This window comes from Magnolia sinica, chromosome 11 (genome assembly GCF_029962835.1).
Source record: "Magnolia sinica isolate HGM2019 chromosome 11, MsV1, whole genome shotgun sequence".
Taxonomy (NCBI): Eukaryota; Viridiplantae; Streptophyta; class Magnoliopsida; order Magnoliales; family Magnoliaceae; genus Magnolia; species Magnolia sinica.
The window spans coordinates 71,426,843-71,493,881 of NC_080583.1; the positions used below are offsets into that span (position 1 = coordinate 71,426,843).

Consider the following 67,039-nt stretch of genomic DNA (forward strand, 5'->3'; position numbering starts at 1 on the left):
TATTGATCGAAAACTTCTGTGACCCCCAAAAAGTTTTCAATGGTACACATTCAATTCCCCCACTGCTTTTTGTAATGTGGTCCACTTTTTTTTAGATCTGTCTTATTTTTAGTCTCAAGCCTTTTCACGAGCTCTCCAAGTGGATGGACGGTTTGGATTTCAGACGCATTGCAACCAGAATTTGACATCCAACCTGTTCAAAGGTCACACAAACCTGTTTGTAAGGGAATTACCAGTACCAGCTTTGCCCAAGCTTGTAGACGCAGCTTGGCTAGTGATGCTGCCACTAGCCAGGTGGCTAGTGGTCGGTGTTATGTGGGCCCCACCATGATCTGTGCTTTATCCACACCGTCCATTCATTTTTAAACATTATTTTAATAATTCACTTTATAAATGAGGCATATCAAAATCTCAGGTGGACCACACCATTGGAAAAAAATAGTGATTGAACGTCTACCATTAAAAACCTCCTAGGGCCCACTGTAATATTTATTTGACATCCAACCTGTAGATTAGGTCATAAAGACCTGGATGAAGGCAAAAAACAAATATCAGCTTGATCCAAAACTTTTGTCGCCCCCATAAGTTTTTAATGGTGAGAATTCAATCAACACTGTGTGGCCCACATGAGATTTTGATCTACCTCAGTTTTAGGTTCGTGATATTAAATTATCTAGAAAAAGGAATGGACGCCATGGATGAGACACATACATCATGCTGGGGTTCACAGAGCACCGACCACTAGATTGGCTACTCCCCCTGCCTCCAGCCCCTTGGCTGATGGTCGGTGCTCTGTGGGCCCCACCATCATGTATGTTCTTCATCTATTTTTACAAATCATTTTAGGTCTTGATCCCAAAAGCAATAGGAATATAAATCTCAAGTGGACCACACCACAGGAAAACAATAGTGATTGCATATCCACCGTTAAAATCCTCGTAAGGCCCACTGTACTGTTTGTTTGACATCCAATCTGTTGATTAGGTGATAAAGGCTCAGATGAAGGTTTTAAAAAAACAAATATCAGCTCGATCCAACACTTTTATGGCCCCAAAAAGTTTTTAATAGTCGAAGTTTATTCAACACCGATTCCCGTAATGTAGAGATGGGCAAATACCTCATTTTCGGTCTTATACCATAAAATGATCTAGAAAAATAGATGGACCGCATGAATGAAACACATACATTATGGTGGGGCCCACAGAGCATCGACCACCAGCTTTGGCTGGTGGCAGGGGAGTAAAAAATCCGTTTCCGTTTGTGCCAGGCTCACCTGTGATGTGTATGTTTTATCCACGCCATCCTTTTTTAGCAGGAAGCTAACCTGCTGGACGTTGTCCAGCGGTAGGGCCCCTGGTCAGCAAGTGTGGCCCGCTGTTGCAACCCACCTTGCTGGAGTGTTTTATATCCTGGCTGTCCATCTGCTTTGACAGCTCATTTTAAGTGTGTGGGTTAAAAATGAGCTAGATCCAAAGCTTAGTGGGTCGCATCGCCCAGTAAATGACTTTTTTTCATGCCCGCCTTAGAAAATTTTCTTGGGCCCACCGTGTTATTTTAGGGACCCACAGTGGTGGGCCATGCTGTGGAAGCAGTGTGCGCAAGCACGCTGTCCACGCAACATGCGCCCTACTCTGCAGGGTCCACCATGATGCATGTATTGATTAGCCACGTTGCCCATCTTTTGCCCGTCCGTATTAGATTATGAGTTGCTCTTTTGGGCCTTCTACGGGACATTTAGGGCCCACTTTGATGCCTCTTATGGGCCCATCATGATCTCTTGTGGACCTTGTTAATGTGCCCTATTTTGATTGTCGTACTTTATATGACGAGGACTGTTTTAGTACATTTTTGATGAGTGGGCCGCAGTGTTTAAATTATCGACAATATTATCAAATTATCACCAACACTCTGGGTAATAATAAAAACAAGACTATAACTCTTTTTTTATCTCTCTTCTGGATTTCGCCGATATTTTTATTTTTTCAATATTTTTTAAAAAATCGCCGACAATTCCATGTTCTCACCAATAACAAGTGGGAACTTTAACCAATTACCTCTCTTTTCTTTCAATGAAAGGGCGACATTTTTTGCGATAAAAATCATCGAAGTACAACATCAAATAAAAATCTAAGAAAAAAGAAAAACTAAAGAAACATACTTATATTTTTCTCTCAGATCTATTTAAGGAATAAGATTTCAGTGTCCGATAGTCGTTGGATTGCAAATCATCAACAGTTCTTCAAAAGGTACAAATCAAACTCCAAAAAATAAGCTCACTTTTCATTGAAAAATCCTCCAATGATTACTTCTGCAGCATTGCAAGCCTCATGACGTGTTGTTAGGGCTCAAATTTTAGAGTTAGAGGGAGAGATTTTGGGTCAGGGAGATAAGGGGGATATGGCTTTGTTTTCATTTTCAACCCTTACCAAGGGGGCGGAAGCCGATTGCGCACTAAGTAACTTACTATGCCAAGCATACCGAGTAAACTCCGTGGGGTCCACCATTATTTATATATTTTATCCACTCATTTCATCCATTTACCATATATTTTTAAGGCCTGAGCTCAAAATTGAAGCATATCCAAAGCTCAAATGGATCCACCATAAGATACAATTTTAATTGAAGGTCTCCCGAGGGCCACTAAAGTTTTGGATCAAGCTTATATTTGTCTTTTCCCTTCATCCATGTTTTGTGATGTTCTGTGATCTTATGAATAAGTTGGATGACAAATAAACATCACTGTGGGGCCTAGCAAGGTTTCAACGGTGGAAATCATTATTCCAACTATTTCCTATGGTATGGTCCACTTGAGCTTTGGATATGCTTCAATTTTGGGCTCAACCCCCTAAATGAGCTGGAAAAATAGATGGACAGTGTGAATAAACCACATACATTCACGGTGGGCCAAACAGAGTTTACTCAGTACGATTAGAGCATACTAAGTAACCCAGTACCTAATCCGATTTCCAAGGGACTTGCGTGCTTATATTGAGTAGACTCTATGGGACCCATCCTGATGTATGTGTCATATCTATATCGTCCATCCATATTTCCATATCATTTTAGGCATGGTCCTAAATTTTAAGAATACCCAAAGCTCATGTGGACTACACTACAGGAGCAGTGTGAATTGAACATAAACGATAAAGCTTATATTTATGTTTTCCCTTCATTCTTCCCTTCATCCATGTCTTTGTAGCCTTATGAATGGGTTGGATGACAAGTAAACATCACTGTGGCCCTTAGGAATGTTTCAATGGGAGAAATCATTAACCCCATTACTTCCTATGGTGTGGTCCCTAGGAACCTTAGTGTGTGTTACCCTTACAATGTGGGGTCCACCTTAATGAAATTTTTGTATATCCATACCGTCGATCCCTAAAATGAGCTTTGAAAATGGTTGGACGATGTCGATTTAAGGTGCATACATCGCTGTGAGCCCCACAATCATGGGTCAAACCCACCTTACTGATATGAGGTCTCACCTAATCCGCTCCCACTAACGTGTTACTGAATGTGGATTTCCTGCTAAAGGCTTTTGCAAGAAGTTCCTGCACTGGGATACTACGTGGGGTCCACCATGATGTTTATGAAAAATCCACCTTGTCCATCTGTTGTTCCAAATCATTTCAGGACATGAGACCAAAAACCAGGTGGATCCAAAACTCAAGTGGGGTGCACGGGAGGAAACAATGGAGATGCAGTGACCACCGTTTAAACATTCATATGGCCACAAAAGTTTCATATCATGCTAATCGTTTGGTGTTTTCAATTCATCTTAGTCGGAATGAACTTATAAACAATTTGGATGGCATATAAACATCAAGGTGGAGCCCAATAAGTTTTCAATGGTAGGAAACTCTTTCTCCACTTTTCCTTCTCGTATGTCCCACTTGAGTTTTGGATCCACATTATGCTTGTTCTCATGACCTAAAATGATATGGAAAAATGGATGGACCAGGTGGATTTTCACAAACATCATGGTGGGCACTGTTCACACCCCAAGTATAGGGTTGTGATGTAGTAATAAACTCGGTAAGACCGAGGTCGAATCCACAGGGACTGAACCTTGTACGTAATCTGAAAATAACCAGAACTAGAACTAGAAGAAGATAAAATCTAAATCAAGTAAATATGAGGGAATAATGGTGAAATATTAATCTAAAACTTGTAAATTCAAAGGTAGGAAACTAGGGATTCAGAGGATCCACTTGTAGAAATCAGGGAGATCTACGCTTGATTTATGAACTCAACTGGACTTCGAGTCCCATCTTCCTCCAGTTGGAAGATATATCACTAAAACTCAATCTGAACTTCCTTTGATCTAGTTTTCAAGAGATGAAAGGTATGAGAATTAGAGATGATTCCATCACAAAACCATGCCCATGAGACAAAGTAAACAATATAATTAAACCAATCCACAATCAATCAAAAGGATGTATGAATGTTAGGAAGAATTCCATCATCCAACCATGTCCAAGGGGCAATGGTGAATAACAGGGCTTCCTATCTTCACAATCAAAATAATGGAAAGGAAATACTTAAAGCATCGCAGATCTATTGTAATTTCAGTCACAACAAACAATTAAAAACTAAAGGCATTCCTTATAATCAAACTAAAATTAACATCAATTCAGTCTATCATGAATCAAAGCCGTAGAATCATTCCTATTACGCCACAAGCTTCACCTCTTAGCCCTAGCTAAGAGGTTTAGCCTGACATGATTAGGCTAATCTCCAAAAATTCATAAGAACAAATAGTTAAAAAAAAAAACTCTAAACTCTCTCTCTTTCCAGACGTCTCTCAGTTAGATGCCTTTCTCTTTCTTCCTCTCTCTCTTTTATATTCGTCAGGAGGTCGGTCGGCTGGGCTATGGCGGTGAAGAACCTACGCAAGAGACAGCTAGGTCGGTGCGGAAACTTCCTTTATGTAGCACAGCGGCGTGCGCAAGAAGATTACATAGTCTCGTGTTTTGATGTGAGTTTCAACAAAAATATAAGTCTGATGTGAGATCCATTCCATTCAGGCCCCTTGGGCTTGGTCGGCCCTACCTTGGGAAGATTTTGAACGGCCAGGATTATTGGACCGATCCTGGCCATGGGCACAAAATAGCCCGAATCAACCGGATCTCGGACATGCATAACAAAGCCTGCACAATTCCTTGCGATGTGCTGATGGTGGGGCCCAAGATCGATGTCTTCAGGAAAATCTACTTCGTCTGCTGAATGCATAACGAAAAACTAGTTGGAATTGGCTAGTTCTGGGTTAGATTCGGGGTGGCCCACGAATTATTTTATTGCATAGTCTATCTTCCGTTGAATGGCTGAAATCATATCTTCGCTGCTTCTTGAAAATTTTCCACCTAGGTCATGGTCAGTGGGCCTGTAAGACTCTAATGGACGGTTCAGATCGAACCGTTGAATCGTGATGGTGGCCCACAAGAAAGGATCGCAACTCTCTATTCTCACGTTCGCAACCGATTTGAAATCGGGCGGAAACCATGTGGTCAAACGCAAGTTGACCTCCTTTAGTTGCTCGGTGCACTGCGAGGGCACAACTGGTTTGCACTCCCACGTATGCAAAGTGGGTCCCAGATTGATGCGCGTGAAAAATCTGATCCATCCATCCATTTTTTCACCCCATTTAAGTTGTTGAGACCAATTTTGAAGCATATCCAGATATTAAGTGGGCCCCAGATTGATAATTCATGGGATGATCTGACCGTTGGGACACTTTCACAGGGATTTAAGGGTTAAAATTCGACATGTATGGTTAATTTAGGGTCCTTAGGTCAGATATAAAGTTTCGAACCAATTGGATAGTGGGAACCTTGTGGTCTTGCATTCTGGACGAATTTCTAGCCTCTTTAACGTGAAATACTGGATTTTCTTGAATCCCGGGCGTGTAAATTCTTCGATCCCTGTCCCCTGGAGTCTATCCCTTGCCTTGGTGACTTCAGAGCATCAAATCCATGCTTTTAGTACCCTTTTCAGTCTAAGTTCCTAAATACACCTTGCATCACAAACATGATTAAAATAGGCCGTTAAACAGTATCATGTTCGCAAAATTGAGTAATAATTAGGGTCTAATATGAAATATTTGACCCTCAACACAACTCCCAACCAGCATTTTTTCTAATCCCGAGCAAAGTAAGTGAAAAAATAAGTTGAGAATTACAGGACAAGTTCTATAAACTCGAGTGATTTTTGAAAACAATCTAGATATTAGAAGTTTAAGATTCATGAATGTTGGGCATTACTTTCTCCTATACTCAAGCGCACTGTAAACTTCATAATCAACTTCAAAGTATTAATCCATCAATTATAAAAAATTCTAGAACTTTGTTTATACTTTAATTTTGGGTTCAACCCCTAAAATAAGCTATAAAACTATAACGCCCCAGTTCCCGAAGCCCGAGTATACGACTCATTTTTCAAAAACCCAAGTGTTAACCTTTAAAGAAAGTCAAATTTCACGTATATTTTTTTCTTTTCTTTTCTTTTTCTTTTTCAAAATTAGCATTTTAGCGGAAGAGAAACAAATCAAGCATAAAGAAAAGTTTACATGCACATTCAAAATATATGAGCGACTGTCATAAGGCTTATACAAACCAATGTCTCTATACTAATACATACAAGAAATAATCAATTCATCATATGAAAGGGAACAAAATGCAACAAATCTTGAGTTGTAAGATTGCGCAGCTTCTCTTGAAGCAGACATGGCCAAACATCCCTAATATTTGTATCATGCTCCTCATTAATCTGAACATAAATATCTTTCAAGTCACCTGCATCATCTTTACAGTTATATATTCAAAGAATGAGTGGCCAGCTCAGTGTAAATTCCCATCAAGATTGCACACCACCACATTAGTTAAGCATAGTTTAAACAAGAAAACGTATAAAACAATCCACGATGGAATCTTATTTAAATGTATGGATGCGTAAATGCACATCAAATGGGGATGCTCATCCAATTGACTTTTAGACAAAACCCATGCATGTGGCCAGTCACCGGTGAAAATACATCAACTACATGCGTAGTGACCAACTCACCAAAAGTGGGTAAATTGTCGACTGTCTGGGAGCTAGCAAAACGATACCACAACAAATGGCATGTTCAATAGCATCCAAAATTAGCCACCCATCATCGCTCGTATGCTATGAATGCATGATTAGCCCAACTGTTATTATTTCAATTGCAAACAGCCAATTTAAGAAAGCTCAGAGGTCATTATAGGAGACTCGTCATTGAGCATAGGTCGACAGCTTAGACATAGTATCCCCATACCACCATCTCTGGCTCACAAAACTCCAACATTATTATGTTTAATGGTGACCTCCTCAATTAGTGGCCAATCAGAATTCAACAAGTGAAACTTACCATTGCAATGTCATACGAAAATAATCTAATAAAGGCACAAAAGGCATATATTCAATCGAAGCCACATGGGGCAAATAACAAATTGAAGCCGCATGGGGCAAATATTAAACCAAAGCCACATAGGGTAATAGTCCATTAAGTAATGCAATAAAAAGGGATTATCCCTAAAAGCCACATAGGCACAACGATCCGCGGATGGTAGGCCCACGTTAATATTCAATCTAATCCATTAGGAACAATGGCCACTAGGTCGAGAGTCCATTATAATCACAATCAATTAAGTTACATCCCAAGTCTGAATGTACATATATAAGTGGGGTTTTTCACTGATAAATGTAGCAATTCAAATTCCACAAGTAATCTACAAGTATGAGAATATATTTAAGTGCAACAGATAGATGTTTATAGAAGATAAATGTTGAGCATATACTTTTGAGGATAAACTCCAATAACTAGCACAAGTAAACATGAAATATAGATATCAATTATCAGCGAGATTAAAATGGAAACCACCACTTTTGCTAACATGAAAGTAGAAAGCCCAATGAGAAGAAGTCATCACCTCACGAGCCGAATTGCTTACTAATGTTATTACTGTGTAGATATGAAATTAGTTGCACATGTGTGGGGACATACTAAGCATACACTACACATCACCACCCAACAATTTAAAATCCGTCCATCTTAACCAATTGATTTAGACCATGATGACAATGGACCCTTAAATTTTAAGATCAGTACATGAACACAATTATACATCAATCTCAATGTCTAAGACACTTTTCACCTATAGGTCTAGTCATCCCACTAATTGACTTTTAAGATGGACCCTTACATTAATAGGGGAAACCTATTTTCATATTACCATCCCTTAAATAGGTAAATCCAATGACCTACCTTAGATCTAGAAGTCCAAATCATGAGACCCCACCGCTCATCGTACCCTCAATGTTCTGTCGATCAATCCAACACTTCATTCCTCTAATCCAACCATCGATTATAGAAATCAACCTTTAGGTTGTAATTAGACGACCCTAGAAACTGTTAAAACTGTTAAATGGGGGACCTTGACCTTATTAAAAGGGACCCAACTTACAAGACCCATTGATCATTAGAGTTACAACACCTAAGTTAACAACCCACTACTTGACTACCCTCATGCCAACTTTTTATGACTAAATACACAGTTAGAACTCACTTAAATAGGCCATGGGAGCCTACGAATGGGTAATTATCAAATTAGGTAACAATTTGACCATTAGAATAATGATTATCAACAAATTGAATCAAGATCACTTGATGTGACCCACCTAACCTTTAGAAAATACCAACTTATAATCAAGGGCCATTAGTGGGCCTTCCAAGACAAACGGACAGTGCTGATTGGACCAGATCACGACGTGGACTCCACGTCTAATCTGTGCGTGTGCACCGATAATGTGCACAAACCGTGCCAGGACTTAGTATCGGGTCAAACGAGCTTTGACCCGATAACAATCAAAATTTTCGAAAAGGCTCCAGCGTTTCTCCCACTGACGCACATTCAAACAGGACCACTCATCTGATGATGCAAGTGACCCTCCTATCCCATCATTAATATCTAAACCGTCCATTCTTTAGATAGGGTCCCACCGACCCTAATTATGGTTAGATCTGCGGTCGGAAGTCAACCACCCAGGCTCGGTCAGCGACCGATCAAACACCGCTTAGGATAACGCTGACAGGGAGAAAACATCCACGTCTGCTACTTCAGTGGCGGATCCACCCGTTAGATGTCATTGAAAATCAGCCACATACGTGCTGGAGTCCTCGCCAAGCCATCCAAATCCGAAAATACCTCCATCTACGTCCGGAAGCGGAAGGAATCTTTCCTTTTTAGGAAACTAATCATCCATGCCATTTCTCCCTCTTCTAGAAGCCTCTTACGAATGATCTAAGGCGTCAGATCTAGGGCGTCTTGAAAATATCATAAGCACGGTGATATTTTGGCAAGAACTTGGTTACAGCACAAGTTATTGCCATTTGAAAGAAGGTACATTTATCAGTCCCTACTTCTCCATAGAATGGGACCCACGGGCCTTCTGGGTAGCATCTGGACCATCTAAACACATTAGATCATCGGATCAACCGACCCACTCGAAATCGCTATTATCAGCCAACCATCTTCTCCAAATCGGCTGTGGGACCTATTTTCTGTAACTGCACTTGTAACACCGATCTGAAACGTCCATCTTGTGGCCCACCCCCTCTAATACCTAACAGAGTCTAGATCAGAAACCCATACACAAGATTTGATGCATGGGGAGACCTGGATGGCAAGACATTCTCGGTTAATTCGCACTATGTCCGCATTAATCCCAGTGATTAGCTGTGAAAACGTCTGAAAATAGTAAGGCTATAAATAGCTGGATTTAAGGCGTCTTTTGAGGAGGCTTAAGAAAGAATAGATAGAAAAAGAGAGAGAGTGAGTGAGAGAAAGAGTTTTGGGCACCGCTAGGGCGAGTTGCAAGCCGGGTAGCAACTCGACTCATCTTGAGTCATTCCTTACTGAGTTAGGATCGTGAAAGCTGAGAGTAAGGAGAGAAAACTGAAAGAGAAGAAGAAGATAGTGAGAGAGAATAGGGGAGAATGTGGGCCGGTTAGAGCAGGTTGTTGTCCCACTTCAACTTGACACGCCCAGCCTCGTTTCACCAGCTCAAATCCTCAAACATCTTACGTAATAAAAATCAAAACCCATCCGTCTCAAATTCAGATCAAACCCATCAATGTCCAACCCAAGTCCTTTGTTATATCAGGTCATTTCACATCTAACAGCAACTATAAATGAGTCCGGTGGGTGTATTCCCGATCTCTGAGGCTTACGACCTCTTTCCAGCATTCACACAATGTCCAGCTCAGGTAACTATGTCGAACTCGTTCTCTGTTAAAAGGAAAATTTTCTCACTCCTCTAGTTATGCTCATGCTCACCCAACTGGGTCGCGAGTTGAGTATCCCAGCCCCCATCTCCTAGTGGAAACCTTAGTTTGAAAACATGGCTGTGGTCGGTTTGCATCGAGCTAAGGGAAGGACCTCGAACCAACCTCCGATGCACCACACCCAACGAGTTGAAGGAATCATTCGGGTCGAGTCACCACTGAGTCAGTGACTTGAGAGTGTTTTAGGCTCGGAGGCTCTAACTCAGTAGGGCCTGGGAAACAGGTTTGCCCAGTCGGCTTAAAGCCCAGTTTGGGGCAATCACAATCTACCCACTTTGGTGCTAACTTGACACTTACCCGTCTGAGTCAACTCTATTCTCATTACAGAACTAACTTAGTCAGTTTTTCGGCTAAGTCAGGCTTACTCCAACCAACTGTGGATGATTTGAGGGAGTTTTGGATTCAATGGATCATTAACCTGACCATGTAGTTAGTAGGACTCTTATAAACTAACTCAACTAGTTGTAGGTTGAGATGTTCAACCGAGTCAACTTGGTCCTAACTCACTAGTACATTGAAATGTATCATCCAGGTGCCATTGGCAAACTAACATTCTTGGAAAATACTCCCCAGCAGTCAATCTCAAATCAGGTGAGTGAAAGCAATCTGAAATTATCTATGAACCACACCTAAACTAGAATGGAATTTGATTTACATATCCTTGGATCAAAACTCATCAGACTCACCTCACAAGGAAGTACAAGTTAAGAAGAGCATCCACTCCATCTACTTTAGGTGAGGGATATCCCCCATGGCTTCTTCATTACATTGAATTCTAAAAATAGAGTTAAGCTTGAAATTGTAGAGATATTAATTGTGCATGTGTTAGTCTTACTTTCTTTGAATAAATTTCGCTAATCATGTGAAAATGTTTATATCTCATTACTCAAAGGTATCTTGTAAAAATTCACGTCATACTCTTGGCTTAGTTACATGTACACTTCAACAAGTACGTTAAGAAGTAGTAAATCTTGCCTCCACTTAAATGGCAAGTTCACTCCATAATCCATTTCATATGCTAGGATTATTCTAATTTGAATTTAATACATATGAAATCTTGGAGTAGTACACTGTTTCTTTCATTCTTAATTGGTTATGCTGAGTATGAGTTAACGTGAACCTATTTACTTGATTTCTATATGTGACAGACATGTTATTGGAACTTGGTATAGCACTCTCTAAGTCATGTTAGTAATGGTCCAACTTGGAGTTATATTCTACCAAGTAACGACATATGACATGATGTATCAATCTGTTATCAATGTTGTATAATGAGGCCTAAGTCTGAAGTGCCACCTTTAGTGGGATGTCGTGAGAACTTGGTAAGATATGCTACATTTATGGGCTGCAGTTAAACCTTGATCATGTTTGTGAGAATAATCTTGACAATCCTATGGAATGTACATGAGTATCATGATGTATGACATTTACGCATGACATGTGAGCTTTTTCGAGTGCTTAATGTAAGCCACACTCTGATCGATTTATTGTTAGATCAGTTGAATGACCAGAGTTTGTGCATTTGAGCCACTTTGGGTGCCTTTATTTTATATGAGGCTATTTCGGGATCAGGCACTCCTCGGGCGTACCCCATATATTATTCCAAGAGTTAGGTCATCCTTGGGCGCACTCACCTTCGTGGCCTTTTCTAGGTAGTCTACCTACCACGGGCGGTCTTTTATTTTGACAGCTGGATGTACATACCCAGATCTGTGACTTGAACATACATTCATACATTCATGCAAATGCATATGTAGTTGTATTGCCCTATGAACCGAACATGATTTGTTAATCTATTTTGGAATAATGTGTTATGGTTAAATCTATGAGGGAAATTCCCACTGAGTTTTCACTCACCCAATCGTGCGGTTGCACCAAATAGACGCAGGTTTGATGGAGGAAGACGGTGCCTATGGCGACACCCCTAGGGTAGCTGATGAGGAGTATGGAGAAAAAGGACAGTACGCTAACCCGGTTGAGCCGATAGAGCTCCACTGATGATATAGGAATTATCTACTTTATGCTTTTAAACATTATCTTTGTTTTGTTTGCATTGAGATTTGTAATTAAAAATCCCCTATTGTGGGATCTTGCTTTACTCCTTCACTTTTATTCACGTATATTGAACTCCTTTGGTTAGTTTATACTATGGTTAAACCTTGTTGCTATGAATTGTGTTGGCAGTTAGTTGAATGGTAGTTTTATTTTATAATGTAACTATCGGGTTCTCGTACTCGAGCGAAAGCCCAATGAGAAGAAGTCATCACCTCACGAGCCGAACTGCCTACTAATGTTATTAGTAGGCACACGCGCCCTTAGAATATTCCCGAGATAGACTTGACTCGACTAGCTCCCAGGTCGAATAAAATAAAATAAAAATGAGATATTAAGCTACATCTTAATTGAGATTAGGAAATCGATTAACCAACCAAAGCTCTAATTTGAACCCCAATCCAAGGTTTGAGAGAAAAATGCACCTAGTTGAATCAGGTTGAATTGACTCAGCTCGACACCCTAGTTGACTCGACTCAACATAACCATCAACCTTACTCTCCCTCACTCTCTTTCTTCTTGTTTCCCTCAATACAATCATGGCCAGCTGCTAGCTGGACCCAAATGACTCCAAGAATTAGTAAGTCGACGATTCACTTGACCTGATGAATATTCGATCCAACCTAACATGGGTTGGATTGGCCAATCAAGGAGAACAACCAACTCTCTCCCTCTCCTTGATTTTCTTCTTTCTTTCTCCTTTCTTTCTTCTCTTTCTGGACTAAACCAACATTGAACTTGGCCTGACCAAGTTGCAAACGAGTCAGCGACTCAACTAAGTCAGCGGGTCGACTTGATAACAGTCTCGTGAAGAGAACAATGTCTCTCCTCTCTTATTCTTCTTATTCTTCTTCTTAAACACATCATCCAAATCAAGGCTATTGAACCCCGACTAGACTCGGGACCCATTCAACTCACCAACGACTGGGTGGAGTAGAGTCTGTGCAGCAAACTAACACTCTCTTCTTCACCGACTTCTTCCTCTTATTCCTCTCCTTTTGTTTTTGGTATCACTAGCAAGACTTGGAGCTTGAACCTGGAGTGACTCCAGACTCAGTTCAGACACGGCCCGAGCCCATTAAACTCAAACTGAGTCGATCGAGCTTGGTGGGGTAGAGGAAACCACGCTCACACCCCTCTCTCTCTCTCTCTCTCTCTCTCTCTCCTTATCTTCTCCCTTTCTTCCAACACCAAGGGCATCTCTAGATAGAGAGATCTTGAAAACTACATACCCGAACCGAGTCTGGCTCAGTTTGGTGTAGCGGGTAAGAAGAAGTGGCTCCAATGACGAATTGGAACTCGGTTGGTTTTTCTTCATTCCACTGCTTGTGGAGGGTCTGGCTTAGCTCCAGGGAGCTTGTGGACATGGATTTTCGAAGGTTCTTGGAGGCTTGGGTGGTGGGTTCAAACAAAGAGGAAAACGACCAGTTTTTCTCAAGCTGCCACAAGAACGTGAGAGTGACTCGTTGCCACTCAACTCTCTTACCTTATATCATACCCTAAATGCTCTTAGGGCCGTCGGATTGAGATTTAATGACCCAGATTCATTGTCGTGAGATGGTTACCAAAAACTGTTGCAGTCCAAAATTGACTGTTGTTTGCTCAAAAATCCTAAACTAGGGTGAAATAGAGGGATGAGATCTGCCTATGGATGACTATGATAGATGGACACAAGGCACGCGGATTACCAGCCTTTCAAATAGGAGAAATGAAATTTTTCATTTTTGAAAATTCCCAACCGCACGCAACTCCCCTGGACCTGTTATTAGGCGCATGCACTCGCACGAATGGCATGGTTTTGGTCAGACGGGCACATTCTATAAGATGGATGGTTCGAATCATGATAATGGGACATGATGGGACCACTATTTGACATGTCGAGTGATATTTCATATGGCTATAGGCCTTCCACCACCGAGACGAGTAGTGAGGTCTCTTACTATTAGAATGGCTACGTGTTGTGTACGAATGATTGTGTATTAGACCCCAGTGATTCCAGATGGGAACCATATTGAGATATAGATTATACATTAAAATTAACATGCTTGCATCTCATGGCTACATATGACATTCAGCCCGATTAGCCTTTCACATAGCATATATGTATAGCCTTGGTATGGCTAGCTGCACACATGGACATTGACATGATTGGCCATCTATCTTTGTTGCTTACTTTGATATTGATATTAATATTGATGCGATATATTTGTCATATACATTGCGCATGCACAACTTCGTAGGAAGCTTATGCGCATATGTTTATGCTACAAGTTATGATAGAGCATATCAACAATATTAAGGCGGGAGCGCGCGCATGATCTTTTGATTTTTTGTTATATCCTGTATTTTTATTTTATGAGTGATGTACCTTCAATGATTGATTAGTGAATATGTATGGTGCTTGTGAAGTTTTTTATGCTCAATTATTTAAGTTTCCCCTAGGTCCTCCTTGTGGGATCTCACTTTTAGAACTTTGTGTATGGGAGATGGGAACCAAAATTGGAGTACTGCGGAGGCCGTCAGTTTCAAATTTAGATTAAGATGAATGGGCATTAAAAACTGAATTTGCGGCGTGATACATGACCCTTGACCCTATAAGCTATGGGCCGAGATGTATAAATTCTTTAATCTATATTATGATTTAATAATGTAATTTATATCCATCCTGAATAATTTTAAATCCACATTTTGTGATGATTGTCAATATCATTTTGATGGAACTATACTTTATTATAAGAGAGAATTTCTCTTTATAATCTAAGTCATTAGTTTGAATAAATTCTTTTGCAATAAGTCTAGCTTTAAACTTTTTGATATTGTAATTAGATAATCATTTTATTCTTTAAATTTATTTGCAAACTACAACATTTTTCCTGATAATTCAAAGTTTATAAATCCTTTTTTCATCATCAAATTGAATTCCTCATCTATAGCTTTTTTTAATTTGCTAACAAGTAATCATGTAAGTACTTCCTTAAGGAACCAAGTTCTCTTTCTGTAACGCCCTGAAAATCGAGGGTCGAGCATCAGCCCAACTCCCGATTTTTTAAAGGAATTTTACCTCACATGCTCCTCTTAGGCTGACGATCTCTAAACGACGAGCTCCCACTATCATTAACAATCGTGGGATGGCTATTACTATATCAATTATGGGTGGAATTATCTCTCTTGGTGTATGATCTTTATGACTTTTTTTATTTTGATTGTTATCTTTTGTATTTTTCTGTGATGATATCCATCATCAAAGAAGTCAACATCTCAGGATTCTGTCTCAACAATAGCTCAATTTACAACATAACATACTATGCGGCTGCAAGAGTATTCTAGATAGAGAATATATATATATATATATTCAATAGTCTTGAATCCAATTTGTTTTCACGATATGAATGGATTAACACTTGTGACATGGATCCCTATATTCTCATATGAGATGGATCAAGTTAATTTATATGGGATAATAAGAATTGAGTTGGTGAGAACCCTATTTAAGATATACACCACAATGAGAAGTCATCCATTTATAATGATATCAATAAGTTCATATATGACATCATTGATCTCACAATTTCCAATAAAATCATGTTCTCATTTTTATAACTTCATTTTGTTGTGGGGAATGGTGAATTATCTCTTTATTCCATGTTATTTGTAAAAACTCTTTAAAAGAGTAGAGGTATATTATTCTCTAACAATTCTAAAAATCTTTAATCTTTTGACTGGATTCTTAACCATAATGTTTTATATTACTTAAAATATTCAGAAACCTTAAATTTATGTGAGAATAAATATACCATTTTATATACCAAATGGTCATTGATAAATGTCATAAAGTAGGTAGTTTCTTAATGGGTGGCGTGAATGATCGGATCACATATAGACTAGTAGATTAGATTGAGTTGTCCATCCAACTAAATTGCCTAAGAGAATGGCTTCTGTGTTGCCTTACCAGACATGCATACTCATGCAATAGTAGGTCCTTTTTTTTATATATACATTACATTTAATCCTTCCTTGGCTAATATAGTCAATCTTTATTTTCTATACACCTTAACATGTCGTATTTCGATAAACTTAAATCTTATAAAGGATGAATCATTTAACGCTAGAGTATTAAAATAATAATAATAAATTTTACTAAGAATATTGTATCAATTTGTAATTTATATAAACCATCCAGAATGGAATCATGAGCATAAATGACTCATAATCTTAATAAAGTAAGCAAATCAGTCTTAAAACTTTAATTAAAATCATCCATACAAAGACAGTAGACTGACACTAAGTTCATCCTCGTATTAGGCGAGTGTAATATGTTATGTAGGAGTATTATTTGTTTACCTTATATATGGAGATGATAGGTCCCCAGGCCTTGACTTCCTAAGACACCTCATTCCCCAAGTACACACACATGGTTTTCAGCCTCACTGGATGGAACATGGTAATCTGTCACGCCCCAAAATCAGAAACCGGGCTCATAGAATTTTCGAACGCCGAATTCGGCGTTGACAGCCTCCATAGTGCCCCATTCTCGGCTCCTGGCACCCATATGCCAAATTTCAATCATGGGATCCTATAAGGAGGATTTTTAATATGATTTTTTTTTACAGCTCCAACGTTCAGGCCATGGACGGGTGGCCTGGACATAATGCACGTTGCTACAGGGTGGGGTCCACGTTAGTGTGGCCCACCCGGTTCGAATCAAGCTACTATTGTATCGTCCCTCATCCAGGCCCGCCACTAGACGGTCAGGATGAAACACGTCCAGCAGGTGGGGTTCATACAGGTAGACGGCATGGATAAATACATACATCATAGTGAGTCCACGATCGGACGGTGTGGATCAATACATATATACGATGGGCCATTAAACAGGGAAAGAGAGAGAGAGAGAGAGAGAGAGAAACAGTGGTGATGGAGAGACCCAGGCACTATGGGCCCTCCCTTCCATGCATTACAACATACATTAAGTGGGTCCCATTACATGTGGGCCATCAATCAAAATCAATTGTGGAGATCCCTTCTCCACCAAAATGCAAGGTCTAGATGACCTTTTTCATACAAGAAAATTAAACATCATGATGGGGTCCATGTAGAATGGCCCCATCATGGGATGATTATTGAATCATGGTGGGCCATCGGCTACACCTAGGGTCCAAAGTGAGATCCATACCATCAATCAGTAGGTCCCACTTAGCCCATCATAAAAAATAAAATCTAAACCTATAAGAACACCCACCGTTCGATCTTCTTGGTCCGATGAAATGCCAAACTCCTTGACTCTCTCTCTGATGGAAGATGATAAGGATTGAAGGGCTAGGATGAGGGATCTTGGGGTAAGAAGTGGGCCACACATAAAACACTATTCTCTCTTGGAATGCTTGGACGGCCAACCTCTTGGTTGCTTGGAAAATGGTTAGAGAAAAGGGAGAGTGAGGGTGGTTATAAGAGAGAGGTGATGGGTGGAGTGATATAAATGTTGACTTTAGGGGTATCTTGTGTAAGAGAGGTGACATGTAAGGTATGAGTGTGATCGGTTGAGCGATGGGTTGTGTACTTGATTAATTGATTGATTGATGTGATAGATTGGGTAGAGATTCTCTCAGAATTTGTAATGCGCTACGTTTTTTTGAAATGAAAGCAGGCCCACAACTCCTAGCCTGGGTATCACATCGATGTGCAAGATGCGACGTTGGAACCGCGGCGACGGTGCGGTCACAATGGTACAAGTCTTGGGTCGAACCAACTTAGATCTACGGGATACAACTCAGGGTCAAGCGCAAATGTCAATTACAGGTTGCGGGTTGCCGAAATTTGACAGGGAGGATCGCAGGAGTCTACGGAACGATATGGACTAGGATACGGGCCTTACAGAATTTACTATACTCTTTCATCATGTGTAAATAGGGGTGTACACGAACTAAGCCAGTTCGGTCAACTCGCTCGACTCAGCTCGAAAAAGCTCAACTTAGCTTGGTTTGAAGCTAAGTTCGATCCGAGTCGAGTTGGTTTTTAGAGCTCAAAACTAAATTCAAGTTGAGTTCGAGCTAGCTCGAGCTCGACTCGACTCGGATCAATATATGGCTCGAACTCGGCTCGACTTGGATCAACTCGGTCAGATAGTATATAAAGAAAAAACCCTAAATCTACCCCCTTTCCCTTTAGTTTGAAAAAACAACTGCCTGACACCCCTAGCTCTCTACCTCCCTCTCTCTCTGCTCATCCTGAACTCCCGCCCAGCCGCCCCTAGCTCTCTACCTCCCTCTCTCTGCTCATCCTGGACTCCCGCTCGAGTCCCGACCCTATTCCCTAGCTTTGCCTCCCTCTCTCTGCTCATCCCGCCTGACAACAGCGAGTTCTGACAGCAATGAGCCAGCAACGAGCCCTCTCCCTCTACTCATCCCGCCGCCCGCAGTGGCGACTCTGCCTCTATCCCTCTGCTCATCCCGCCTGTAGCAACAACCCAACTCTGCCTTTCTCTCTCTGCTCGAATGCTTGTCCAACCACCTACAGCGTCTCTGCCTCTCTCTCTCTCTGCTCGACCGGTCATCTCGCCACGCGACCAACAGTGAGCCAGTGACTATGTCTCTACCTCTCTCTGATTGTCTCGTCGCCCGACCAACAGAGGCCCTCCACCTCTCTCTGCTCGTCCGCCGTTGTCACCTGATCACAGCAACCCGCCCGACTAACAGAGGTCCTTTGCTCAACCAATATATATATATAATATGTTATATACTATATAAATTATATTATAATATTATATTATGAAAACACTATATTATATTTATATATTACATATAAATATGTGGATGAATGGATGATTAGTTTAGTTTGATGGTTGAATAATCTATAATAAATATATTATAATATATCAATATTATTATATATATTTAATTAATGTTAGATTAGTAATCATATGACTTAGGGCTTATTTGATTTTTCGATTCATTAGTAAATACCTTGTAAATGGGTAATAATTATTTTATTGGGTACTTACATCATTTCTTTAATTGTTATTGCTAATTGTGTTAGTGTTATAAATGTTTCATTGTTTTAGTTAGCATCCATGACTTATGGCTTGTTTTATTGGTAATTGTTAATTTGTTGGCATTATTTCTTTAATTGTTAATTGTTATTGCTAACTATTTTAGTGTTATAAATGTTTCATTGTTTTAGTTGGCATCCATGACTTATGGCTTGTTTTATTAGTAATTGTTAATTTGTTAACATTATTTCTTTAATTGTTAATTGTTATTGCTAATTATTTTAGTGTTATAAATGTTTCATTGTTTTAGTTGGCATCCATGACTTATGGCTTATTTTATTAGTAATTGTTAATTTGTTAACATTATTTCTTTAATTGTTAATTGTTATTGCTAATTATTTTAATGTTATAAATGTTTCATTGTTTTAGTGTAGGATAATCAGTTGCCCATTTAAGGATTTATATGTTGTCAGACATAGATTCAATGTGTTTTTTTATGCATAGAAATTCTCGAATTGTTCCTTTTTGGACAGTTCAATGTTAGATAGATGAGGTGTAACACCTATGTGGAACACGGCTTGTACTTATGTCTTGCAAACAGTTTAATTCTAAAAAAATTTAAGAATTTTTGACAATCCAAAATAGCAAAAATTCATGATGTTACACACACCACTTGGAAAATTCTTGAAATGTTACAGGAAATTGTTTCATATCTTTATATTTAATCATTTTAAGATGGCTAGTGAGGTTGAAGTCCCAACTACCCCTGGTGCCCGTACGTCGGCCACATCTCTTCTTATTGTTAAGGAAGAGGGGTCTTTAGCTGCAACTACAAGCGCAAAGGAAACAAGCAGTTAACTGTGTGGGATGATTTTGAAAAAATACTAGTTAATGATGTCGCTAAGATCAGATGTCTACACTACAAAGCTCTATACAATAAAAATACCGGAGGGTCGACTACTCATTTAAACAGACATAGGCAAAGTTGTTTAAAGAGACCTAAAATTTCACCCTCAGGCCAAGATTGGTTGGGTCCGAGTTGGGGAGGTAACAGTTCTGATATTTATGAAGAAGATGAGGAGAATGAGTTTCAAGCCGCAATACATACAACAACAGCAACATAAATGGAGTTAAGTTAACATTTCTCGTTAGTTTATTGGAACTTGAAAATGATGTAATAGGTACTTTTTTTTATGTTATGTTGATGGATGTTATGCGTGCAATGCATTAATGAACTTTTTCCATCTATAAAATACTTTTGTTTTATGTCGTATTTTATTATTACTAAAATACTAATTTTTCCAATACAATATGTAGATATATCTTCAAGTGAACTATCAACCGACGTTTGAGACTATGGTTCCTTAGTCCATTCTCTAAAGTTTAGAAAGTTGGAGATTTTGTGTCATTTGTGTGGATCCAAGTTTATTAACAAAACTAATCGGCTCAAGTTACACTTATCGTGTTGGGGTGGAGATGCAAAACCGTATTCTAAATCCCCAAAGGAAGTCCAACTTCTTTTTCAAACACTTATTGATTCGAACAAAAAACTTTTCACTCTCTCTTCCAAACTTTATAAGGCAAAGAAGGAAACTAAATTATTAGCATTGAAAGAAGAACAATTCTAGCTCATCTTAAAGCGCAGTATATAAGAGACTTCTACACATCAACGATATCCTTCAAGATATCATGATGTCAAAACAGGTCCAAGCTGCATAACTAAAAAGAAGAAGAGTAAAAATTCATCTAAATTTGTCTCCAGTCTTGATGCGCTTTACAGGGCATTGGGAACTATATATAAATTTGCTCACAAAGAAAGTTTGAAAAATCTATTTCAAACTATATAACAAGACGATAAAAAGCTATCTCCACCTTCTAATTCGGGAGAGGTGAACGAATACGTATATGAAGAATTGGATAGCAGCTCGAGCTTGACAGACGAATCTCCTCTACAGTAGCAATTAGTGTTCAGTTTGTATTTGATATTATATTTTCTGCTTTATTGTATTATTAAATGTTATGTAGTAAAATTATAATTCTAACTCGATACTTCCGAGTTCCGACATCGTATATTTGATCTCATCTCGAAAACTAAACTCAAACTCAAATTCGAAAACTTAAAAATTAAACTGGAAAACTAAATTCGATCTCAAACTTGAAAACTCAAAAACTATAACTCAAACTCAGCTTGAAAAGTTGAACTCAAACTTGGCTCGAAAGCTGAAGCTCGAACTTGGGTCGAATTAGTTTGATCTGCTAACAGAGCCAAGTCAAGCTGGAGATGCTGGCTCAGTCACCGAGCTTAGCCGAGTTTGAGCTGGGTTTGCTTGGTGACCGAGCCGAGTTGAGCTGAGGCCAGCTTGACTCAGTTCGGCTCGATGTACACCCCTACATGTAAAGATCTATGTGTAAACATTAGTTGAATGCATTGAGATTGAGTTGAACAGGATACATAGTGTTTGGGCACTTCTTAATGGAATGTTCTATCTTCCAAAAAACAAGCATTGAACTTTGTCCTATCAAATGGATGCTCTCTGATGCTTTCTTTTTGGTGTTATCATCTTGTGAATATTTAATAACACATATTTCTATTATCCTTTCCATACAACTATTAAATTTGTGAGAGTCTTGACACAATCTTCATGGAGTCTAAATAAGATATCATTTAAGTGACTTTGATGAAGTGGTCTTTGGTAAAAGCATTCGCAAGCATGTGACATGCCTCTAAATGCATCCGGATGACTTGAAACTTCAAAGAGTATATGCCTACGAACTTCTTTACGAAGGTGTCCATTAACACTCTAATGATACCCATCTTCTCAAAATATCCAATGAGATCATTGTACATAGTGCTAAAAAATGGTATACATGGCTAAAGTATCATCCATTCTCTACTCATCGTAAGTAGGCATGGCATGCATAGCCTTATTGCATGTGCCTTAAATTGATCTCTCCATTACTTCAACCAAAACATGATGAATGTTTTCTCAAAGTGTAAGAACCTCATCTTACACTTCCATGTGTCAAAGTGTGTCGTCTAATTTTTTACACCTTGGTTGAGATAAATAATTATGTGTTTCAAAGTTATCTTTATAAATTATTAATAATTTAAAAATATATTAGCACATTAATTTATTATTGTAATATATGCACATAAAAGTTGGAAAACAATACCTTAAATCTCATTTACGAGGATCTATCTTAGAAATACTTTTGATCTCTTTTAATAATTGATATTTAACTTAAGTCAAATATAGAGATAACATGATGGACACTTGATGAGATCATCATGACACGCCTCCCATGGTCAATAAAAAATAGGGTTCACACATGCACATGGTATGGGATGATGTCCTCTCATAGTCATCATGGTGGCTCTCATAAAGAGCCCATCAAATAGCCTCCTAGGCTCTACACACTTCATTGTTCTTAGAATGAGAAAATTGATCACTGTGGCAACAAGGCTTGATGTATTTGGTGTGATGTCTTTTTATACACGTAGAAACCCAAAATTCTTTATCACATATGGTCCTCTTAGTGGTTCTTACATTAATTCATTGAGTTAACAATTTAATACTGTAACATGTAATCTCATAATTAATACACACTACAAATATTGGAAGTGTTACAAATATGTATGCATTGATTATGAGGTCCACATAATTGATGGGCTCAAAGAATGTCAAAGAATACATCCTATGGGCTCACTAATTATTCTCTTCATTGCAGAATCCACAACACATTTAATAATCAAATTTGAAAAAACTTCATCTTAACCAAGCATAATAGCACATCATTATGGCAACCTGTGGGGATTTAGAAGCCCAAATACAAATAGTTTTAGCAACTCGGCCTAGTGTCTAACTCCGGGCCCTGTTGATGTTAGTGTTCATTGGACGATGATGATAGAATATCATTGTTATATACAGATAATGCATCATTGGATCTCTTTTGAAGATTATTGGGCCGTCATCAAGTTGAAACTGGGCCCCGCTATGTGACATAGGTTTAGCGACACATGCTTAGGGAAAGGCCCATAACGTCATCTTCCTTAAAAGAGTTTTTTCAAGATGAAACCCACTACGTAGGAGTTTGTTTGTCATAGCTTTCAAATGATAACTCCAAAATCCATTGTAAAAAGAACTTCACAACATGAAGGGGTAGGATGCCCCTTTATGGCTTCTATTGATCGATTAATTTCGCCTCGTTCAATCATTAGTTAATTCCAAATGAATCTACAGTCCATGATGAAACTCGATGTAAGGCATACTAGTGCCCAATAGCTTGGATATAATGTATCCAGCCCCGAGCGAATGCGATAATAGAGATGACCTGAGGAACAATGAATTTGGTCTCAACGAGTAGGTATAGGTGAGGAGCATAACACACATTTCCTCTACGCCATGCGTGTTTTTTAGACAATCTTATCGCATGGTCATATGCATGGATTATCGTATAGTTTATAATAAGCTAAGCTTCGATTTATAAACATTGAAAAATATGCTAATTTATAATTTACAAGAATAAAAATACCTCAAACATGTAACCATGATTATCTTCTTATAGACGACCCATCCGAGAATGAGAATTACTCCCATGATTTCAATTGGACTTCGCAAATAACTTAAAAATTAGCTCAACAAAGCTTAAAAGATCTAAATGGGTAAGATGAAAAGGACATCGGAACCTCTCATAATTAATCGACGAAGTTGATTGGTCGATTTAAAAAGTAACAAATCAGATTTCGATGCATCGATCATCCGAACTTGCCAAAACCCTAATTCCTCCTTGCTCCCAAAGACATGTTCCAATTAACTTAGAAAATCATCAAAATTCTAGCAAGGTCAAAGGGGAATGATCCTCGATAGCTACTGATATTGAGCAATGAGTTTAATCAACATATCCAAAACCCAAAATTTAGATCTCAGCCAATCATCCAAGCTTTCTATAACATTGCACACTCTCTGTACACGCAAATTTTTGTGAAGGAAAGGTCAAAACAGACCCATGGTCATAAAATGATTGATAGTAAAAAAAAATATATATTTTAAGACTTTCGGTACTTATCACTACTAAATGTAAAACAAAAAAAGTGAGTCTGACACTTGTCATCAATCATAAAATGACTGATAGTGTGGTTTATAAAATTAGCACAATAAATGCATTCTCGAGGAACATGGAGAATAGAGGGGACAAAGAGGATTCAAGAGAGAGTAGAGAGCATAGAGTATTCGGGAGCTAGAGGAGGCTATTCAAGAAAGAGGTATTAAAATTAGCAAATATGTTCTTGAGGGGTTCGAGGTTTCGGAGAATCTAGAAATGCCTGACAATGCCAATAGACTACTCAACATATGGAAGAGAAAAATGTAAGTAAAAGAAGCCACTAAAGCCTAGAGTAAGGTTGTGATCAAGGATATCCATCCATCCCCTTTGCAGGAAAATGGTGTATAATTTTTCATTTTCCTTTACACATCTCAGTTTATGTTGCATTTCACTTTACACATCACACATGCACTCACTAAACTTTTCTTTCTTTTGTCATTACTTTACGTTTTATTTTATTTTATTTATTTATTTATTTTTTTACTTCACAACCTACCCTTGAGCCATTGACTATATTAAGAACTAGTTTGCATTCTTTTTTTCTTTTGTTACCCCAAGTCATTAGCTTGTGAAACAATGCTAGTTTATATTTTATTTTTTATTGCTTTGAGCCATTGGCTTTACAAAGCAAGGCTATGTTACTCTTCTTTTATCTATCTTAAGTCATCGACTTTGTGAAACAAGTTTATGTTATTCTATCTTTATAGCCTACCACAACTCCATGGATTATGCGAAGCAAGGCCAAATGTAGTAATGTTAGAGTTTTATTGAATCGCAAAAACCCCTAAAAGCTCATAAAGTAGAGAGTGCAAGTCATATGGGCAAAAAAAGGGGCGCCCAATCTTCATTTTCCGTCATTGAGGCCCTTACTAGAAATATTTGCCCATATACCAATCAAATGAGTGACTTAAGTTGGAGAGTCTTATTATTTTCTAACTCCCAAGGAGATTATAAGATTTCCAAAAGCTGTAGATTTTAAACTTCATTTAACTAACGTCGACTTTAAATTGCTTGCATTGTGAGAAGCAGATGAGGCAAGGAAACCGCTTGTGTAGACGCATTTACACTTCTTCACTATACATATTACGCACATAGATGGACCAAGGATATTGATTGTTAACCATGTGGAAAGTAAACATTATATGTACTATGAGATCTTTAGATTTTATGGACTACAAATTTATTTATTTTTTTAATGAATGAATTTATCTGGAAATAGGTTTCAAACCAAAGCTATACATCTAATTTTTTTTACAAGCCTCTATCTTATAATAATCTTATTAGACATTAGGGCCAATAATTTTTAAGTTATAGCAGTAATGAGGTATATCGAATTTTCGTTCTTACTCTTAATTAGAAAACTGAACTACACCGTCCAATCATGTAAATTTAATGTGAGATCTCCGAAACTATAATCCTCCATAAAGGATGACACGACACCAAATTTACAAGTGGATAAAAAAAATATTCGTCACAACCTTCGATCACTTGTCTTATGCGGTTAAATTAATCACACTTGACACAAACTTTTCAACTTTTAAAAACAAACATATTTTATCTTTACAAACTTGATCGATCAAAGCTTATTCAAAAATTTAATACAATAATATATTAATTTTAAAGCAATTTCAATAAAATTTTAATCATTTATCTAATTTACTGCCTTAAATAAGTCTCTTGTGCATCACTACCACCCTGTGATCATTTACGTTCTTCTTTCAATCCATTTTCACATCCTGATCTTAATTTGACTGCTCTACTAACGTACTTTTAACCCAACTAAATTTGTGTGCATGGCCTTGAGGATGCATATCAAAGTAGCGTTATCTTATCAAGATCGTGGCAGAACGTAGAATAATGAGGATACAAGGTCACCCACAATACTAACACACTCTTGTAGTGACTGAATTAGAATTGATCATTCAATTGTAATTTATAAGTAATTGGTTTTATATTACGTGTAGCTTAATTTATGCATGTTAATGATCAAGTACTTGTCGTTTATGTGATTATCATTGAGGATTCATCCAATGATCTATCTTACACAATCTAACTAGTTATGCGGTTGATTGTTCCAATCTCCTTGAAAGCTCAAGTTAATCATCTCATAAATTAGGAGACTTATATTTCACACACAAATATATCTTAACATGCCTGCACAATAGTCTATGCCATGTAAGAAGCGAAACAACCCTTTAATCATCAAAGAATGGTCACACCTCACTTGAAGAACAATTTAAATATCTACATACATACACTATCACAAGATGATCATATTCATGCATATAAACTAAGACATAAAAAAATCTGAATATAATTCAATAAAAAAATATGTACATATGTTAATAACGGTTTGATGAGCTACATAAAATCTTACCGAAAAAATATAAAAAAAATTAAATGCAACCTCTTAACCAAATTTAGGTCTAGTTCAACCTTCAGGCGAGTCTATATTGGGTCTATTCTCAAGCTGCCGGGCCAGGTTATCTTGCTACTAAGAGATAACTAGCTAACACATATCTCAATCAATCTAAAAGTTAGGCCAAACATACTCTAATAGGTTGAAATTAAGATCCAATTGTTAGGCTAGTACTCATGACTTATTAAGCTGATCAGATCCATTTGCACCTGAGCTACGCTTAATAGATGACTGGCAAAGCTAATTTTCCATAAATATTTACTTAAAGAGTGATAAAATATAACATTCCTAGAATAGTGGTTGTTGGGAGCCTCAATGCAACAAAAATATCTGCTAGGATGTAAGATGTGTATAATATCCACTATGATCATCAAATCATCCGTGTAAATAAGTTAATTTAAGGACGTGAGCTCAAAAAATAGACATTTTTGAAACTTAAGTGGACCACACTATGAAAAAAGGTGAGGATGGGGTGCCTACCAATGAAATCTTCGTGTTTCCACCAATGTTTTCGATGAGAGCGAAATTTTATTTTTCCCTTCCTGCTGGTGGGCCGCACGTCCCATCCGAGTAAGCATTATGGTCGGGCTGAGAAGGTTTGAACGTGGTTGCCCCGATCCCAACGTGGTTCACTTCATTTCCGGTCTACCCGATTTTGGGCTTATGTTGTCCTATTAGCTCGCGCAAGCAATTGACGGACCGGATGCACACATACACTGAGATGGGCCCCTGAGCTTTTCGTGCACGAAATGGAGTCACGTGTAAGGGCATTACTCTGTGGTGAACTATTACCTTACTCTCGAGCCCACCAATAAAAGACAAACGTCCGTTAAAAGTTCCGTTAGTAGATAACGTTTATTACGAATGCCACCTACAAAACAGTAACGCCGTTAAGATTTCCATCTCCCGTGACCCGGCAGCTGGAAACCCCACTTGTACCCAAAAATAAAGAAAAAAGAAAAAAGAAAAAACCAAAAATAGTATTCCCAGCTCCGTTTCAATTTCCGTTAATGATCAGATCGCCACAGCTTCGGTATCCGAAGCAGCCTCAGAACCGAAGGCTCGTGTCCGAACCACAGCCCTCGTTTCCCACCTCGTTGAAATTTTCGCACTCTGTCCATCTCACTTTATCTTTCTCGCCCTCGTCCCCAAAACCCTCTCTCTCTCTCTCTCTGAAAAAAGGTCGTTTTTCTTCTCCTTCCAACCCAAACCCTAACCCTAGCCAGGGGCAAAACCGTAAATCCGGCGCGAAGTCAGGGCAATCGATCTCGATCTCCATTGCATAACCTTATCTAAATCCAAGTAAGTTCCCCCCTCTCTCTCTCTCTCTCTCTCTCTCTCTCTCCCCCTCTCTCTTTCTCCCTCCCTCCCTTCCTACCTCTCTCCCTCTCTCTCGCTCGCTCGAAACCCTAAATTTCTATATCGACTCAAAACCCTAATTTTCTCCTTCGAAGATAGATTCCTTGCGGTTGATTATTAGAATCTGGTACTGTTTGTCTCCTGATTGGGAATTTTGATGGCGGGGACTGAATTCCGTCCCTTCGGTAGGCGATCTTGGAGCAATTGGTGGGGAATGGCATGTTTCAGCGATTTCTGGGAAAAAAAGTTTTTTTTTTTTTTTTTTTGGTTCTTTCGGCACAAAGGGAATTTTGGTGGTCTACCCTAATCTTGTATATTCCTGTTTGGAATGTGGATTTTAGTGCTTTTGGACTGTAATAATTTGACGAGCTTCAACATATTCCTGTCTAGTTTCAGTGGTTTGGAATGAGAGACATTGGAAAATCAAATGCATGAATAGTTTGATCTCATGACGAGTGCAGGGTTGGGACTTTCCGTGCTGGTGTCTGATTCTTGTGTGCGAGTTGCAGTCCATCAGTATGATGACGACATCATAGTTCAAATGCGTGTGACCGGACGGTTGAAAAATGGTCTGGTCCAGGGTTTTAGAACATCTGTTTTAGGGACTCTTTGTAGCAGCAAAAGTTTAGTGTTGGACGGGCTTATTTGGGTCATGTTGTCTTGGACATGGTTTGTTTGGGCCATAGTGTCCTGGACTAGCTATCTTGCTGCAGTTAGTCGAGCACCGTGGAATAAGGAAGGTTTACTTGACACATATGCTCATGTACACATTGAAAAACTTGGCATTGGCCTATGCACGGTGTTTGAAAATGTTCAGTGGCACATTTGGGATGCTTGAAGATGTACGTGGCACATATGAGGCACACATGTGGTCTATGCACGACTTGGCATATGTGTCAGATGAAGGGCACTTGAAGGTTAAATGTGGCCCATTTGGTGCGCATAAAGATTGATGATGGCACTAGTGGCTCATTGGCCCATGTCGCACGTGTGGTGCATGTGTACCACAATTAGATGGTCAGACGTGTACTATGGGGATAAGCAAGCAAAGGATATTTATGGGAATGAAAATCCTCTCCAATGCTCGAGGAATAGGAACACGTTTTTATTTTTCTGGGGTTCTTTGCAGAATGGTATTGACTAGATAAACCATGGACAAGTTGTATGGCCTTGAAAAGTCAGTTCTAGACTAAAATTTTGCTGCTATCTGACGAGTCAGTCCCTAGTGTCTGATTTTGGCATTAGGATTAGGGCCCTATTTGATATCTTCATATTTTGCCATAGGCAGTTCAGATAAGTTAGGCATTTAGAGAAATTTTGGGTGGATTTGTTGTTAGTGAATGTTTTCAAGGTAGATTCTTTTCATGGTTAGTTTACTAATTATGTTCCAATTAGTGTATCCTGCTTAAACATGATAAGGTGGAATTTGAATGACCTTTTTCTAGGCTAGCCAATTGAGAGCATTCAAATGAAATGGAAACCAAGACTATTGGAGGAGGATTGAGGATTGTTTCAAGTGCTTTCTTCTTGGAACCTAAGGTTCGATTCGTAGCATTGAAAGTTTAGTCTTAGGCAGCTTGTCTTCTTTATGGTTTGTCTCGTGTTATTATACATAGAACCTACGATTTGCTAGTCGCTTGGAATGGGCCGATTTGCTCGAGGAACCTACGGTCAGTTGGTGCTCGCCTTCCTCAGCCGCCGATTTGTTAGTCGCTTGGAATGGGCTCAAGCTTGGGAAATTGAAATCTACGATTTGGCGTATGGCCATTCTCGCCATCTGGTGGGCCGTGTGGGAAGAAAGGAATAATAGATGTTTTAACAACTCTTCTTCTTCTGCTAAGTTTGTGGGTTCTAGGGCTAAGCGTTTGCTGATTGAATGGGCCGCTAGTGTTAACTCTCTGAAAGTTGTGGATTTTAGCTTCTTAGGTCCTTAGGTGCTTTCTGCTATCTCAGTAGTGGGTCCTTTGCTTTTGCTGTTTTTTCTTTTTCTTTCTTCTCGTCTCTTGTTTCTGCTTCTTCTTTTTAATGCATTTTCAGTTTGTTGCCTTAAAAAAAAAACATAGAACCTAAGAAAATTGAGAATAACTTGTTCCTATTTATCGACCATTGGAGATAATTTTTCCTACAAATTCCTCTTCTTTGCTCATGTTGGTTGTGGGTCTTGTGGCAGACATTGGATTATCCTGTTTTTGGTGCACATGCACTACATTTGCCTAATGTTACACAAGTGCCATCGTCTATCTTCAAGAGCTACAAATGTGCCACATTCAACCTTGAAGTGCCCTCCATGTGCTACATGTGCCAAGTTGTAAATGCTTCTTGTGCCATATGTTTCATCTACATTGTCAATTGCCCCATATGTGCCACAATACATATTCAAGTGCCCTGCATGTTCCACCATACACTTTCAAGTGCCACGCGTCAAACTGTCAATGCGAACACATGTCACATCTTCCGTATCCCAATGTGTTTGTGCCATGTGTTTCATCTACATTGTTAATTGGCCCGTATGTGCCACAATACATATTCAAGTGCCCCGCATGTGCCACCTTACACTTTCAAGTGCCACATGCCAAGCTGTCAATGCGAACACGTGTCACATCTTCCTTATCCCAAGGTGTTTGATAAACAAGAAGAAATTAGCTAGTGCAAGACAACATGACCTGGACAAATTGTTCTGGACAACATGAGCTGGACATCCATTCCATGCTAGAACTTTTGCCACTACCAAACAAGTGAGATAATATCTTGGGCATTCTATAAGAGCTTCTGAGACCATCATTTCACTTGCACATTTAGGTAGAGAGACTACCATTTGGCTGAGACCTCAGACAAATGTGTAAGAAGGCAAATATTATAAAAAAACAACCATACATAATTGATTCCCATTTCATAGGGGCGTAAACCATGCATTGTTGGACAAAAGCAGTTTAATAACATCCAAAATGAGCAATTAGTAAAACGCAAACAATAAATCCAAAAACTAAAGAGAACAAGGAATATGCTTTTACCTCAAATCTGTCTAGGATTACAAGGTTTCTCGAGGACATGCTCTTTTGTTTATCGTTGGCACTCATCCTCTCTAAACTGGATATATCAAATCACCATACTTGCAATATCATTTTAAGGGGTAAAATGGAGGAAATGAATCCTAATTTCCTCCATTTTCCTCCCACTCAAAATTTGATTTTCCCCCCTTAATTCCATGTATGCATGAGAATCATGCATAAGCGTGGATTTCTATTACAATTTGTTCTAACATGTGTCCATTGCATTATGCTAATATTTTTCTCACCTCGGAGTTCTGGCCCATTTCCACTTTGCGTTTCTTCCCTGAATCCGAGATTTCATTTCAAACAACTCCAGAAGAGTTGTTGAAATAACCCTAGGAAAGAGTACCCCCCACCCTGGGAAAAAAACAGAAGGCTTTTTTAATTTCTGATTTTACCTTTTAAATTTCACAGGTATTTATGCACCTAATATCAATATTGATGATAATGTCGATACTATCATCGACACATTTTATTTATGCTAACGAAAAGGAGCTGATATCTCGTGATACTTTTCGTATTGTGCCATATCGGCGATAATTATTGATATTATCCACCTATACAGTGTAATTTTCATATTGCATCCACTATCTGTATTGTTGACCTATGATACAGATAATATCAATATTATCAGCGACATTCAAAATGCTTAGTATAGGTAGGTTAATTGTGGGAACTTTGTGGGTTAGTTTTGTGATTATACAATTGTTTTATGTTAGCTTCTTATCGTGTTGGTTTCATTGTTAGGCGACTATTAGGATATCCACAAGTTTATTCTTTGGAATTATGTAATTTAGTTCTGATTACCAGGATAGAATTAGGGTATTCTTATCATTCTTGCTGTTGGAAAAGTTACCTTTGGCGACTACCATGTTTGGTAGGAAGGTCTTTATGAGTCTTTCCATAGTTTGTGGGAATTATATGATCTTGTTTTGGTTATCTTGTTTGAGTTAACTTGGTAGTTTGGGTAACATAAGCATGTAAAGATATTAGGATGGTTTTGTTATTAGTGAATTGTGTTAAGATAATACGATATCTTATCACACAATTCTCTAGCCATGGTACCTATTTATAATAACAAAGGAGATGCACAAAGTTGCACCTAACATCGGGGTATCAGATTTATGAATCACCCGCATTATGAAGCTTTGCAGGAGGGCGTGGTGTTGCAAAAGCTATAGGGCAAGAAAGGACTTAAGAGGGTCAGTTTGACTTCATGCTTGAGCAAGTCAGATTGGCTTCATGCATGAACAAGTGAGATCGGCCTCATCCATGAACAAGTCAGTTTGACTTCATGCATTAACAAACACGGCCATATCCTTCGAAAATTCAGTGAGGAGAGGAGGATGAAACTACAATCTGGATGAAATATATTGTAGAGTACTTAGGAAGTTTGTGGTAGGCATGGTGTGCTATAACAGCCATTACGGGGTCGTAAAGGCTGTTATGTAAAAGTAATAGTGGCAAATGTCACACATTATGGTGTTCTAAAGGCCGTAACAAAAGTTTTGGAAAAAATGACCTGTAAAGGCAGTTATACGCCCCTGTAAAGGCCGTTACAACCCCATAACGGTCATGGGGCCGGCAAAGGTTTTTCGTTTTTTTTTTTTTCCAATTAAAAACAGAGACCGTAACGACCGTTACAACTCGTATCGTAAAGGTAACGATGGTGGCCATTATGACCAGTGTTACCGTTACGGAAACCTTGGTATTTGGTGAGAGGAATATCGGGAGCAAGGTATTCAAAATCGTACGTAATAGCCATTACGTAACGGTAACGGTCATAACTGTTAAGCATCACGGGGTCAAAACAGCCGTAACGGCCGTTACAGAAAAAACAAGCCGTAAAGGCCTTGTAATGGCCTCATATTGGTCCATAACTGCCCATAATGGCCCCGTAACGGTCCTGTAATAGTTTTTTTCAAAAAATAAAAAAGGGCCGTTATGGCCCGTATCATAGCAGTAATGGTGGTGGCCGTTACGGCCATCATTACTGCTTTGGAACACCTTACTCAGGAGAATGTATCAACATCATTAAGGACCAAGGTTTTCAAAGGTGTGAAGTGTATTTGCGGCGGAGTCATACGAGGCAAGGTGTGAGCCTCGATTTTTTTTTTTAATTTTTGTTTTTTTTTTTTTTGTTGGGTGGGGGGGGGGGGGGGGGGGGGTTATAATGGAATTTAAATTACGGTTACTAATTAGCAAATGCATAAATAACAAAGTAAACGACGAAACACAAATGTGCAAAGGATGTATTTATCAATTAGTAGAAGATAGTAAAAGACTTCTTGGTGGTATTCGGCTGTGATGGCCACCGTTGTTACCGACACAACAGGGGCCTTTATGGCGTTAAAAAAACTATTATGGTAATGCCCATTATGGGGCTGTAACGAGTAAAGGTACAACACTTACCATATGTAACTGTTTTAGTTTCTGACAACACAATAAGTTACATTGCATTGAGCTTCTTTTGGACACATGGACAGCCTTCTATTTAGCGGATGTGGATAGTCTATTACGTTGAGCACATACATCATGGAATGGTTCAAATTATTGTCTAAAACCGGGTTGATTGGTTAAGCTAATTCTGCAAATATGGAGAACAAAACTTTTCATTCAGTGAGTCACACTTTTGAAACCAGATCAAGTAAGAATGTCTCTGACTTAGTTGGAATGAGTTGGGGTGAACTGTACCAGGCTACCAGCTCATGTCTCTGGGTTAGTCACATTCCAGAGCTGCTATTTAAAACTATGCTTCATGGTCCACACAATGATCATGTATTTGAAATGATCATGTCACACTCTCCCATTCTAATTTTACACCCACCTGTATTCAAGCACAGGCGGGACAGTAGGATCATTTTATTGTGGTGATTCATAAAATTAAAAAAGCAATCCAAGTTGGGGCCACCAAATGGACAGCTTAGATAGATGATGAAACCTCTTTTGTAAAAAAATCTTCTCTGGCCATTTTATAGGCCATTTAGCAGATGTTTAAAATAATCCAATCAATGTGGTTTCAGAAGTTCATTTTGAAATGCGTTGCTAGACTTCCACCTGCTGTTATTGGATTGTGCGGAGTGATATGTTCGCACCAACTGTTGGTAGTTGTTGCTCACTGAATGCACACATCTTCCTTAGGATTGAATAAAAACCGTAGGGCAATTATAGAGGCAATGCCTTTGTAGCTAGGTCCTACTAGATTCCTCAAAGCTTCCAGGTTTAATTATCTTGGCTCTAGAATTAGAAGGATGGAGAGATCAACAAGTATGTTCGTGATAGTATTGGATTTGGGTGGATGAAATGGTGATGCTATGTGATTGTCTCATGCCAATGCAACTCAAGGAAAACTTTTATGAGACTGCTATCCAACTGACTATGCTATATGTTGTGGTGTTGGAAAACATGGAGGAACCATGAGCAGAGGATCAATGTTGTAGAGTTGTGGATGTTGAGATGCATATGTGGGAATACTAGGAGAATAGAAATAAGAATGGGTTCATTTGTAGCAGGATTAAGAGTAGCCCAATAGGAGATGAATGATCAAAATCAAATTGAGATATTCACCAGGGCAGCATTTTGTAGGAGACCTTTGGTTGGGGATGGAGATCTTGAAAGGAATTGAATCAATGCGGTGAGAAGGGATATGCGGGCTTATTCAGTTACCCATGGTAGGGCCTTGGGAATGATGGATGAAATGATATTCATAAAACTGACTCCAAATAGTTGGGACATGGTTATAATGATTATGATTGGTTTTATAGTTCGGAATATGATTTTGTTTGATTCTACATTTCCTTGCCTTGGGAATTGTGTATTAAGTTTTGATTATCGGAATAGAATTTTATTCGTTTAGTGTTTGTGTAAAATTCTACGAGTGGAGAATTTTCACCTGTTCAATGTCTTAATGTTCAATGCTTGGATAACTCACAATGAGATATATATGATTTCTCCTCGGTTTTCGAAATCCGTATTGCTCATATAGCTCTAGGGCATGTTTGGATGCCCACCAAAATCAGGATTTGAGCATACCCTAATAAATTAGCATTTGAAGCAACACTTATGGTTTAAACTTCCAGATTGGTGAATAAATGCTGCATTTTGCCCCAAATCACTAGAAATGCTGTGCGCATGATTTGGGAAAAAGCATTTTCTCATTTGAGGCCTTCCCAAACTCTCTATTTGTCTTGTACTTTGTAGTCCATGACATTCAGTTACCTGGTCTATTCAATATCAAAACATGGTTTCTTTTATTAAATATCTCACTAGTCTTTTACCTCTATATGAGGTGCTTAACAAAATCAACAAGGAAACTGGAGAATTCACAGGCAAACCTGACCAAAACCCTAACTTAAAAAGCACAAAGACTGACATTTTGAATGAGGCCTTAACCTACCTTACAAATTAAAATGAAGTTGTTTCTTCTCTGTGCCTGCATGCTTATCCGCTTATCAGTTAATCACTCAACAAAATATCTTTATATTGCATGGACAAACCCCATATTTTTCATCTGCATGCTCAGACAACATTTCAGTAACTTTTTCACAAAAAATATATAACCAAATAATCAGAACTTCCCTTTCAGGTAAATGATCTGACTGGTAATGTGTTGTTCATGAAAGATTTATAAAGCTTTTGTTCTGCAGATTGTTGAGTTTCCTTCTATGCAGACCCTCCATCTTTGGGATTTTACGAGTTACAGTCATGATTTTCTTTGATGCAGGTTTTTCGCGTCTGCTTTCTAACAGCTCACTGATTCATGCAGGCCTATTTGAGCTGTTGATGGGATACTACAACATAGAGACAAAACACGCACCTACAGCCCCTAAACTTGACATTCCATTTTCTTGCAGCCCTGTCATATTATTTGGGTAGGTAGCTGTTGCTAGCATTTCATAGCTATAGCTGATGAACACCCTCATTTTTTTAGCCTTGTCGGTTATTGCAGTCACCCAGATCTTAATTCCTTGTTTGGATCTTTCTATTCTGTTTGTTTTGCATGATTAATGCATTTTTCATTCTATTTCAAGTTATAGTTAAGGTGGTGCATCCTTCTCTTTACTTATTTATTTATTTATTTTAAAATATTATTATTATTATTTAATGAAGTGGAGCGTACTAACAAGTTCTCATATAATGTGTTAGAAGATCAACAAATTTACTTTGATGGTCAACTTGGCATGATGTGTTTTCACAAGCATTAGATGCTAGTTGATTCACATGGATTGTTTATTTATTTATCATTCTGTCCAGTTTACACTGGTTTAGTTGCCTGATTTTCTGCAGAGTGACATTCTGAGGGAACTGGTATCCATAGGATTTTCGCTTGTGTACAGAAAGGAGTAAGCTGTGGGACATTCTTATGGAGTGAATTTGAGCAAAAGTTACTATCAGAGCATCACTTTCTCGCTCTTTGGTAGGCATGAGAAGGTTTTGAGGTTTACTGATCACCTTCCCTTAATAGGCAGACCTTTTCTATTTAGAAAGAACAAAATCGATCTGAACAATTTGCAGGCCATCTCATCTATGCCTGGCAACGAAGTTGCAGACAAGGTCCACAATTTCTTTGAGCAAGACAGCTTGTCTCAGAGTCAGAACCATTCTCAAGCTGCAAGTGGAAATTGGTCATTTTTAAACAACAACCAGTGGATTGGCAACCAGAGACAGAATGGAGCACCCGTAAATTCCAACTCGAAGCACTGTGATGTACAGGCATCAGGTATGTATGATTTCATCGCATTATTTAGTATTATGATTATTATTATTATTATTTGCATAATAGGATCAATAGCCCTTGCTATTTCGGCTTCCAACCAGGTCATGCGTGGGCTTGCTAGTTAAGGCGCATCTCATAATCATTTAAGCATTAGGCTACCTTTAACAAACTTTCCAGCATTATACTTTTTGCCTTACTATTATTATGAATTGTAAATTCTTTTTTATACATATAAAAAGGTTTGAAGTTTTTCTTATATGCATTTGTCTTTACTGTAGGGTATTTCATTCGTTCATCATTATCATTGTCACCATCTAAGCCTTATCCCAATTAATTGAGTTTGGCTAAGGGCTTGTTTGTTTCACTAATTACCACGGTAATGTAAAGGAAATGTGCAATGATTACAAGGTACTTTACCTATTTCTTGACAACATCTGCAATTGATTGTTGATTCCCGTGTTTGGTTTATTGGCTGTGAAATCATAATGATGACATTTTTACATTACTTTATTGTCTAATCATCACCAAAATACACTGATGTTGTTGTTTGGATTCAAGATTTTCATGGTAATTCCATGAAAAAGTGCAATGATATTCCTTTACCTATCTCCTAAATACATCCACATTTGACCGACAATTCTCTTGTTTGGTTTGGCGGTGGTAAAATCGTAATGATGACACATTTCCTTTATATTAGCGGGGTAATTGGCGAAACAGACTGACCCTAAATGAATCATTCTCGTCCATTCTACTCTATCGAGGGCTAATGGACCTTCAATTAGACCATGGATCATTAAGTCTTTTCTTACTACTTCCATCCATGTCCTTTTGGTCCTTCCCCCTCCCTTTTAAAGCCTTCAACTTGTACCAATTCACTCCTAAATGGCGTGGTTCCTAGGCTCTGTTGCACATGAACAAACCATCTAAGTCTACTTTCCCTCATCTTACTTAGCGGAACTACTCCTAAGTTCCCTCAAATGCATTAATTTCTAATTCGATCCTTGTCTTGCCACTCTTCCATGTGAGCTAACATGGCAAGTGTTCTGTTGACATGCTCCCGGTCAAAACAGGCTGGCCCACTCATAAGATGACATGTGTCTGTTAAATATGGACCACTGATCATTTTCTTTTAATTGTCCTTTTTCTCATTTATGTGTACCCCACTTGATGCGTTGACCAGTGTTTTTTGGGTCGAGACATGTTCACTGTGGACCTACCTAATGGATGGCCCATATCTTGTACAAGTGCCATGTTGGCATGAGACCCTCTCCATCTCATTCATAAGTCTGGTAACTGTGTTGGGGGCATCTCTCTCTTAAGTACATTGTACGTGCCAGTTGCTAGTCTCACTAAATTGAAGCTCATTTCTTGTTTGTTCTGACAAAAGTTGGTGCATTTTTTTTTAATTTTTTTTTCCTTTTGGTATGCGCAGATTCTGAGAGAGCACAAAGTTGGCAGGCTTCACAAATAGCGCTTGGCACAGATCTGACGCAATTGAGTTTGAGACCTGAGTTTGTGAAAAGCCAACCTAGAAACCAACAGCTCAGTTTAAATGGCTTTATGCTTGGTCCTCAGGGTTTCCAGACAGCGCCCAATCAGGCAGAGTTTCTTGGGGATGATACCATTCCTGATCGGCATAATTTAATGTCTAGAAGCGCAGGTATTCCTGAATCACAACAAGGGAATGCTCCAGAACACCCTCCAGGCTTCACCAGAAATTCAGAACAGTTTGAAACTGCTGAGGCACCTGTTAATTTTGACTTTCTTGGTGGTCCGCAACAGCTCATGCGGAACCAACAGCTGGGTGTGCCACAACCTCGGCCAAGACAGCAGCCAGGTTTGAATGACATGCAGACGTGGCAGCATCATATCATGTACAAGCAGTTACATGAGTTCCAGAAGCAGCAGCAACTTCAACAACTAGATCAGGAATCAAGGCAGCATAATTCCCTGAGCCAACTGTCTGCCATTACAAAACAGTCATCTGGTGATCAGATGCCTGCACTGGTCAATGGGGCACCTGTTCATGATGCATCTAACTACATGTGGTCAGGTGAGCTTATGGGAGGCGACTCCAGTGTTCCGAGCAGCTCCCAAATGTTTATGGTGGGTAACATGAACTGGATGCAGCGTAGCGGATCTCCTGCTGTGCAAGCATTTCCAAATGGGCTTGTGTTGTCACAAGACCAAGGACAAGCTTTACGTTCAATGGGAATCATTCCTCAACAGTTGGATCAGTCTTTATATGGTGCTCCCATTTCTAGCACGAGGGGTGCGTTGAATCCGTATTCTCATTTTCAGGGGATTTCTCATGATGGTGCTGAAATGCTGACTAAGGGAAGTGGGAACCAAGTAGAGAAGCCAATGCTTCAGTCGGCTGCCTTTGGTTCTTTTCAAAGTGAGCAGGGTGCTGCGTTCCCAAATCAGGTATGCACCCAGGATGGTGCTTCAATTTCTAAACAGGGGTTTCAAGGGAAAAATCTGTTCGGCCAGGTTCCAATACAAACTTTAAACAATGGCATTATGCCGGGAAATTTTCCGCAAGTAAATCCCCTGCCAAGAAGCATGCCTGTCCAGGAATTTCAAGGGAGGCAGGAGCAACCTGGCTGGGCAGGGAACTTGCAGGAAAGAACAGCCACGCATGTTGGCACTACGCAGGGCTTGGTAAATCTAAATCCAACTGAAGAGAAGATCTTGTTCAGCACAGATGATGGTATGATGGATGCTTCTTTTGGCAGGAGTGGTGGTATGAGTGCAGGTGGATATCTGCATGGAAATCAGTTGGAAGGTACTGATTACATAAATGCATTTCCTTCTGTTCAAAGCGGGAGCTGGAGTGCTCTTATGCAATCAGCTGTAGCAGAAGCTTCTAGCAATGATACTGGGCTACAGGATGAGTGGAGTGGCTTGAGTTTTCAGAAAACAGAACTTTCCTCTGGGAGTCATCCGACAACAATAAATGACACTGGGAAGCAGCCAACTTGGGTTGATAACAACTTGCAGACAGCCTCTGTAACTGCAAGACCCTTTCCTCTGTTTGATGATGCAAATATGAGTCCCAGCAGTCACAGTGTCCCCGGTCTTCAGCAACCAACTACAAAATTTGCATTTGACCAGAGTGAAACAGCAAGGACTGATGCCTCCCATGAATCCCTTCAGCATTCACCCAAAGAAGCTGGTCATTGGTTAGATCAGAATCCACAACAAAAGCCAGTTTCTGAGGGCAGTCTCCAAGTTCAAACATCTATGCATCTGGAGAACTCTTCGGAAGTTGCTTGGGGAAGTCGGATGTATGAGCAGTCACGTCGCTCTGCACATTCCGAAGACATGGAGTTAAATGCACCAAACGTTCAGGGTTCCTGGGCTCATCAGCAGAGGATGTTGTCATATAATATTAGTAGCCAGCCTTGCAACAAACCTAACAGTCGTGATATCAATGAGTCAGTCTCACGAAGTGGGGATGCTACCCTGAAAATCAGTCACAGTGAAAACACCACACATCATGCTCAGAACAATGATGGGAAGAGAGCCATGCATTTGAAAAGAGATGATGACAGTGGTATGTGGAAGGCCGATGATAATCTAGTGAATATTTCCCTCCCTAATTCTGCTGGTGGGCTAGGAGTAAAATCTGGAACAGCTAGCCCACGGGTGAATACAGAAGACCGTTATATGAATAATTTTAGTGTGCTCCAAAATTCAAGCTCAGCAAAGATCAATGATGACATTAATCAACAGGCCTTAAATTCCCGTCAGCTGGAATATGGGAAGCATGCTTTCATCGATTCTTCTGTGAACTATAGAGGACAAGAGAATGCTGGAAATTATCATCCCCAGCCAGGCAAGGGCCTACAGATTCTGGAGTCATCCATGAATAATTCTGGCACATATGACAAGCAGCAGGCAAATTCCTTACAGAAAGAGATCTCTAGCACTAGTTATGTTTCTGGTCGTTCTCATCCTGGTCAGCAAACTGTTGGTGGAGATGGCATGAGAGAGACTGGCTGGTTAGGTACAAGTGATTCCCGTCCTTTGGTTGGTGCCAACCAAAAGCCTGCTGGTCAGGCTAGTCGAAAAACATCTGGGGCTCGCAGATTTCAGTTTCATCCAATGGGGAATTTGGGGGCCGATGTGGAGCCTGCAGACACGACAAAGCATGTGACACACACACAGGGCCCTTATCAGCCGATTGCTCAAGGGACGCAAAGTCAAGAGCAAGGATATTTTGGGGAACCGAAGTTTGTGGGTCATGTTGTTTCGAATGATGATCCCACTATGGAAAAGGTGAATGTTGTACTTCATGCATGCTGTTAACAAGTTTTTCCTTTATACACCCCCCTCGCTCTCTCTCTCTCTCTCTCTCTCTCTCTCTCTCTCTCTCTCTCTCCATTCGAAGTCTCTTTTATCTATTCCTTCCTTTACAGGGTCATTTACCAGATTCCCAAAGTAATGCAAAAGAAACGGAGGAGGTGCTATCCAGAGGAGTTAATCCTGGCTATGGGTCTGCTATGTCTACTTCCTTTGATGGATCCTCAAACAAAGGGACTGTTCAGACAAGGTAGCGAATAACATGAGGCTTTACTATTAAAAAAGTTTACCCCTAAAGTGTAATTTTATAGTAATTAGTCTCAGTAATTCTTCTGAGCATCTCTATTAATTGTATTCATTTGGCATGAACATTGAAAATGGACACTTACAGTCAAAATATGCTCGAGCTTCTTCACAAAGTGGACCAGTCAAAGGAGAATGACACTGCAACACACTTTGCCTCTTCTGGCCATTATTCATCAGGAATGCCTGAAGCATTTGCTTCTGATGCATCAGCGGCTCGGCTACAGAACAATCAATCTTCTGCCTCTCAAGGTTTTGGTTTAAGATTGGCACCTCCATCTCAGCTGCTACCAATTTCCAACCATGCTTTGTCCTCTCAAGCCTCCTCTCAAACAGTTAATGATCTTAATTCAAGGCACGTTGATCCAGAGGTACGCAACATGGGTCAGATGTAGTTTGCTCTCAAAGCTTTTGTGTGGTCTCTGCCTCCTGTTTCTGGATTATCTAAAGGAGAACATTATTCAATTATTTCAGGAAAGACAGGAAATTAAACCTCAATGTTTTTCTCTGCAGGGTAACTCCTCAGCAGCAGATAAATCTGGTCTGCCTGCTCCAGCAGTTCAGCTACCACAACAACACATCTCCAACCAGTCCAATCTTTCATTTATGAGTAAGGATGATCAAAAGGCAAACAGTGAACCTGGTTCTCGCTTAAGACAGGTGTGTGAATCTCAAGGTGAAGTTGAGGCAGATCAATCTTCTCGGGCATCTTCACGTGGTGCCGCTAGCAGGATTCCACCTTTCAATCTTTCTGCTCCTTCAGAAGCTCATGTACCTGCTGCTTCTATGCGTGATGCTGGTCATTCACAGCCTTCCTACTTGAAGGCTTCAGGCCAACAGTTCCTTGCTTCCCAAACTCCTGTTACAGCAGGTATTTCTCAACAGGGTGCCTTCTCAACAGTGATGCACAATGTTTGGACCAACATACCAGCTCAACAGCGTTTATCTGGTGGCCCATCAACTAAGGTTCCATCCAATTCATTTCAGCCCATCTACCCATCACCTAGAAGTTTGGAAACAACTTCATGGGCCTCGCAGAAGGCAGATGATCAAAATATGAAGAAAGGAGGAAATGGTCCATTTGACTTGGCTTCATCTTCTGTAAATTCACAGCAGTTACCCCATGGGGAGGAGCAACCATGTAAAGATAGCTCCTTGCAAGAGAGGGCTGATCAGGCACAACAGACAGCTGGTGCATCCCAAGGGCAAGAATCTATGTCAAAGCATCTTTCAGATGGAAATTCTGTTGCCTCTAGCTCACCAACGGTTCATTCACATCAGCAAGAACTTGGAAGAGGAAAGATCACCCAGGAACCATCCCAAAGAGAGCATCTCTCCCTTCAGAAAACGGTTGCTTCCAACCAGAGTATTGAAGCCTTTGGGCGTACTTTGAAACCATCTGATTTTCCACATCAAAATTATTCCCTATTGCACCAAATGCAGGCTATGAAGGGTGCAGAGACTGATCCGAGTAGAAAGGGTGTGAAGAGGCCAAGAGCAGATTTTGGTTCTGATGCTGAACAGACAGTTGCTAAGACCAGTCAGCGTTCTGTATATGGATACAGTAAATATGTCAGAGATCCAGCAGAAAATGAACTGAATGCAGCACCCCAAAGATCCTTTCCTTCATCAGATTCTAAAATGCTATGCTTTTCTTCGGAGGGAAAAGATCTAAATGCAAATTCGTCCTCTCAACTTCATGTTGGAGATGTTCCTTCTCAGGATATGGCCATGTTTGGAGGGAACAATCAAAATCATTCCAGTCATACTATGCATCCTGGTACAATATCTACACCTCTTAGAGGAGCTGAGCGACCCCAGATTAATCCACAGATGGCACCATCCTGGTTTGAGCGGTATGGGACTTATAAGAATGGGCAGATCCCAGGAATGTCCGATGGAATGGACAATTCAAGGAGGCCTGCAAAAGCTGCTGCTCAGCAGTTCTTTTTTGGAAAGGCTTCTGATAGCTTGCATGCCAATACTGCAACAGAGCAAGAAACTGCTGTTGATGCCAGTCAGGTTGCTGGTGTCTGGCAAAGTCCAGCAAACTTAGCAGCAGCGAATGAGCACTTGTCTTCCCCCCACTCTTTGCCTCCAGTTGTTCTTAATCAGACTTTGGCTGTTGTGAGGCCAAAGAAGCGTATAAGTGTGGCATTAGAGCTACCATGGCACAAAGAAGTCACAGAAGGCTCTGAGAGGCTTCAAAATATCAGGTGCTGATGCTTCCTAATAATTACAATGCTTGAAGAGACTTTTCAGAAACATTGCTTGCTTTTACATCTTTTTTTTTTTTTTTGTACATTTCCAAATATTTATAATGTAATTTTCAAAAAAGAAAACCTCTGGCATGCATGTGTATAGGGGCAGAGTATGATAATAGATACTCTGACACTCAAGTTGTAGATGTGGCATACATTATCTCAAATTAAACTGACCACAGGGAATCCTTCGTCGCTAAGTCATGGTCCCAAAATCAGATTGGCTGAACAATCCTAACTTCTGATTTGTCGACACTTTTTTGTTGACATAGGACCATTGATTTTTATTTTTCATTTTCAACCCTTGAATAAATGCTGCCCACCAACCCGGTATTCAGGTAATCAAATGTGTAATTTTACTTCATGAAACATCTGAACTGTGTCAATTTGGACAGTTTAATTTGAATTACTTGTATGCCACGTACAATTACTAGGTGCCTGCGTATCATGCATTGCACAGTGCCAGAGTGTCAATGTTTTTGTCTAATTACAGATACCTGCTCAGTAATACTAGATGTCACATGGTTAAGAGTATCCAATCATTGTGATTTTTTATTCATCTCCATTTAGAACCTTGTGGAGTTGTTTGGATCATCATATATTTATACTACATATACATTATGAGCGTGTGAGGATGAAAATCATGAAATTTCATCCACCCTGATGTTCTGGATCTCCTTCCTGCATGTGGGGCGGTGTCATGGTGTGTGGATCAGTATATTATTTCAAGTTTGTTAAATGAAATTCCTGGCTAGGTGGTTGATTGCTGTGGGTCTATTAATGCTTAAACTGTTTTTATTTACAGCATGGCAGAACTGGATTGGGCACAGGCTGCAAATCGGCGGATTGAGAAGGTATGCTTGTGGCTGAACGGTGATATTGTGTACCTATTTTTCATCCATTTTTTCTCCTAGATCTAGGATCTGGCGAAAATTTCATTGGTTGCATTTCCAATTAAAGGTGGAAGATGACTCCGAAATGATGGAAGATGGACCATCAATGCCTCGACCACGAATAAGGCTTATTTTAACAACACAGCTGATGCAGCAACTTCTTCGCTCATTACCGCCAGAAATTCTCCGCGCGGATGCCACTGCAGAATATGACAGTGTGACATACTTCGCTGCTAAATTAGCACTAGGAGATGCATGCAGCCTGATCTCTTACTCTCAAAGTGATTCTCATGTGCACCCTAACAACAGAAACATGTAAGGAATTCCCTTTCTGTTGCAGTTATGAATATGAACGTTATTGTACTGCTTATGATTGGAGACTACTGTTTTGATCCATATGCTCACCTCTAATGTTGATAAATATATTTTTTAACTTGTCCAGTATAACTGAAAAGCTGAAGGCTTCTGAGAGTGTAGAAGATCAATTTCTATCGAAAGTTGTGGAAGACTTCATTGGGAGAGCAAGGAAGCTGGAGGATGATCTGCTGAGGTATGAGTTAGGTTCACTGGATTCCTTTCATGGAAAATCTCAACCTATTGTTCTCTGATGCTTTTGCAGATTCCAGCAGTCGCTAATCACACTAGTGCCCATTTTTTTTTTAAAAAAATATGAGTTGTCTACTTGCCTGGTGTGTCTGGTTTTGTTGATTTGTGATTCTGCTATTGCTCCTGAGCTGTCAATGGTGATATGCGAGTAGTCTATGTGTGTGCGTGTGTGTGCACTTGTGTGTGAACGTGCAAGGTTACCTGGATTTTATTTTTTTGAAAGATGAAGATTTTATTAGGGCTAAAGGCCAAAGACAGAAAACCAAAACAACAAGAAAACAAAGAACCCTACAATCAGGGAACCCAATCCCTTATTATACAATTCCAACCTTTTATGCACCTCCTCAAGGGAAGACCTAACATTACGAAAGTAGCGGTTATTCTTTTCTAACCAATCTGACTAAACAACCCTCCATCTTGGGTTCCTCAGAAAGCCTCCCCCTCTGACGTGCTAAGTTCGATATATTATAGAGAGTCAATCAAACGAGGCATCACCCATAACACATTGGCCAATCGAAGAATTCCCAGCCAGATGATGGTGGAGAAGGAACATTGAACGAACAAGAGGTCGACCGACTCCTCTACACTCAAACAAAGGGGGCATGCATTAGGAATGCAAAGCCCTCTTTTTTACGAGGTTATCTGGATTGCGGGTTGCTTTAGCACATTGTATGAGTACATGGCAATGTTTTAAATATCGACGATATCGGCTGATATATCCCACGATATTTCTTGTATCCCACCAGTGCGATACGAAACACACGAGTAGTGGGATATATCCCACATGTTTGATCCAGTGAACATTTTTTATTTTCGAATCTTTTTTTTTTCCTTTCCGTAAATCATATTAAATCAATGTCAAATTGTTACAAATCCATGTTTTTTCATGTTTTGCATGAAAAATCATGAATTGGGAGCTTCGATTTTGAGATTTGGAGGAGAAGGAACAAGTTGCGGAAAATTGAAAAAATTTAAAAATTTCCCAATATCTGGCGAACCGGTTGCAATCTGTGTCCAAACATAAAATCAAACATATATGTAACTTGATTTAGTGATTTTTCTTTTTCTTTTAAATGTATTACTTGTGTTTCCACACGTCTTCTTACATTTATAAATTATGTGAATAAACTTTGATAATGCTTGCATCAATTCAGTTAGACAACGCATGGATTAGGACCCCATACGAAGAGAACCTATTATGTCACTTGTTTTTTGTAAGTGTTTATTGATGTCTTTTTTAACAATTACTGAAATTTCATTGAAAAATTTGACCAATTTCAAGTGTTTCCCCATATTTCCAACTACGACGATACCTTACGTGATACAACCGATATATCCCATGTGATAACCAATACGTATCCATATCCCAAGGGTGCGATACGTAACGTGATACTGATATTTTGAACACTGGTACATGGTATGCTACTTTCTCCAATGTGCCATGCTAGGGTGGGGATCTTTTGGGTCACTCCAAATGCGTACATTGTATATACAGTATAGGTGCATTGTATATACAGTATATGAATTGATTTTATAATTCATATATTAAAATGGTGACTATTGGTATTATATGTCCTGCATGCATAATGTTATTAGGTGCATGCTGTTGCATAAATCAAAGTATAAATCTCTGTTCCGAATATATCTTCAGTTTACAAGTTAATCTACGCTAGGGATATAGATCCCTTTTTTAAAAAAAGATAACCGAATATTTTTATTAATAACCTACTATGTCAAGCAGAAAAGAATACAACCCAAGCATTACAATCTAAAGCAAAGACGACACTGTCAACATTTACATTTTTAGCCCCAAATACCCATCTAACACCTCTTTTTGGATTTCCACTACCTCCTCCCGCGATCCTTTCCTATTGAGGAAGCATTGCCTATTACGTTCGCCCCATATATTCTATAAAACTGCTATTATGACCTGGCACCAAATTGCTTACTCATCCTTAGCTAGTTTTTTGTTGTGCTAAGCCCATAATAACTCATCAGCTGTTTGTGGCGTAACTAATCAACTTCAAAAGATGCTAAGAATGCGGACCAAACTAGCCTCACGAAAGAGCAATGAATGAAGAGGTGTTCTATCATTTTTGCATCACTCATACACAAGGCAAATGTTAGGTAGGATCTATGTTGTCATAATCGTTATCGTATTGTAAATCGTAAAGGGGTCTGAATCGTATCGTATCATAAATTGTATTTTTTTTTTTTTAAAGATTTTCATAAAACATGTCAGAAACAAATATAAAAATTGTATATAAAAATCATAATTTAAAAAACACATCAATCATCCATTTTGTAATGAATATGCGAAAAACAAAAAGATGTATGATGTTTCATTGATTCATTGTCAATGTGTTGTTCTTGTATGATCATCGTGTCATAATCAAGTTCAAAAAATAACCCCCATTACCCATCCCATGTAAATGTAAATTTTCTATGTGATTCAAAAAATAACATTTTCCCCATCCCCATTTACATGTATAACGTATATGTATTGAAATGATTAAAAAAATAAGAAAACTATTGAAAATTTCAAATACATGTGAAAACTCTTTAAAAAAAATACTATTTAGGCCCACATAAACTCCAAATCTCACCACTCTCTCTCAAAAGAAGGAAAAGAAGTGATATTATAATGTATATGGTGCCTAAATAACATTTAAACAAAAATGCCTTGAAAAATTGCAAAAAACTGAAAAAAATCGAAATATATATTCACCTAAATATGAAAGAAATGAAATAGAAAAGAATAGATGAATATTTTATATGTATTGTTACCTATTTTAATGTAGAAATCGAATGCAGCAAGTGACTTTCGATTCTGTTGAGCGACGAAAAAGATATGTCGATTTCTTTCTCTAGGTTTCCTATGGCCCACAAGCTTCAAAATCCTCCAAACTCTCTCAAAAGAAACAAAACAAGTGATATTCTAATGCATGTGGGCCCTAAATAGGTTTTAAAAACAAAAGAACCAAAAAAATTTCATAAAAGAAGAAGAAGAAGAGAAAATACGATTTTTATTACCGCAAATATGGTTTTTTGAAGAAAAAAAATGATTGCTGTCAAATCGTACGATTCACGATATAATCTACGATTCATAGATTCATTCCAGTTTGCGATTATGTAGTACGATCTTAATCATACGAGTGTACGATATGATTGGATCGTAAATTGTACGATTTTAACAACATTGGGTAGGGTCATGGCCCTTTTTTGAATGTTTGTCTATAGTTAAGATTCTCTTTCTCAGCCAACCAAACAAAAGCAACCACCTTAGGAGGGGCATTGTAGAACAAAAAAACCTTGAAAGAATTGTTGTATATGAAAGTCTGAAGATATATGAATCATTTGGTAGAAGGATCGAACTGAAAATCTTCCTGAAGGGGAAGCATTCCATACTAAGGAATCCTTTGAAGTGAGGGATGGGTGAAGATTGTGTACTCGCTTCAATTACTTGGCAAAGTCTGCTGTCTCGTTATTTGTCTACTCTCCATGGCAAGGGGGGCACCAAACACCACTCTCCCCATTGGAGGAGAAACAACTAGCTGCCATTATATTTTTCGACGGTGCTAAGCTTGCCAAAGATGGAAATTCTAAATCCGAAGATCTATCCTAACACCGAGGATCCTCCCAAAAACGAATACGGATCTCATCACTAAGAGAGAGCCAACTTGAGTTTAAACAAAGGGCCTATTGAATTGATGGCCTTCCATATTTCCAAAGCTCGATAACATGAGGTTTTCTTTATCGCCACCCCCCTGGTTGGACACTATCTTTGGAAGCTATTACTTCTCTCTACAACTTGCCTTCTTTGGAACCGAATCTCCAATGTCATTTCCAAGTAGAGCCACATTCATAGACTAAAATACTCTAATACCAACACCTTAAAAGATCGGTTTGCATACTTCTCTTCAGCCCCTCTCCATAAGAAATTACACCTCAGTTGCTCTTAAGCTGTGCAAAACTTACTTTGGATACTTGAACAAGGACATAAAATAGAGGGGAAAGTTGGAAAGAGCCGCTTTGATTAGTGTGATTCGCCCTCCTATCGACAAATGATGACTCTTCCACTTAGATAACTTCCTCTCGAATCTTTCATCCACCTTACTCGGCAAATGAGTTGCTGGCTTCCCTAAGCACAACGGAAGGGCCAAATAAGAGGATGGAAAAGACCTGGTTCCACACCCAAAAACATTTGCAAACCCCCCCAACTTCCTCCTTGGATAAACCAATGCCTAGCGTCTGCTGCATCTCACTCTCACTAATATTTATCTTTAATCCGGAAACCTCGTAAAATGTTAGGATTTTCCTAAAGTGTCCACCATCATCAGCTTTGCACTGCAAAATAGAATTGTATCATCCGCATATTGCAAGTGACTTATCCTGATCGCTCTTTGTGATCATTTGAATCCAGAAATGTGTCCCACCTCTTGACCCTTCAGTAACATTCTACTTAAGGCTTTCACTACCACTACAAACTAAAAAGGGGACAGTGGATCCCCCTGCCTTAATCCCTTCGAAGATTTAAAGAAACCCTTGGGTGAGCCATTGACCAAACTGAGAAACTGGCTGATGAAACACATTCTTGAATCCACTGAATCCATTTGCTCCTGACCCAATCCTTCACAATATGTACTCAAGAAACCCTCAATTGATGTGGTTGTAGGCCTTTTCAATGTCTAATTTACAAACCACTGCTTTCTTGCCCACTCTGTTTCTTGAATCTATAATTTCATGTGCCAGAAGAGCACTGTCTAAAAGCTGTCTGTCTGCTACAAAAGCTTCTTTTTCTCGGAAACAACTTTTTGGCTAGAACCAACCTAAATCTGGATTCAAGGATTTTTGTCATGATCTTATAGTGACTCTGTTAAGTTGCTTCAGAACGGAAGCACTTCGTTACACTACACTTAAACTCCTTTTCAGTAACTATAAGAAAAATGAACAGAAAGAAATCGAGAAAAATCTCGAGTTATTTGCATAAGGAAAGAAAGGGCACCGACCTCGGATCCGTCCGAGGGGGTCGGCAGGCCAAAAATCTTTGAATGATTCTGCTCATTTCTTTGGAATGAGGGCAATAAATGACGCCTCCATCCCCATGGGAAGCCCACCCTTTTCAAAGTACTCTTTGACAAAGTCCACCGCATCCCTTTTGAGCACTTCCCAGAATACTTGGAAAGCCATGGGATACCCATCCGGGCCATGGGCCTCGTCTCTACCCAATGGTGGGTTGCTGCTTTGATTTCTTTTTCCGACAAAAGCTTCTCAAGGAAGTAGGGATACGAACCATTATTTTGGATTGGTAAAAATAGTGATGCAGATCGGAAAAGATCCATTGTCTGGACCATGGGATTAGGAACAGAACGTAGGGGGTTGTGATGTGGGTAACATTTTGTGTGCCTGCTTTTTCCTGAGCGAACGTGTGACCAGTCTTGAAATGTCTGAACTGAACCATGTAAGGCATTCTCATTACTGTAAAGTCAGATTTAATAGGACAGCTCCAAATCTTTTTCACCATTTTAATTTGGTGGCAGCGTTTCACACAATATCATTCTCTTCAAAAAAGCTGCGAATGAATTAGCCACCTGGTCATTCTCTTCAATAACATCTACAATGAATGAGGTCTCACACCTTTCTTCAACTCTTAAGGATGGAACTTTAAAGTAGAAAGAACCTTAGCTTTGGCTCCCTAGGTTAGTTCTATTACAATTCATGTTTTTTGATGGGTGAACACGAGGCTTGAATTTTGGACACTGGGCCTCAATGCTGCACACCTGAGGCATTTGTGACTTGGTTGTGGACAACTTTTTATGATATTTTTTTTTTCTTGAATGTTATCAGCTTCTTGTGATCCCTTGGTCTTATGATGCATGAACTACATTCAAATTTATTCTATGAGGCTTCTGTTTTGTTATATAAATAACATGCAAAATGGACATCTTTCATTAAAAAAAGAAGAAAGAAAGAAGAAGCATGATGGTGGATCTTTGCTATAGAAAGTACTGAGGTGAGGTCCAAAACCTAATAAACTCGGTAGTGGATACAACTTTGGTAGCCTTTATCTGAAGAATCCTTGATTCGATATAAGTATCTAAAATGGCTAGAAAACCTTTGAGCAAAGGAAATCTAAACTTATCCAATCTGACTCGGGGAAGGGTGTTAGATGCCTCATTTGTGATTATTAAATTGATTGAGACATAGCAACTCATTTGTTATTGGTTTATATATATATATATCAGGCATGGGGTTAGAAATAGCAAGAGCCTTGGACTTGGGGGATTGGGAGGGTATGCATATTTTCATAGAAGTCAGGTAAGGGAAGTAAAGGTAACCATATCAAGGAAAGAAAAGGTTGGATTAGATTCCGCATAATGCTGGATTAGTTTGTTTAACTAGCATTTCCAGCAAAATTTCACAGGAAAAATGCCTGATGAGTGGAAGAGAAACCTTGTGGTACCCATTTACATGAACAAAGGAGATGCACAAAGTTGTACCAGCTATTGAGTGATCAAACTTGAGTCATGCTAAGCTTCGGAGCATGGTGGACAATGACAATGCCAATGAACAAGGATATTAGAAGATCAGTTTGGCTTCATGCCAGGAACTATTCAAAGCTATTTTTCTAGACAATTGATGGCAATATATGGAGAGAAGTGGGTGGATTTGCACAGGAGACAATATTATAGAATACCTAGGATGCTTATGTGGTGAATGATGAGGAAAGATATATCTACATTATGAAGGACATGTAGGAGGGTGCTGCTATAGGAGTAAGAATGATGTTTGTTTTTTGAAAGATCACTGAATATATTAAAAGGAGAAAGAAGAAAGGGGAAAACAAAGCTGGGGAGAAGAGAGAGATCGCTGAGGAGTAAGAATGATGTTGGTTGATGAGACTACAGAGTGCTCAACTGCTGGATGGTGGATTTCGAGGAAAGCAATAGAGTTTGTAAATTGAAACTTGGGGATCTATGCTGAGACTATTTGTTATTCCTGTGACCTTGGAGCTTGGAGTTGGAGGAAGGTTTCCTTAATATCTGGATCTCTTTTGTTGGAGTCCCTTCATGCCTGAGGAATGGAAACTTTCTGTCGGGTTGGGTCTTTAGCAAGGTGTTAGAGCTTGACCTGAGTTCCTGCTGTGGGGATGCCTTAAACAAGGTCTTTGTACTATCCCTCATCATTATTTGTGCGAGTCTCCAATAGTCTTTACCCCATCCAAATCTATGAAGTCTAGGATCTATTCTTCAGGTACTTGCTCTAACCAAAAGTCTCTTGGCCTAATGGTGAGCAGGGGAAGAGTTTCTCAGGCAATGGGCCTTTTCTAGTCTGACAATCTCTTGGGTGAGAGGTTGAAGGTGCTGACTCAAGCAGAGAGGAGGAGATGGTAGCCCCTTTTAAGGATGTGGGCTATTGGCATTAGATGCTCTGATGCTATGGTTGATTGCAATTGGACTGTTGAGATGGGGCCAGTTGGCAATCCTATACCTGATGTTGAAGAGTTGGTGTGGGACATGTGGCATGCTTCAAGATTACCTTAAAAAGTTACAGAGGTTTCATCATTACAAAATTCAGATCATCTGTAGTTGCTGTCTTCCTAATTGTCTCATGTGAGCCCACGAGAAAGTGATCCTAGTGGGGTATCATTGGGCTGAGCTAAAAAAGGGGTCCTGGCCACATGAGGCCATTTGTATGAGCCTCATCATTGAGCGCATTTGATTATGGAGAGGAGGATATTTACAACATGCCCGGTGATTGTTGGATTTTTTTTTTTTTTTTTTTCCAACTGTTGGAATATGACATCATAAGTGTTGTGGTCTACCAAACCTCTTCAATTTGGGAATTGAGGAAGATGCAATTAATTCTCTGTTAGTTCCTTGGAAGGTTAATCCCAGGTTGACAACCGGAGATGTGAATAACCTAATTGCAGGAATCAAGTTGAACTGGTTGGTAGGAGTGAATTTTTAGAATACTGAATGCATTTGCAGGAGATCTAGAGAAGTTGATCACCAAGATTGGTGTTGGTGCAAACGTTAGACATAATTTATCACATCATAACATTGGGATGATTCAAGAAGATATTTCCATGAAACATTTCTGGAGTTGAAGTGTTGTGAGAGCATCTTTCCTTCATGATCCATCCTTATTGACATGGAGGATTATTGAAGGCAGAAATGAAAGCTCACAATGCTAGAGGGAGACTGTTCAGGGGTTGAAGGAGATAACGTGGGTCATGATCAAACTCTGATCGTACTGTTTGGCGTGGTTTTTCCTTGGGCTTGTCTTTTGATGATGCAAATGATGATCTTATCCATCTCTCTTTTACTGAGGCTAGATGATATGGATGGTGATCTAGCTAAAGCTAAGAAGACAACATCTTGGGGGCATAGGAGAGTTCAAAACCTCGCATGGTTGGTCAATTATGAGAATAGCTCGAAGATGAAATCTTGCAAAGAGCAAGGGAGAATGGGGTTAGTGAATCATGCTCAATGAAGATGGTGTCATTGTTATAGTATACATGGGCTGCTTTGGACCTTGGTTTGGGTCGTGGGCCTTTGGGCCTATAAGTTCTATGTTTTTTCCCTGTTTCCTATTTTTCCCTTTTGGATATTTTAGGTAATTTGGCATATTGTCTTATAAATACAATAAAGGTTGGATGTCCAACCCTACTGGTCTTTCCTTTTTTTTCAAAGGTTTCCTACTTTATAGTTATGAAGGGGTTGGGAGCTTCTAAGAAAAGATGAACGATTAAGGAGTTCATTTTCTTCTTATTTAAGAATCAAAAGTAGAGGAGGTCATCACCTTAGTGGTTCGGGAGATTATGGGGATTCTTTTCTTTCAGATGGTTTTGTGTGGGCCTATTGATCTATTCAAAAGAAGTCTTATGGGAGGAGCTTCGTGCATCATTGTGTCAGAGCTTTATTGGTGCTTATCTCCAATACTATCCAGTTCTCTTAGAGAAATTGGTAGTTGCGTGACATTGAGCACGTGAAGTTTTCTAGCCAGTTTTCATTTCTTAAAGGTTTGAAATCAATCGCAGGTTGTCAGGTTCATAAATTCATCAGATAGGTCGATATAGTATTTTCACCGAGTGGATCATTACACTATTATAAACATGTTCAAAACAAAAAACGAATACTTATTTGGAATATTTACATTTTTTCTGAATTTTCAGGATACTTTTTTTTTTCAAGAAAAAAAAATCAACCGATACATGGGTGTATTGGCCGTTATGCCCCTCGTATTGGTTGTTACACTGATACTCCCTATCGATAATGTGACAGCCACCATTACTGATATGGAACACCTTGCTTTTACAATTAAATGTCTCTGTTAATGCTTTAAAAAATGGTGGACTAACATGAATATGGGGGGCCGGGCTGGATACAAACTCCTGATGAAGGTCAGATAGTTAAAAGGAAAGATAAACTGTTGGAAAAAAGCTAATAATGTGTCGTTTGAAGAAGAGAAGCTTAGGATATTGGAGGCATACTCGACCCATTGATAGCAAAGAAGAAGAGGCCCCCTCTTGGATAGGGATGTTTAAAGCGGCAAACCCTAAAGGTTGAGTTGGAAAAGAATATAAAATAGGAAGAAATCTAGTAGAGTTAGCGATCTGTCACTAAAAGAAGGTGATAAAAATATGAAGTTCTTTGATGGTATTACAAATGTTAGGAGAAGCAAATGCTTTTAAAGCCTCTTCGTCAATGAGGAGCAAGGTTTTGAATATCAATTTCAGGTGGCATATTAGCTGACCCGAAAATGATATGATACAGGACAATTTTGGATCCGCATCGGACGATGTGGGCATGCATCGGTGTTTTATATATATATATATATATATATATATATATATATATATATATATATATATAGTAATAAATTTAGTTCTAAAAGATTATCAGGAAAATAGAAAAAAAAATGTAAAACACCATAATGTAGGCTGCTTCACTTTCTTGGGCTTGGAGGTCATTTTGTCTCCTCCATATAGAAGACACTTAATGGATGAGGAGGTGTTGGACTTAGCCCGGCTTTTGGCTCAGATTCTGCCCCTCGCCTAATGTGAAGGATGAGATGAATCATTTAAATGAGAGGGAGGGAGATTGTCAAATGGGATGGGAAGGAAATGAAGCTTATTTATCCTTGTGACCGAGATTAGAGAGCGTGCGGTGCCGGAAATGAAATCAGTGAATTTTATTTTTTTTTCTTTTTCTTTTTAGTTTGAACTTTTATTTTCTTGTTTAAATGACTTGGAATTAGTGGAGTGAAGTTCATAATCCATGATATGCATGTTTTGCATGCTCAATCATGGTTTTTGGCCTCCAATATTCAAATTTGTGGAAAATAGGGGAGATAGAGGAAAATCCAGTTTTTTTTTTTTTTTTGGCCTCCGATTTTCGACTTTCATGCATTTCTTCCATGATCGATAAGCCCTATACAAATGAAATTTACTGTGTACTTGTTCTGCGATCTTTCGAGTTCTAAGTGTATAATAATGTCTTTTTTAACTTCTCCTGATTTTTTCCTTGAAAAATTCAACCAATTTCCCAATGTTTCCCAAAAACAGCGATACATTACATGATACATGTGATATTTCCCATGCGATACCTGATATGTTTCTATATCCCAAGGGTCTGATACATGCGTCCATACGGATATTGAAAACAATGCTGTTGATAACCTTCAGAAGAGGTAGATGGCTATTCGAAATATTTGCAAGAAGCGGAGTCGGTGAACCCACTTGTTCATCCATTGCTTCCGTTGTGGGATTCCAATCCAAACAGTTGGAAATGCAAGGGAAAAGCATTTTCTAGGACTTTTCTTTAGCAAAACCAACAGGCACAAAAGGTGCTTCCCTTAGCGCCTATATCACTTTGCTTTCCGCATATGTCACATGTTTGCTTTGCATCACCTTTCTTGACTTTGCATTCTACCCAAACAGAACCCTGAGGGGCATGTGATGTCTGTTGTTTTGGAAAATTTCAAGAGGGGTAGATTACCTAAGTTAATTAGTCCGTCATTCATTGCCTTAGTTCCTAAAAAGTGGTGCCGAGAGATGGAATGTTTACCGGCTGATCAGTGGGACTCCCTACAAACCTTTGCTAAGTCCACACTCTTATGCTTTCTAAGGTGCTGGGGGGCATCATTCAAAGGCTCAAGGTGCTTTTATGTTTGGCAGGCATACATTGGATGTTGCCTTAAATGTTTACGACTGCATTAATTCCAGACAGAAGTCGGGCAAAGCAGTCATCACATGCTATGCCTAAAAAAGGTTCTGAGAGCTTGAAGGATTATTGGCTGATCAGGCTTATTAGGAGTCCCTACAAAATCTTGGCTCCATGAGGTGCTAGGGGGCATCATTTCGAAGGTTCAAAGTTCCTTTGTCTTTGGCAGGCATGTATTGGATGGGTCCTAATTGCTTGCAAGTGTACTAATTCTGAACACAAGTTGGGCAATGCAGGCACTATTTTTAAGCTAGATATGGAGAAAGCCTATGATTATGTTAACTAGAAATTTGTTCATTACATGCTATAAGTCGGTTAGGCTTGAGCTCCAAGTGGAGAAGCTGGATGTGAGAATGCATTAGTCCAGTTTGTTCTTTGATTCAAGGTGAATGGGTCCCCTTGATGTGTTCAACTGTGAAGTTGAACATGGAGAACATTGCCTGCAATCGTGCAAAGATCTGAGTGGCAGCTAGGGCCTTAACATCCTTGGCAAGGACTCCTTTAACTGACTTGCAATCTGTTCGAAGAGTGAACTCCTGGTTGAGAACGTGAGCTTGGAACTTTTGAATTGCTCGTAGAGCAGCAAGGATCTCCTTCGTCAATTGTAGGGTAATTGGCCTCTGCTTTGTTCCAAGTGCCAGAGGCGAATTTAACTAGTGGGCTGTGGCAATGGGATCCGCTCTCCTTTTATTTTTGTGATATTGGCAGGATTGGGCAAGGGATCATGGTTTAGTTAATGGTTTCGCAGTGGAGTATGCTAATTTTCAGATATCTCACCCTCAATTTGCTAATGGCACTCTCCTCCGAGTGGTAGATTATATTGAAGTTGATGATCTGCAAAAGATTCTCTGATGTTTTGAGGCTGTGTTGGGGCAAAAGAAAGATATCCAGAAAATTAAGTTGTTAGAGGTTCGAATTGTTTTGAAGATGTTATTGCTTTCATTTAGGCCCTTTAGTTGTAAATTGGGAAAATTTCTATCAACTAGGCTTTTATGTGTTGGTAAGCCAGCAAAACACCTCTGAGATGTAGTAGTTGGAAAGATGGAGAGGAAATTATCTGGGTGCAAAAGTTGCCATTAATCCATTGGTGGCCACATCACTTTCATTGTCTTTGGCACGCATGCGGCTTTACTTGATGTTTATGCTATGTAGAGTGTTATAAAGAGATCAGAGAGAACCCAAAGGGATTTTCTTTGGCAAGGAGCTGAGAATTACTATCATCATCATTTTTTATTTTATTTTTGCCTTTTCATTTGGTAGCAGGTAAAAGTTTCACAAACCAAAAGAATATGGAAGGTGAGTAGCCTTTAGTTTATGAAATGTAGCCCTTTTGAGCAAATGTGTTTGGGGGTTTGAGGAGGAAGCATTTGGAAAAGCGTGACCACTAGCATGGGGTAGAAGGTGGGTTGTTTTCTTGCAATCCACTATATATAGGGCTTCTGGCCTCTAGAAAACTATGCTGGAAGCTGTTGCTCTTTTTAGAAGAAAGATATCCTTTACTGAGGGGATAATTCTCGGATTTGGTCGTGGTTGGATAGATGGCGTAGAGATGGGCCTCATCATATAGTTTTGCCTATCCTGTTCAGAATTGCCTTGGAGGAAGGGGCTCCTATCTCCCAATAAGTTTTCTATGGTGATTTGTGGGGGTTAAGTTTGGTCCCCTTGCTTACACAGAAACCGTTATGTAACTTTGTCTGTCTCATGGATATGCTTCATGGCAAGGCTTGTTGATGGTGTCGGATATTGGGTCGCCTTTTAGCCAAGTCATTCTATTTGACTATTTTGCTTCTAATCCCTCCTAGAGATCATTGGAAGTACATAGGCTGCCTTGTGTTCTGCCCTTCCGTGGCTTGCTGGTTAAAGTTCTCAAGATTAATCATTTGAGTGGAAAGATGATTTTTCCAAATTGTTGCTTTCATTGTCATAGGGATGCATAAATAGTGGATCACTTGTCCTTGCATTGTTCTTATGTGCAGAAGATATGATGGAATTTCTTTCTGTATATGAATTGGGTCATGTCATCCTCTATTGGAGTCCCTTTTAGGGTGGCAGGAAGGGAAGTAAAAGCGGTAAGCTCAACGGTACCTCACTCTGCTTGCTTCATGATGATCAATTTGGCATGAACACAGTAGCAACATAGTTGGGAATAAGTTGTGTTCACAGGAAGTGATGATCTAGAAGGTGAAGTGATTGAATACAGAATGTGTTAAATCAGCTAAGGTTTTCAATAAAAGGCATTGTGATTTGCATGGGGTGTTACAGGGAGATTTCTTTCCTCTGCATGATGCCTTGTATGAGTTTTTGCCTTTTTTAATAAAAAAATTTCCCATTAAAAGAGAAGGAAATTTCGTTAAAGCTTAGTTGTGCAAATCCTGATGTGCCTCTCTCACTTTGAGTTGCGCTTCCCGCTGGTACTCCTCACACTTCCTAGCTATACTCTCTAAAATTTCAAAGTAGACATTCCTACACCAGAATCTGTTGCCTCTTTTGCTCTACACTGTGAATCTTTTTAAGGAGTGGAGTGAGGCTTAGTTCGAAGGATGGGAAGGCTTCAAATTCTTGAAGATGTTCTCATCGGCTTGTGTATTTATGAAGATCCTGTCCAGTCTCAATGAATTCTTGTATTTTGCTTGCCTGCCAGGCCTCCTAATAAAATTGTCATAATCACACGCACGCGCACACGCACACACACACACCCGCACACACAGTTCTACTCCGCCAAGGAAGGCCTGCTTGAGTTCCACGCTTTTTATTGGACAATCCTATCAATTATCTTTAATTAGAATATCATTTTTCTATAGAAAAAATGGATCCATGTGGTTAGAAGTAAACTTAGAATAAGGTGAGCTGGGATTTTTATTTGCCTTTTCATTTACACATACATATCCATGGTACTGACCTCTGTTATGTATGTTTGTACATGTATGCATGCGGCATGTATTATTTTTGAGGTATTTGGCCACATATGTTGAAGTAGTAAAAAGCTATAATATCGTCTTTGAAACTTAACGAAAACATTCGCTGGAGCATGTGAAGTTGCATTTGATACCAAATGCAGGACATTGATGTATCGTAGAAACTTCTACGCAACCAATTTCCAAGCATTAACTGGGAACCTCCCCATCTCTTTGATTGAATGAGTAGATTTGTCTGCATTTTTATCCTTTTCTTTTCCCTCTCTCAATTCTCTCTTGTCAATGCAGGATGGACAAACAGGCTTCAATCGTGGATATAAAGGTCGAATGCCAGGATCTGGAGCGGTTCTCCATTATCAATCGTTTTGCCAGATTCCATGGGCGGGGCAGCGCGGATGGGGCCGAGAGCTCGTCGTCCTCTGATGCAATGGCCCGGAGACCGTTCCCACAGAGATACGTGACGGCGGTAGCAATGCCTAGAAATCTTCCCGAGGGGGTGCCCTGTCTTTCACTTTAATCATTAATTAAATTGATTTTTTCCCCTTTTGCCGCCATTTCTCTGCCTTGCATTATCTCGCTCCCTACCTTCCGTTCAGGCTCAGTGGTGTGCTGGGCCAATGCCTCATAATAATAATGTATATTAGATATGTATTTACATATAATTAATATGTAGAAGTTGCTCAGTGGGCCCGGGCTTGACGAACTTGTAATAGGTGTGGGCTCGGGCCCAGTACATCCGTGTCGGCCATACATGACTCATTTTAGGTCCAGGCAGGTGCGGACTGAATCTGAACGCATCCCTCATCCATCCGTCTCTCTCATCACTGCGCATTAAAAAACAAAAAGAAGGAAAAAGAAGGGAGGATAGTAGCAGCACGCAGAAGAAGGGGGGGAATTGCTGAGAATTGCATGCCTTTGAGAGGAACGTTAAAAGGAGGTTCCTTACCATTCTTTTCTCTCTTTCGAAAGAGAGACATGGGCGACCCACATGTCAATGTGACATGTGGTGAATCCAGGCTGTGCAGCATGCAGGGTCCATGGCATGTCATCTGGCTTGGAAGTTGGGGTTCGAGTACTCATCAGGTGGGCTGGATCAAAAGGATACATTGGATGTAGACAAGAGCCAATTTTCGCTTCCTTTTTTGTTTTTTTTTTTGTTTTTTAAATTTAACGTGCGGTCCACCTGTTTAATAGCCGGACTGGCGTTTTGGTAGGATTATCGTATCATGAATGGCTGGTGAGACCTCCCATGCGCGTTTTGGTAAAGTTGTTTTGCCCTGACGAGTTTAGAGATTATGTGCAGGTTCCAATTGCAGGTTTACTTTGATTGGTTGATGCGCACTGTAACTAAAGAGTGAAGAGCCATTTGATTCTAAGAGGTGAATGGTGCCAAGCCACTAAGAAATTGCACGACCCAAATAACAGAGTTTGTGGGGCCCACCGGTAATCCTAAAATAGGAAACCCTGGTCTGTGGACACCTTTTTGCAAGAGTGACTGTTGGGTTCTTTTTCTTTCCAACCGTCCATTAAATGTCCCCAATCTGTCATTTGGGTAGCTAAATAAGTGCCCGTTGCGGGTGTTTACCAAATAACATAATGTTGGAATTTGCAAGTGCCAATGTATCGAATGCGGGAGAAGGGGAACCGGATTGCCAGGAGCACAATTTCGCCCAAGCTCTGTGGGGCCCACTGCGATGACCGTGTTTCGTTTTTTCTTTTTTTTCCCATCCATTTGCCGGCTCAAAATGAAGCAGTAGGGGACCCCACCATAAGAAACAGTGGGGATTGGACGTGCACCGTTGAAAACTTCTTGTGGGCCATGGAAGTTTTGGATTAAGCTGATAATTGTGTTTTGCCCTCATTCAAGTCTGTGTGACCTTATGAGTCAGGTTGGATGGCAAATAATCATCACAGTGGGCACTAGGAAGGTTTCAACGGGGGTGCCATTATACCCCACTGTTTCCTGTGGTCTGGTCTGCTTTGAGCTTTGGATCTGCCTCAGTTTTGGGCGCATTCCCTAAAATGATCCGGCAAAATGGCCAAAAAAAAAAAAAAACACCTACATCACAGTGGGCCCAACAGCTTGGGCCACGAAGTCCTGGGGATATCCATGGAGACAGTGCTGCAGGCAATCCAAGGTAGCGCATTGTGTTCGATGCTTCTGACTTGGCCTAAAATCAGGCCTCTCTGCTCTTAGCTAGGCCAAAGAAGTACAAAAAATCTGAACCGTTGGATGATAACTTACTGTGAAATGAGAAAGTCTAGATTCTGCCTTACATGTTTGATCATTACCGGTTATTATCTTAGTAGAAATGAGCTAGGGGTGTTTTTTTTTTGGGCGTCATACATACCTTAACTTACGGTTTATGGCACGTTTAAACCCGGAAATTGGATGGTCTGATTTGAATCATGATTGTAATTTCTCGATACCCATATATCATCGTTCACATTATGCAAGAATATCGAAAGTTCTCTGTCAGTGAAAGCAGACCAAGAACTGTTGGGTAGTAAAGAATGGGGTCCACAATACTGAGATGCTATTCACTCGTATAGGATGGGTGAGTTTTCCTTGTTCAGGAGGGAATTTTTATTTACTAATGTGGTCCCCATCTACTTATCAGGTGGGGTTCACATCCATGCAAAAGATGAACGGTGCAAAAGTAAGAAAAATGAAAAAATAAAATAAAAAAGACAACGGTCCTACGATATGGAATGTTCATGATGGGTCCTACTTGATGAATGGACTGGATCATATCCAAGCTATGTCGGTAAATCCCTTAAATTTTATAAAAGACACTCCAAAGGTACCTCGAAAGGCACTTCAGATCCCACAAAAAAGGAGGATTTACAATTTCCACGAGATAAAACGTGGCGGCTATATCAAATCCAACGGCTTGCATGTCCCCCTAGCTGTAACATATACTGCATTATTGGAATGGCCTGAAATTTGGTGTGACCCCTAATTCAAGTGGGACACCACAATGGATGGGTTGGATGTCCGAAATTCATCTCAGTGGGCCATCTAAGCAATCAGGAAGGCACTAATGGGTGGGTGTGGTATGGTCGACCTAAGTCATGGATGGTCTAATTTTGAGGCCAATCCCTCACCAGTCACCATGGAAGGGTGCATCTGATTTACGGGTGGATGTATAACAAATATCATGGTGGTGTGCCTTCGTCACGAGGTTGACTTCATATTACCGAGATTGAATTCATAGTGGATTGCGTACTAAGTAACTCATTACGCTAAGCTTACTTAGTAAACTTTGTGGGGCCCACCATCATTTATGCATTTTATCCACCTCGTCCATCCATTTTATCAGATAATTTTAGGGCTTAAGCCCAAAATTGAAGCATATTCAAAGCTCAAGTGGACCACACCATCGGAAATATTATGAATTGAACGTCTACTGTTGAAAAGTCCCTGGGGCCCACAGAAGTTTTAGATCAATTTGATATTTGTGTTTTCCCTTCATCCATGTCTGTGTGATATTATGAACAGGATGGATGGCAAATAAACATCACTGTGGGCCTTAGGAAGGTTTCAATGTTGGAAATCAATACTTCCACTGTTTCGTGTGGTATGGTTCATTTTAGCTTTGGATATGCTTCAATTTTGTGCTCAACCCCTAAAATAATCTGGAAAAACGGATGGATGACGTGGATAAACCACAAGCATTCACTGTGGGCCCAACAGAGTTTACTCAGTACGATTAGAGTCCGATTTCATGCGTGTGGTGACAGATTATATATGTATAAAAGGCACTCTCAAGTCCAACCTGTTGGACTATCTCAGGAGGTCCAACCAGTTTGGAAAATAACATTCTGCATGATAGCATTTGTTTACGCATCTATTTCCGTTATGATTTGCCAACAGTGGCAGGACCATGAGGGGAGGCGGATTTCTTGTAACCTAAGCAGATATTTGTGAGAAATCCACTCCGTCCATCTGTTTTGCTAGCTCATTTTAGGATATAAGCCCAAAAAATTAGGCATATCCAAAACTCTAGTGGACCATACAACAGGCAAAAGTGGAGCAGGAAATACCTATCATTGAAATCTTCCTGGGTCCACCCTGATATTTATATGCCATCTAAACCGTTCATAAGGTCACTCACACTAAGATGAACTGAAAACACAAAATTATTACTCTCATTCAAAACCTGGGGCCCGTTAACGTTTCAACGACGGGCATTCAGTCCCCACTCTGTCATCTGGCCCACTTGAGTTTTTGATCTACCTCATTTTTGTGCTCATATACTAACATGGGCTGAAAAAACGGATGGACCGGGTGGATTTCTCACAAACATTATGATGGGTACCACTTATGGGGCCACAGTCAATCCACCTCCCCTGGTAGAACTAATCACGGACGTGGAGCGTGGTGAATAAAGTCTGTGGGGCCGTTGGGTCACCGTGATGTCTGTATTTTATCCGGCTCATTTTAGGACATGAGCTGAAGCATATCCAAAACTCAAGTGGACTGCACCACAGGAAACAGTGGAGTTGAAAGCCTACTGTTGAAAAGTTCTTGGGACTCATATAAGTTTTAGAGTCAAGCTGATACTCGTGTTTTCCCTTCATCCTTGTCTGTTTGACCTAATGAACAGGTTAGATGACAAATAAATATCACTGTGGGCCCTAAGAAGGTTTCAACGGTGGATGTCATCATATCCACTATTTTCTGTGGTGTGGTCAAGTTGACCTCTGGATACGCTTCAGTTTTGGGCTCATGACCTAAAATGAGCCATAAAGAACAGTTGAACAGTGTGAATAATGACACATACCTCATGGTGGCCCCACATAGCATGGTGAATTCCTCGCTACACAATAGGCTTCCTAATTTACCAGTGACAGTGGCTGGGACCCAAAACATCTTCAATAACTGTTTTACCCGGCGCATAGAACACCCAATCTTTGTGGCCCACCATGATGTATATATAAATCTTCTCCGTCCATCTGGTGAGACCTCTTATAGAAACCGGTCTCCTACAAGCAAGACCGCAGGAAACCAGGGTGCGAGCAAAACTAGGGGTGGGCTTGAGCGGGCCATCATAATGTTTCTGTGAGATTCATCCTAACCACCAAGTGCGTCATTCTATTTTACGCTCGGGACCAAAAATTCAGCCCCACCCATGATTCAGGTGGACCACAGGATTTGAAAGAGTTATGAGACGAACGCTGACCTTTGATTTTTACATGGCCCATCATTATGTTTACGTGAAATATATGGTGATCGTGAAATATCTGTTTACGTGAAATATACTCCAACCATAGTTGCGTCATCCCAAGTAGTCAGGCTGAGGAGCCAATTAGGCAAGTCGCCGGACTTACCCAAGACAGGCGCGGCCCTTACCGTGGGGCCCACCTTGATGTATGTATTTCATATTCACGCCATCCCCATGTGATGCTTGATTTGCTTCATTTTCATAATGGTCGACTTTTTCGATGTTTTCATGATCCTGGTGAAGGGATTTGATTAGATTAGAGCCGCGAGAGGGAATTAGAAAGAAGCCCCGGCTGTCATAGGAGGTTTACCACAGGGATGTACATTGCTGCTGGAACGTAAATGCTAGAGTCTATTAGAATTAAAGGTAGATGTTATGGTTGGAATTGAAAACGACTTCCATTAGAAAGAGGTGGTTAGAATTGATTGGCTTGTGATTGACTAGAGTGTGTCGGTTGCATCAATGATTGACTTTTGTTGGGAGGAGGAAGTTGGATTGGAAACTGGCTCCCGTGGGAGTATCTGCCATTGCCTATCTATCACGCCCCAGACTCGGTAACCGGACTCACGAGGAACCTAATGGCCGGTTCTGACCGCAACAGTCTCTCTAGTACCCCATTCTCGGCTCCCGAGGCAGGTTACGATCTTAGGATCCTACAAAGAGGATTTCCATAACAATATAATCATTTCCAATACGAGCATACCCAAGATCACAGCAAGTATATCTGAGAATAACAAACGCACACATCACAAAATCTACTAAGAATTTGAACTTTTACAAGCTTTCATAAGATCCAAAGGGACATACATAAGATGATAGGAGAAGGAGAGAAAAGTCTGCAATACTAGAGTCCTCAAGCTCATCTCTACTCCAAGCTCTGCCGCTACGACGCCTGCCTAGGATCTCTTGCACGCATCAATCGTGCATAAGCTTATAAAAGCTCAGAGGGTGGTAAAAGTGTGTGAGGATAGTGCATAGAAGAATAGTATGAGGTACAGGAAGAGAAATATGCTCAATGACAATATCACTAGCCTTACCAAGGCTTATCATGAATACGATGCAATGAGCGCTGGACGCCACACTAAGGCAATGCATGAAGGGGCTTATGCAGCCGATGTGAATGTGATGCAAAGTAATGCTAGTGCTCATGACCAATCTACATATCAAGTACATTTCCAATCATAAAGAAATCACCAGGGTATATTACATTATTGGATGACTGCCGTTCTATAGACCCGCACAGTTAAACGAGTGTAAGAGACCTCACTACCCTCCTGTGGATAGTTAATCACCAGCAAGGCTTGACGGTAGCGGACCCGTTTCACGAGCTGGTCAGACTCAACCTAGTAATGCCCTCCCTCACGGGCGGATAAGGCCACATCCCCATCTAACTGACTACACGATAGTGGGAGTCTCGGCCTAAAGGTGTAAGGCTCTCGTGCGCTTATGTTTCCACCCGGTTAAGGCATTGGAGCAGATCCTTGGTACTATAGAAGTTTTAAAAATTTCGCCCATGGGCATCCTATGTACTTGGTATGCTCAAGTAATATTTTCGGTATTCACACATACAGCCATCCACGAACGTCCCTGTGGAGGTAAGGCCCTGGTGAAGCAAGGGCGGTATCATCATGAAATATGATGTCAATGCATGAGTCACACATACAGATCATGCACAAGCTTCAGGCACTCAATGTGCACGAGGGGAGAAACTACATCCCTCAGTGACCACTACACAATGCAATCAATTCACACATATGATGCATATGGGTCACAATGATGTAAGTGCACTACCTATGGAATATATTCCTCCTTCCCAAGGAGGGACAAGTTCCAGATACTAGACAGGTACTCTAAGGAGAAGTGAAGTCCTCTAGTGGGGGCTCAATACTTTGGGGTGACCCACAAGCTAAAAGAGTCTTAATGGAGGGAACAATCCTCACAAGGTCCAAGGTGGGCCTTCAACCACCTATAAGGGCCCTATGGGCCTACTTTAGGGCCACCAAGGAGGACATCCAACCTCAACTGGGTCCCAAAAAGGTAGCCCGTCACGCGTATAAAGTAAGGTCGACCTAATGGGCCATACACAAAGCCCAACTCATAGGCAATATGGTGGGCCCTCAAGTAGGGTTTGGGCCCAACCATAAAGGTCATAAACCCACGTATTGTGGTGGGCCTCATGGGCAGCCCAGTAGTTCAACCATGTGGGCAATTTCACACTTAATAAAAGTGAGTTGGGCCTCACATCTTAGC

At 39.8% G+C, this 67,039-nt stretch overlaps 1 protein-coding gene across 4 annotated transcripts; it reads left to right on the forward strand.

Moving 5' to 3' along the window:
• The first annotated feature begins 27,973 nt into the window (after nt 1-27,973).
• LOC131219324 (uncharacterized) lies at nt 27,974-60,244 on the forward strand. 4 transcript variants are annotated; one of them, XM_058214395.1, is made up of 12 exons: nt 27,974-28,224; nt 36,097-36,202; nt 36,618-36,747; nt 36,846-37,050; nt 38,480-41,331; nt 41,472-41,605; nt 41,747-42,029; nt 42,172-43,874; nt 44,725-44,773; nt 44,880-45,127; nt 45,255-45,362; nt 59,850-60,244. In XM_058214395.1, the coding sequence occupies exons 4-12, from the start codon at nt 36,858-36,860 to the stop codon at nt 60,076-60,078; spliced, it is 5,799 nt and encodes a 1,932-aa protein (XP_058070378.1). In that variant the 5' UTR covers nt 27,974-28,224; nt 36,097-36,202; nt 36,618-36,747; nt 36,846-36,857; the 3' UTR covers nt 60,079-60,244. The 4 variants fall into 4 exon arrangements, with proteins under 4 accessions (XP_058070378.1, XP_058070379.1, XP_058070380.1 ...); XM_058214396.1 differs by having other exon boundaries at nt 36,055-36,202; nt 36,618-37,050; XM_058214397.1 differs by having other exon boundaries at nt 36,600-37,050.
• The last annotated feature ends 6,795 nt before the right edge of the window (nt 60,245-67,039 follow it).

What these genes read in the sequence shown, in the direction of transcription:
- LOC131219324 (XM_058214396.1), top strand. Translation starts at nt 36,858, where the DNA reads ATGCCTGGCAACGAAGTTGCAGACAAGGTCCACAATTTCTTTGAGCAA. An exon ending in AAAGGGACTGTTCAGACAAG is followed by an intron (nt 41,606 to 41,746) that starts GTAGCGAATAAC and finishes GGACACTTACAG; the next exon opens with TCAAAATATGCTCGAGCTTC. An exon ending in CTGGAGGATGATCTGCTGAG is followed by an intron (nt 45,363 to 59,849) that starts GTATGAGTTAGG and finishes TTGTCAATGCAG; the next exon opens with GATGGACAAACAGGCTTCAA.